The sequence below is a fragment of the Lissotriton vulgaris genome, chromosome 8, assembly GCF_964263255.1.
Source record: "Lissotriton vulgaris chromosome 8, aLisVul1.2, whole genome shotgun sequence".
NCBI classification, from domain to species: Eukaryota; Metazoa; Chordata; class Amphibia; order Caudata; family Salamandridae; genus Lissotriton; species Lissotriton vulgaris.
Genome location: NC_141696.1, coordinates 453,682,627 through 453,754,715, shown reverse-complemented (window position 1 = coordinate 453,754,715; position 72,089 = coordinate 453,682,627). Strand labels below are relative to the sequence as shown.

Below are 72,089 nucleotides of genomic sequence, written 5' to 3'. Positions count from 1 at the left end.
TGAGGCTGTATATATTCATTATTTTCTTGTAATATCCTAGCCTTTACCGTAGGCATCCAGAAATTTGATAAAAGGTAATTAACTGCTGCGGCTACAGGGGTTGACACTGCTACTACTATAGACCCATTTTTGATTAGGGCAGCTAATGTAATCTCAAAAGAGATAGCCCTGACCAAGAGGAGGCTTTCAATGGAAGTGGATAAGACTAGCCAGAATTTGTTTTCAGCAGACAATCATGACAATTACGAGGCAGAAAGCACAATATCTGGTTCCGGCTCCTCGCCGGTACCGACATTACCTACTATGGGCACTAACCTCAAGGCAGGCAATTAATGGCAGAAGATAACATTGCCTCAGATGGGACTCCAACAAAAAGGAAGAAGACTGGAGGGAAAAGAGTGACCCGCTCCCAATTGTAGAACAAGTCTTCCTCACCTTCTAATACAGATATGGAGAATTCTTTAGACATGTTACTCCCCAGGCTGGAATCTGTGTTTACGGTACTGATAGCCCCCTTTTTGTCATAGCTGGAAGGCATTCAATAAAACCTAGAGAAATTCTCTTTGCTTCCACCTGGGACCCAATTTTATGACATTAACCCGACGACCAGCCCTGCAGATGTGCACATACATGTTGGATTGAACAGCTCCTAGGGACATATAATGTAACTTAAATTGGGTGAATCATTTGAATAAGTATTCGACCTGGAGTGAGAGCCAAAGGTCTGGTAATATTCACACCACTAATGAACCAGACACTATCATTCAGGAGGATCATGTGCCAGGAGCATAATCATTAAAGGGGACTCAAATGTATTCATCCATTATGAACACACAACCCAATACCCGGAGTAGGACTTTTTTCTTCCTTAGAGCTGCCCCCTGAATCAGCACCCTCGGTGGCAATTTGATTAGGGGTTCCCACAATCACCCAAATAACTCAATAATCTACATTGGACCTAATACACAAGGTCACTCATTGGTGTGACAGAAATAAAGCAAATGGACATTGTTTTTCTCCTCACATTATTAAGACTACTACAGTAGGTTGGATGGGCCATCGGTTGAGGAAAGATGTGGCAGGGGACTGTGTAGTAGTCAATGTAAGACGTCCTGCACACGTCAAAGCTCCTGCTGAGACTATTTTTATGCAAGTCTTATAAACATCAATTAAGGTTATCCCCTTCATACCTTTATCCAACTAACTTTGTCCATCATGATTACCCCAGACACCCCATCCTAAGGCCAGCTAGGGTAGCCCAGGATGATACTGGGACATTAGCAATACCCTTAACCAATAGATTTGATCCCATGTTAAACCACGATAGGCTAGACGGTAACAAATGACTACCATCTGCTAGGGTTGAGTTGCTGGATCCCAGGCCTGTGTGCCAGATAGTTACCGCTTTTCCTTCCCTCCTTAAACCAACTCCAGGTTCTTCTTGTATGAAGATTGTTGTGATATCATGGCTATGCAGAAAACATAGGATACCACTGAGAGTTATTATTGGAAGGTTTAACTTCATTTTTTAAATGCACAGCTCCGTTTATATTGTTTAGACCTAAGGGAGGCCTCCTTTTACCGGTCTCACTCCAACTCACTTGTAAAACTAGGATTGTAGAGCGTCCATCAGTCATTCTGTTAGCAGAAGAGCTGTCATCAATTAATCCTCCTTCTCTGCTAGTATTACATTTTTATAATTATTATTGCAGAAATTCTGCCATTGAACACTGAGTAGCACTGGAGAGGTTTCTCTAACAATATGTAAAGAGAAAACATTACCTATAGGAGGCCATAATTTTAGGTTATTTTAACACACATCTTTGTCATTTGGGCTGTATTTCTCTGATGGGTTATGCGGATGCGCTACCTCTGGCTAACCACTTTGAACATACGAAGTCCGGCCATCTTTTAGAACAGCTTTTTGCCACGAACAATTTGCTTTGTCTAGAGCAGATGGTAATGGATGTATCATTATCCATCTTCATAAGCAGAGGTTCCTCCAGTAATATTGAATTCATCATGATATCTGCACCATTAGCCTCCGCCGTTCTCAAGCTGACAGTCTCTTGGTCCAGCCATAGCGATCACAATCCTCTAATCCTTTGATTGATTCACTGCATTGAAACACATGGAGGGGAAGGAAGAAGAATTTAAAACTCTGTTAATAGCTAAAAATACCAAGCATGCAGGCTAAAATGGGCAAAGGTGATACCAGAGAATTTTTTAGACTGCCAGTATGCAGAGTGTGCACATGATATCCTGCTTTATTTGGATATGGAAACACAGGATAGAGCTTTTAAAGATGCTTTTGATAAACTAACAAAGCATATATCTAATAGCTTAACTATTAACAGGAGGTCCAAAGGTGCTAAGTAGTTAAGGTGCCTCAATGGTACATGCTCTAACGCTTGCAGGAATGTAATCCATGCCCTTAAGCAATGCCAAAGGGAGGATATTGTGGTTAGAACCGGCAGGAGGGCCTACAAATGTGCAATACAACAGAGGAAGAAGGCCATTTGGGCCCAGGCATAAGAGGCCTTTGATCAGGTAAGTGTGCTGACAGTCATATAAAGTTCAGGGGAGCGGTCATTAGTTAATTTTTTTCATATACGGTAAACGCGTGAATAGTTGGCACTATAGCAGCCGAAAGATGTATTTTCCATTTTGAAGGTATGTTTAGTGGTGATGATGCAAGAGGGTCCGACGTATAGTGGGACTTTGCACAAATACTGTCCCATTGCATTTTAATATTTAAGAGGTACACAAAGCTATCCTGGCCACAAATGGGGGAAAAGCGCTGGGTCCGAATGGGGTCCTGGCAGATCTGTATAGAGCAAACAACATGACCTGGGCCAGGACACTGACATGAGTATTTATTGTGGCCTGTTCTTGTGACCCCCCTGCTTCCTGGTCAATGGGTATTAGTATACCTATTTTTTAAAAGGGTTTGAGGAACAATATAGTGCGTTATTGACAAATTTCCCTCTTAGTGCCGGCTGAAAAAACTTATGGGGAAAGTGGTCCTGGTTCGGCTAAACTTCTGGCTAGATAAGTTTAAGATCATGTAGGACCTACAGTAAAGTTTTAAACAGGGCGAAGGGATGCTAGATCAGTGCATTATCCTGTACTTTGTGGTGTGGAGATACACAATAGCCAAGAAGGGATCCTTGCATATGTATTTATGGATCTAACATCATCATTCAACCGTTTTATTAGATACAAGTTATGGTTGATTCTTCTGAAAATGGGTCTGGAGATAGACCTAGTGACTTTTTTTTACATTTTGCCCATATCAACACTAAGGCCACAGTGAGATATAATGAGGATGGTTGTGTGTCAGCATCCTAGGATGTCAAGAGAGGAGTCAGGCCGGGGTGTATTCTTGCTCTACTGATGCTCACGCTGAATATCAACAAGCTAGGCGACGTTCTCTCGGCAACTAGTAAAGACATCCTGACAACTGGCTCCAAACCTATTCCCCTACTTCCATATGTAGATGATGCAGTGTTGTTTTCGAGGACAGGTGTAGGTCTTCAACAACTTTTTGACGTTTTTATAAATTTTATGGACTAGCTCAACCTTGCAACTAATTTTTCTAAATCTCATAACATGACAATCCGCACTAAGAAGACTGTAGGTGGAAGGTCTTCTGTAGGGGGTAGAAACCTGTTCTTATTTAGGTGTGCTGTTTGAGGAGAATTAATCTTGGGGTGCACAAAAGCACACAAGAAGAACGTCTCGACAAAGGCAGTGGTGTCTACCATGGAATTTGCAAAACGACTCGGGAAAAAGCCTGCACCTGCAATCATAAAGGTGTATAGAGAAAAATGCACCCCTATGGCCATCTATGGCTATGAAGTGTGTGGGTATAAAAACAAGAAAGTCATGCAGGTATTGGAAAGTACATTTTGGTGTAGGCTCCTTGCTGTCCCAGTGCACCCCAGCCTTTACACTGCAAGAAGACCTTGGCTCAGGATACATTTCTGATCACATTGCAGTTGTGCCTTTAGTGAGCTAGTTTAGAATTTCTACTTTTCCAATTTCCACTCTGAATCATCTATTTATGGGGGACTGTATGGCTCTCCCGGGGGCAATGCTTATCCCTTGATTAACGTATATATCACAGCAGATGAGATAGCTAGACTATTCGCATTTGTTCACTAACCCTAGACCTTTAAGACCAACTGACATCTGGAAAACTAAACATCTGTTTCTGCACCGATGGCAGGGGGACAGGGAGGGCAAAGAAACTGCTAACCCCACTGTGCGAAATTACTTCACAATAAGTCCAAGCTCACAGGTGCACCCCTACTTGGCTCTTGTCAATAATGCTCATAACCGCTTTTTGATAAGATTCAGATTAAATCGTATTCACTGGTATGTTGCCTTTCCAAAAGGCTTTGTGAGGCATGAGGATTCAAGCCCACATCCATTTGACAACGTTTCCGATCAGGACACTTTGCACTTAACCTTTTTCTGTGAATTTTATCTCTCTTTCTGGAAAAAATATATTCCTCCGCTCTTGAGTACAGATCATTTTGTTCAAGTAAGGCCAGCATTTTTATACCTATTAAATTTTTCTTCACCCATGGACCCATCGTCCTTCCTGGGGTTGCAAGTGTTTTATCATCAGCTACATGAACTAGGAGAAAGATGCTTTCTGTCTAGCTGAATTTGCACTTTATATGATTCATTTTATAAGCTAAATTGTCATTGTATTTGCTTTTAATAATGAGTGATATTGTTTTTTGTAAGCATGGCTTTAGGAAAATATAAATGGCCAAATTGTACCCTCTATGTATTTGTAGTCCTTTTACACTGTGTTTTTATAACTGCCTTTTGTTTTTATGTTGTGCTTTTATGGCTTCTATTGGCCGAATACAGCATTCTAAGGTTTTATTGTCACCCAATTATTTTCTCCAGAATTTCACACAGGTTTTAACGAAAGTTAGGAAAGTCCAATTGTCTTAATGTCTTTTGCGTCCGTTCTTTCCTTTAGGGTCAGTCCGAGTGACGCCTCCAGCCCACATCCCAGATTCTCTCAGAACAACAAAGAAACCCATGGGTAAGTCACGTCTCCTTTACCCTATTGAATAAGGATAGACTAATCACCAAGCAATACGTCACCTGTCATCCTGTACTTTTTTGACAAATAATTCAAAGAAGCGGGTGGTTTTCGCTTCATTAAAACAAGTACTAATTTGATAAGTCAGGAAAAAACAATTAAAGAAAGTAGAGTCCCTCTTAGGTACAAAACAAACTTCTTCCCTTAAAGACATGAAATGTTTTGATGAGGGAAGAAGAGAAAGAGGGAAAAAAGAACTTGAAAATGTGAGGAACTTGTGAAAGGTTAGGTTCTTCTGCTCTCCGTTTTCCCCAAATCCAGTGTATAACTGGCCAAGCCACATTTCTCTGGAAACGTCGTGGGGCAACTAGTCATTTGGCAGGCTCTGCCCTAGTCTTCCACTCTGTGTGTAACTCAGGAACGCCAATTCCAAGAAGTTGCCCGTCTTCTTTTCACAGCTGTTACCAGAGTTGGGATTTGCTATATGGCTTCAAGCAGCTACAGGGTATGTATGGCTGGAAACCCTGGGTCCTTCTTCTCTCCCAACTTCGAGAAAGAAAGTAGGTGGGTCTTGGCTCCTTAGGTCCTTGGGAATTCTCGATCACCATGGTCCTCACTTCCGGATTTATTTCTTCTTCTTTGTCCGCCGGTTCTAGATGATGGTCCTTAAAATGACTGCTTTGCTCCCTGATTGGCTCCAATGGGTTCTATTTACCAAAATCATCCAGTTCAACTGATGGTATCATTTCCTCTTCTGGTGTGGTCGAAAAATGGCAGGTAGGCTGTGGAGGAATTTAAGTGGGTTCAGGTAAGTGTGTCTCATTTCGAACCTCCCAGAGAATGTTACTTTCTCCTTCATTTATCAGCCTTTAAAAATTGGCTGGGGCTCCTTGTAGTCCAAACGGTAAAACAGTAATTTCAAGAAGACCGTCTGGGGTGGGAAACGCTTTTTTCCTGAACTTCTTTTTTAGAGGTAACTGCCAATGCCTTTTTGTGAAATCTAAATGGGTTATGTATTTAGCCTCTCCTCACTTCTCAAGGAGTTCTTTCCTGGTCACTGAGGGCAGGAGGCCTGCAGCCCCTGTGTCTCTTGTGGCATTGGCCCCACACCACACTGCCGCACCATGCCTTGAGGGGCATATAAGCTGTGCTCAGGCTCCTTTGGATGTCTGTAATCTCTTGGGCACTGGGAGTAGGAGGAGTGCAACCCCAGAGTCTCTTGCCGCATTGGTGTCACGCCATGCTGCACGCAACACAGCTTTATAGGCATATCAGCTGTGTGCATGACATGCCTGGCTAGCACCCGGGTTAGTGCCTGGGCAAAGACCTGCCAAGAGCGGGCCCATCTGTGCCTGTCAGATCATTCAGAGGCTGGGCTGGGCCATGTCTCTATTCTTTATGTAAGGATCAAGGTATAATTTCTTTTCTTTCTTGCATACTTTATTGATACATGGCCTGATCTCTTATACCTTGCAGCAAGGTGTAGCTCCCTGTTGGCCATCTTAGGTAAGCAGAGCAAGTGATTTGCCTCCATTGGTCTGTTTTTTGATTCCTATATAAACCACTTTTGGGGGCAAACCATCTACCATTTAGTTAATGTAAGACTTTATGGCCTATTGTGAGGCTGTATATATTAAAAATGTTCTTGTGATATCCTAACTTTTACCATAGGCATCCAAAAATTAGGTAAGTAGAAATTAACTACTGCAGCTACAGTGGGGGACACTGCTACTACTATTGACTCAATTTTAATTAGGGCAGCTAATGTAATCTCTAAAGAGATAGCCCTGACCGAGAAGAGGCTTTCTCTGGAAGTGAATAAGACTAGCCAGGATTTGTTGTCTTGAGACAATCATGACAATTATGAGGCAGAAAGCGCAATATCTTGTTCCGACTCCAGGACGGTGCCAACATTACCTAATATGGCCTCTAACCACAAGGAGGACAGTTAATGGCAGATTCAGAGGGCCCCGCCATAAAAAGGAAGAAGACTAAAGAGAAAAGAATGACACAGTCCCAATTGCAGAACAAGTCTTCTTCAACTACCAAAACAGATACGGAGAATTCTTTAGACATGTTACTCTCCAGGCTGGAATCTTTGTTTAACGTGCTGATAGCCTACTTTTTGTCGTAGCTGGAAGGCATTGAATTAAACCTGGAGTCTTTTTCTTTGGTTGCATCTGTGACCCACATTTATGACATTAAGCCTGCAGCTGTGGGGACCAGCTCTGCAGATGGCACATACATGCTGGATTGAATAGTACCGGTGCTCCTAGTTACATATAATGTAACTTAAATCAGGTGAATCATTTGAATAAGTGAGAGCCAATGGTCTGGAAATATTCACTCCACTAATGAACCAGATACTATCATTCAGGAGGATCATATGCCAGGAAGATCAACATGAAAGGGGACTCAAATTCATTCATCGATTATGAACACACACCCCAATTCCCGGAGTAGGACTTTTTTCTTCCTTAGAGCTGCACCCTGAATCAGCATCCTTGGTGGTAATTTGTCTAGGAGTTCCCCCAATCACCCAAATAACTCAAGAACATACATTGGACCTCATACTCAAAGACACCCATTTGTGTGACAGGAATTAAGCAAATGGACATTTTATTTCTCCCCACATTATTATGGCTACTAGAGTAGGTTGGGTGGGCCTTCGGTTGGGGAAAGATGTGGCAGGGGACTGTGTAGTAGTGAATATATCAGACATCCTGCACATGTTAACGCTCTTGTTCAGACTAGTTTTATGCAAGTCTCATGAACATCAATTAAGGTTGTCAACTTCAATACTTTTATCCAACTAACCTTTACCATCATGATTGCCCAGAAACCCCAACCTAAGGCCAGCTAGGGTAGCCCAGGATGATACTGGTACATTTTTACTTCCCTTAACCAAGACATGGGATCCCCTTTTAGACCATGATGGGCTAGATGGTAAAAAATGACTACCATTTGCTAGAGCTGAGTTGCTTGATCCTTGATCCAAGGCCTGTGTGCCAGATAGGTAATACTTTCTCCGGTCTTCTTAAACCAACTACCATTGCTCCAGGTTCTTCTTGTATGAAGATTTTGTCCTGGAATATAGATGGACTTAGGTCCAAAAGGGATAATGTATTATGGCAGATGTTAATCGTTTGTTGTCATCTAATTGCTAAGCAGGAAACATAGGATACGACTGAGAAATATTATTGGACAGTTTAACTGCATTTTTTAAATGCACAGCTCTGATTACATTGTGTAGATCTAAGGGAGGCCTCCTTTTACCGGTCTCACTCCAACTCACTTGTAACACCAGAATTGTACGGCGTCAATCAGCAAATCTGTCAGCAGAAAAGCTGTCATTAATTAATACACCTCCTCTGCCAGGATAACATTTTTATAATTATTATTGCAGAAATTCTGCCATTGAACATTTATTAGCACTGGAGAGGTTTCTCTAACAATATATAAAGAGGAAACATTCCCTATAGGAGGCTTGAATTTAGGTGATTTTTACACAACTCTTTGTCATTTGGTTTGTATTTCTGTGATGGGTTATGCGGGTGCTCTAACTCTAGCTTCCCACTTTGAACATACGAAATCCGGCCATCTTTTAGCACAGGTCTTTGCCGCAAACAATTTGCTTTGTCTAGAGCAGATGGTAATGGATGTATCCATACCCACCTACATAGGCAGGGGTTTCTCCAGTATTATTGATTTCATAATAATCTCTGCACCTTTAGCCTCCGCAGTTCACAAGCTGACTTTCTCTTGGTCCATGTGTAATAATCAATGTTGAGGGAAAAAGAAGCTATGATCCATTCAGCTTCCAGAGGTTACAGTAATAATCAGGGGGAGAATGGACCACTTGTCCTTTGAAATCAGGGTCTTTGTTGGATTAGAGCCACATAAAAACCCCTCATAAAACGTACACTGGCCAGTGGTGGTATATCTTGATTCTCAAACTTGGTGTAACGTTAAGGCATCAGCATAGTGTTCTTAGATTGTTTGCATGCTGTCCTCCACCCGGAGTTGGACCCACTGATTTTCGAGTAGTGTTCAAAGATATAAGAACAGTGAAAAAGGTAAATGTGCTCAGGTGCTGTGAATTAAAATTCTCTACATCACTATTGAGCAAAAATCTATTCTTAAGAAGGAGATGTAAGAAAGTAAAAACGAATTAAGTGCGATAGTGGACCCAGTTACCAGTCCACCGCACTATTGGGTCGACATGTTTCAGCCTTCTTGTAAATTCTAACGGCTTTCTTCAGGTACCGAGGTTCTTAGGTGACTTATTGCAGCCCCTAATTATAGTGGTTAACTGACCACCAACATTGTTAATTCAGAACCGTAGTATCTGGAATTATAAAAAGGAAAGATAAGATATAATCATATCTTAGTTCTTGCATAGGTACTCTATGTATCCAAGGTAATCAGTTTGTACCACTAATGAATTGATGATGCTGTTGCATTTTATTATGCATGTTAATTAAAATAACTTTTTTAAATACACCTTATAAGTCTCAGTTAGGACCGTGTGCTAGATAGCAGAGCTTATTTAAAACAAGAGACTATGGCAGATTGTTTAGTGGTATATGCAAATGTGTATTGTTGTGCATTATCGAGTCTATTTAACCTTAAAGAGGGATTAATCTAGTAGGATAATTTAAAGTCAGCGTGTGGCGTGCATTAGGTACTTGCTGTAGTGTGCTCCTTCTCGGTTTCAGCTCCATTAAGTAAAACTGAGTTTTGACCCCGAGGGCGGCCATACTAATGCAGAAACTAGTTTGTTGCGTTTATCACTAAGGTGTCCGTATGGACGGAAGTGTGATTATCAAGTGCAAGCAGTTTCTATTTTCAGTCATATAGGTTTCATGCAGTTAACAAAGTATTAGTTGTGCGGAAAGAATCGACATTATGAGTTAGCGATGACAAATAGATGTTTATCTTTATCATATGCTATTAATTCATTCTTCAGGATGCCGCACAGTGGTAAAGGCCTTGTTCTGAAATAGACAAGATTTGTAAATTCATAGATCTTACCTTAGTTGCTAACCACTGGGGAATGAAAGTCAACAGCTTACCGAAACTGACAAGACACTGATTTGTTCTAGCTCTGCGGGGAATCCCGGTAGACGCGGGGTGGAGTAGATGGTCCATTTACATAGAGATGTCTATGGACAGGGTAGTAGGACTAAAGCGCCCATGTTGGTTGGCAGCTTTTTGGTTGGGATTTCACAAGATTAGTCTATTTAAAGCAATGTGACTGCTCGAACGGTCTAAATGAGTGCTTGTGTATAAAGAACAAATTGTTTCCTCAAAGGTCACAACATTATTACAAGGATGATATTAAATTCATTCATTGATGTCTATTGTAGGGAGTAACCTAATATTTCAGTTAAACACATGTTGATAACCACATGTATATTTTCTGGAACTGATTCTGTGTCGACTTGTCATAATACTTTGCTTGATTACGCGCTAAATCTTTCAGTTAATAATGTGTTGATGACAGGGTATATATTCTCATGGAGCTTATTCTGTGTCAGCTTGTCATAACACTTAGTTTGATTGCGTGCTGGATGCAGCTAGTAGTAGCCAAGAGACGTGCACATGGTTTTACAGCGTGTGCCACGGGAACGTGTCGTTCAGTCCCTCAATGTCACTCTTCAAATGGTGAACCCAATGTTGTTCCTTCTCTAAAAGGACACGTTCTCCATTATGGGTCTTGGTGTACCGAGTCTCCAGGACTACCCATGCCGGGGTCCCCCCGCCATAGTAATATGGCGGGGGGAATTGGGTGGCGGATAGAGTTGGATCACAGGTGGATCACCACCACCATGCAGTCGGTGGCGATCAGCCCGTGATCCAAATGGGTTCCCAAATCTATTCAAGGACTCATCTTTGCTTCTTAAAAAAAAGCGTGGATAGCTCCATACCCTGGAGGATGTAAAACACCTTTGGTTCCTTGAAAAAACATATAAACTCCCAGACCACCCTAAAGATGGAATAGGTACTTTTTTTGTCCTGAAGAAGGTGATAGTAATTTGGTTTCACCGAAACGCACATAGGCCAGTGACACGCATCTGAGAGCCCCACCCAAGAATCAAGAAAAGAAAGGAACTATCTATAATCAAAGTGATGGACTTGTGTTTGTATTTAAATTGTGGAACTTACTGACATGACAAACAGAACTAGCGAGTAGGACTCTTGCTCAGATGTGCTTTTATTGTGAATTTGTTTGTGTGGTATGATAGTTGGTATACATGAGAGAAATGAAAGGTGAGAATGGAAGAATGATGAAGTGATATTTTGGGGATTACCAAAATACAAATCACTGGTTAGAAAAGTCAAGGAATGCCTTTTTCTAATTGAAAAAATAATGTGAATTTGTTTTATGTAATTTGTTTGCTAATATAAATACAAAAAAGTGTGAAAATATAAAAAATTCATATATCAAAATATTTTTGATAAATAAACATAACTTAAAAGAAAGTTAATTTCTGTGTTTCTATGATCAAAGGTAAATATTTTGATTAGATTCACTACCAATATGAGAAATCAGAGAGGCTTGATAAGAGGCTGATCTCTTTGTGTATCCATACCCACCTTCATAGGCAGGGGTTACTTCAGTATTTTTGATTTCATAATGATATCAGCATTGAAAAATATGGCGGGCAGGGAAGTAGTATTTCAAACTCTGTTAGTAGCTCAATATACCAAGCATGCAGGCTAAAATGACCAACCAAAGATTTTTTTTGACAGCCCGTATGGTATGCAGAGTGTGCAGATGAGATCCTGCTTTATTTGGATATGGAAACACAGGATAGAGCTTTTAAAGATGCTTTTGATAAACTGACAAAGCATATATCTAATAGCTTAACTATTAACAGGAGGTCCAAAGGTGCTAAGGAGATAAGGTGCCTCAACGGTACATGTTCTAGGGCTTGCAGGAATTTGATCCATGCCCTTAAGCAATGTCAAAGGGAGGATTTTGTGGTTAGGACCTGCAGGAGGGCCTACAAATGTGCAATCCAACAGAGGAAGAAAGCCCTTAGAGCCCAGGCATTAGAGGCATTTGATCATGTAAGCGTGCTGACAGTTATATAAAGTTCAATGGATCGGTCAATAGTTCTTCTTTTTCAGATACGGTAAACCCGAGAATAGTTGGCACTATAGCAGCCGAAAGATGTATTTTCCATTTTGAAGGGAGGAATAGTGGTGATGATGCAAGAGGGTCTGACGTATAGTGGAACTTTGCACAAATACTGTTCCATTGCATTTTAATATTTAAGAGGTACAGAAAGCTATCTTGGCCACAGACGGGGGAATGTGCTGGGTCCAAATGAGGTCCTGGCAGATCTGTATAGAGCAGACCCCATGACCTGGGCCAGGACACTGACGTGAGTATTTATTGTGGCCTGTTCTTGTAACCCCCCTACTCCCTGGTCAATGGGTATTAGTATACCTATTTTTAAAAAGGGTTTGAGGCACAATATAGTGCACTATTGACCAATTTTGCTCTTAGTGCTGGCTGAAAAAATATGGGGAAAGTGGTCCTGGTACGGATAACCTTCTGGCTAGATAAGTTTAAGATCATGTAAGACTACAGTACAGTTTAAGACAGGGCAAAGGGATGCTAGATCAGTGCATTATCCTCTATTTGGTTGTGTGGAAATGCACAATAGCCAAGAAGGGATCCTTGCATATGTATTTATGGATCTAACAGCGGCATTCAACCGTTTTAATAGATCCAAGTTATAGTTGATTCTTCTGAAACTGGGTCTGGAGATAGACCTAGTGACTTTTTTACATGTTGCCCATTAAACACCAAGGCCACAGTGAGATATAATGAGGATGGTTGTATGTCAGCATCCTAGGATGTAAAGAGAGTTGTCAGGCAGGGGTGTATTCTTGCTCTACTGATGCTCACGCTGAATATCAACAAGCTAGGGGACGTTCTCTTGGCAACTAGTAAAGACATCCCGACAACTGACTCCAAACCTATTCCCCTACTTCCTTATGTAGATGATGCAGTGTTGTTTGCGAGGACAGGTGTAGGTCTTCAACAAATTTTTGAAGTTTTTATAGATTTTATGGACTCACTCAACCTTGCAACCAATTTTTCTAAATCTTATAACATGACAATCCGCACTAAGAGGACTGTAGGTGGAAGGTCTACCACAGGGGGTAAAATTAACTAAAGTTTCAACCTGTTCTTATTTAGGTATGCTGTTTGAGGAGAATGAATCTTGGGTTGCACAAAGAGCACACAAGAAGAATGTCTTGACAAGGGCAGTGGTGTCTACCATGGACTTTGCAAAAAGACTCGGGGAAAAAGCCGGCACCTGCAATCATAAAGGTGTATAGAGAAAAATGTATCCCTATGGCCACCTATGGCTGTGATGTGTGTGGGTATAAGAACAAGAAAGACTTGCAGGTAGTGGAAAGTATATTTTGGTGTAGGCTCCTTGCTGTCCCAGTGCACCCCAGCCTTTATACTGCATGAAGGGCTTGGCTCAGGATACATTTCTGATCACATTGCAGTTGTGCCTTTAGTGAGCTAGTTTAGAATTTCTACTTTTCCAATTTCCACTCTGACTCATCTTTTTATAGGGGACTGTATGGCTCTCGAGGGGGCTATGTGATTCCATGGTTAACTTATATATAAGAGGAGATGAGATAGCTAGGCTGTTCGGATTTGTACACTAACCTTAGACCTTTAAGACCAACTGACATCTGGAACACTAAGCATCTGCTTCTGCACCGGTGGCAAGGATACAGGGAGGGCAAGGGGGAGCAAAGAAACTGCTAAGCCCACTGTGAGAAATTACTTCACAATTAGTGCAAGCTCACAGGTGCACCCCTACTTGTCTCTTGTCAATAATTCTCATAACCGCTTTTTGATAAGATTCAGATTGAATCTTATTCACTGGTAAGTTGCCTTTCCAAAAGGCTTTGTGAAGCATGAGGATTCAATGCCACGTCCATTTGACAACGTTTCTGGTTAGGACACTTTGCACTTACCCTTTTTCTGTGAATTTTATCTCTCTTTCTGGAAAAAATATATTCCTCCGCTCTTGAGAACAGGTCATTTTGTTAAAGTAAGGTCAGCATTTATATACCTATTAAGTTTTTCTTCACCCATGGACCCATCGTCTTACGTGGGGTTGCAAGTTTTTTATCATGAGTGACATGAATTTGGAGAAAGATGCTTTCTGTCTAGCTGGATTTGCACTTCATATGATAAAACTTATAAGTTAAAAAATTGTCATTGTATTTGCTTTTAATAATGAGTCATATTGTTTTTTTGTAAACATGGTTTCAGGAAAATATAAATGGCCAAATTGACCCTATATGTTTCTGTAGTCCTTTTACACTGTGTTTTTATAATTGACTTTTGTTTTTATTTTGTGCTTTTATGGCTTCTATTGGCCGAATACAGAGTTCTAAGGTTTTATTGTCACCCAATTATTTTCTCCAGAATTTCACGCAGGTTTTGACCAAAGTTAGGAAAGTCCAATTGTCTTAATGTCTTTTATGTCCTTTCTTTCCGTTAGGGTCAGTCCTGGTGACACCTCCAGCCCACATCCAAGATTCTCTACGAACAACAAAGAAACCCAAGGGTAAGTCACGTCTCCTTTACCCTACTGAATAAAGATAGACTAATCACCAAGCAATAAGTCACCTGTCATCCTGTACTTTCTTGACAAATAAAACAAAGAAGGGGGTGGTTTTGCGCTTCATTAAAACAAGTACTAATTTGATAAGTCAGGAAAAAAGAATTAAAGAAAGTAGAATATCTCTTAGGTACAAAAAAAACTGCTTCCCTTAAAAACATGAAATGTTTTTTGGTGAGGGAAGAAGAGAAAGAGGGAAAAAAGAGTTTGAAAATGTGAGGAACTTGTGAAAGGTCAGGTTCTTCTGCCCTCCCGTGTTCCCCAAATCCAGAGCATACCTGGCCAATAAACATTTCTCTGGAAACGTCGTGGTGCAACTAGTCATTTGGCAGGCGTTGCCCTAGTCTTCCACTCTGTGTGTAACTCAGGGACGCCAATTCCAAGAAGTCTTCTTTTCACAGCTGTTACCAGGGCTGGGATTTGAAATCTGGCTTCCAGCAGCTACAGGGTATGTATGGCTGAAAACCCTGGGTCCTACTTCTCCCCCAACTTCGAGAAAGTAAGTAGATAGGTCTCAGCTCCTTGTTTCCTTGGGAATTCTCTATCACCATGGTCCTGACTTCCGGATCCATTTCTTCATCTTTGTCCGCCAGTTCTAGATGATGGTCCTTAAAATGACCACGTTGTTCCCTGATTGGCTCAAATGGGTTCTCTTTACCGAAATCATCCGGTTCAACTGATATTATCATTTCCTCTTCCGGTGTGGTTGAAAAATGGCAGGTAGGCTGTGGAGGAATTTAAGTGGGTTCAGGTAAGTGTGTCTCATTTAGAACCTCCCAGAGAATGTTACTTTCTCCTTCATTTACCAGCCTTTAAAAATTGGCTGGGGCTCCTTGCAGTCCAAACAGTAAAACAGTAATTTCAAGAAGACCGTCTGGGTTGGGAAACACGTTTTTTCCTGAACTTCTTTTTTAGAGGTAACTGCCAATGCCTTTTTGGTCAAATCTAAATGGGTGATGTATTTAGCCTCTCCTCACTTCTCAAGGAGTTCTTTCCTGGTTACTGGGGGCTGGTGGCCTGCAGCCCTAGTGTCTCTTGTGGCATTGGCTCCACACCACACTGCGGCACCATGCCTTGAGGGGCATATCAGCTGTGCTCAGGCTCCTTTGGATGTCTGTAATTTCCTGGTCACTGGGAGTAGGAGGAGTGCAACCCCCAGAGTCTCTTGCGGCATTGGTGTCACACCATGCTGCACGCAACACGGCTTGATAGGCATATCAGCTGTGTGCGTGACACGCCTGGCTTGTACCCAGGTTAGTCCCTGGGCAAAGACCTGGCCAAGAGCAGGCCCATCTGTGCCTGTCAGATCAAACAGAGGCTGGGCTAGGCCATGTCTGTATTCTTTATGTAAGGATAAAGGTATTGTTTCTTTTCTTCCTCATATACTTTATTGATACCTGGCCTGATCTCTTATACTTTGCAGCAAGGTATAGGTCCCTGTTGGCCATCTTAGGTAAGCCAAGCAAGTGATCTGCCTCCATTGGTCTATTTTTTCATTCTTATGTAAACCACTTTCCGGGGCAGACCATCTACCATTTAGTTAACGTAAGACTTTATGGCCTATTGTGAGGCTGTATATATTCGTCATTTTCTTGTGATATCCTATCTTTTACCATAAGCATCCACAAATTAGGTAAGTAGAAATTAGCTACCTCAGCTATAGTGGGGGACACTGCTACTACTATAGACTCAATTTTATTTAGGGCAGCTAATGTAATCTCTAAAGAGATAGCCCTGACCGAGAAGAAGCTTTCCCTGGAAGTGGATAAGATAAGCTAGGATTTGTTGTCATGAGACAATCATGACAATTATGAGGCAGAAAACACAATATCTTGTTCCGGTTCCTGGACCGTGCCAACATTACCTACTATGGCCACTAACCTCAAGGCGGACAGTTAATGGCAGATTCAGATGGGCCCCCTATAAAAAGGAAGAAGACTAAAGAGAAAAGAATGACACGGTCCCAATTGCAGACAGTCTTCATCAACTGCTAAAACAGATATGGAGAATTCTTTAGACATCATAATCTCCAGGCTGGAATCTTTCTTTAACGTGCTGATAGCCTTCATTTTGTCGTGGCTGCAAGGCATTGAATTAAACCTGGAATCTTTCTCTTTGCTTGCATCTGGGACGCACATTTATGAAATTAAGCATGCACCTGTGGGGACCAGCTCTGCAGATGGCACATACATGCTGGGTTGAATAGTACCGGTGCTCCTAGGTACATATATTGTAGCTTAAATCAGGTGAATCATTTGGATAAGTATTTGACTCAGAGTGAGAGTCAAAGTTCTGGAACTATTCACGCCACTTATGAACCAGATACTATAATTCAGGAGGATCATGTGCCAGGAAGATCAACATGAAAGGGGACTCAAATTCATTCATCGATTATGAACACACACCGCCAATGAACAGAGTAGGACTTTTTTCTTCCTTAGACCTGCAGCCTAAATCAGCACCCTTGGTAGCAATTTGACTAGGAGTTCCCCCAATCACCCAAGTCAAGTCATAAGCTTTTATTCGATTTGAAAAATACAAATCATACAAGCATAAAACATATAAAAAACAATTCATTGCATACGTAATTATTCTAAAAACAAAGGGACTCAAGTGAACTCGGAAATAATTCATAAAAGAAGAAGAAAACATACACTGGCGTACGCTGGGCAACAATACATAGTTAAAGGTATAATTTAAAACTAAAAAAGGGTCATGCATGTACAGACAGGAATAAATATAATTATCACACAAAGTGCTTTTCTTGGCAGCTGTACATTTTAAAGCAAAGGTTCCAATATGGCTCGGGCAAACACGGGGAGGTTAATTCATGTGCAAACAAAAAGGTAATAGACCATACATTTACATACGGTGGGCATAATGCATGATTAAAATACGATATACTGTTAAAAGAAACGTATATGTACAGACAGGAATATAAAAGGTTATAACAGCACTATGCTCTTCCTGGCAGCTGTACATTTTAATATAAAAGTGGCAACAAAGAAACAGATATCCACGTTCTCTAGGGAAGATAGTAACTCTAGAGCGCTCTTTGAAGATCGAATATTGTATTGTAAAAGGATAGGTTTTAGATACCTTACCCTAAAAAATGATAAAATTTACAAAAAAGTAAAAAATGACAGCAGCTCTGGCGTGAGGTATTGTCACACCGGCAGGGAGTCTCGGATCTTGTTTTCTGGTCTGGGAATGCAACAAGGTGATGTACAATACCAAACCTGACTCGGGTTAGTACAAATTGATGGGAGGGACGAGAGACATTTGAAAGGTAGGCTTGAAACCCCGGAATTAAGTTTAGTTCCTTATAGAACTTCACGGTGGCTAGCTTGCCATACACCTTATCTCGCCCTTTCTTTTTAAAATTTAAAAATGTTTGTTTGATTTCTTTTTTGGGGATTGCAACCGCCAGTTCGGGGTCGAGGAGAACATCAATTTCAAATAAAGTTTTATAACAGGAATGAATGTATTTCAACCACTGGATGCGTGATGAGTAGTCCAATCCTATACAATCAAGAATAATTTCTCGAGTGAATCGAGTCTCTGGCTTAGCCCAAATAGAACGCCACAATAAGAGTGGCCGAACGGCTGCTAAGTCAGAAATAAACTCGATCCCTACCTCATCATTAATTAATTGGACAGAGGCAGAGGGGGGGACACATAACAGTCTTTTTAAAAACTTGTTTTCATCTTTTTGGAACGAAGAGCCCTCAATTTGACCCCACACACCCGCCCCGTACAATGCAGAAGAAACACAACGTATATTATAGATGTTAATTATATCTAAGATGCTTCTCGATCCGAGCTCGGATGCAAATCGGAATACACTACTGGTAGTCCGCATCATTTTCAACCTGATGTTATCGAACTCAGGTACCCAAGACCCGTCGTTGGCGAAGGTGATTCCCAAATAACAAAATGATTTAACGTGTGTCATCTTGTCGCTATCCAAGAAAAAGCTGTGCTTCAGTTTATTTGCAGACTGCCCGCACAACATTACATAAGTCTTAGTTGTGTTCATGCGGAGCCTCCTGTTTTGAATAAACAGCATGAATCTGTCAATGAGTCGCTGTAACCCAATCTGAGTGCGGGATAAAAGAACAGCGTCGTCCGCATATAGTAAGATTGGGACAGGTTTGCCTCCAATCAGGGGAGCATCTGCTGGGGTATCGGCCAGGATGCGATCAATATAATTAATAAAAAGGGAAAATAAAAGAGGGGCCAGTACGCATCCCTGGCGAATACCCCGTGAAACTTTGAGAGACGGCGTACATTCGCCTAGGGTGCCATAACGGACCTTACAGGATAGTTTCTCGTAAAGCCTGGCCAGAAAGTGGACAATTTCCTTCGGTGCCCCTGACTCCAGCAAAACCTGCCAAAGAATAGCGTGATCAACTAAATCAAACGCACTGCTCAGGTCAGCAAAACATAAAAAAAGATGCCCTTTTTGACTACAGTGTATTTGTTGATAATGAGGTCCAAATTTACACATTGCTCCAAAGTGCCCATACCTTTCCTAAAGCCATATTGCACTTTTGTTAGAATGTTCATGTCTGTAGCCCAAGTTTCTAGTCTTTTGAGCAAGATTCTACTCATGACCTTTACTGAGGCGTCCAACAAAGAGATCGGACGATAATTGGAAGCCTCAGATTTACTGCCTTTTTTGAATAGGGGAATAATAACTGATTGACCCCAGGAGGGAGGAATGTTACCTTCTGCTGCGCAGTTAAAGGTCCTCACCAGAATAGGAGCCCACAAGTTTGGTTCTGCTTTTAGAAAATCGATGGGGACCCCATCCGGGCCCGGGGCCTTCCCCCCCTTGCTGTTGGAAAGCCCTTTGTGACCCTCCTCCAAGGTTACTCCCAGGGGTAGTGGTATCCAAGAGGAGGACTCGGTCGCTGATACGGTTAGGGGTTTCCCTTCCGGGTTAAAGATATTAGTAAAGTGGGTAATCCACTCATTGCATGCAACGTATGATGTTATTTCCAGGATACCATCAGTGTTTAGAAAAGGGCTGTTAATTATTTCCCAATAAAGTTTACTATTTTTGGTCTCAGCTGCTTCTTTCAGCTTATCCCAAGCTTCACTTTGTAAAACCTTTTTCCTGTTAGAAACTGCCATTTTATAGTTAACCCTTAATTGTTTTATTCCATTACTGTCTCGGGGTTTGATACCTAAAGCTTTCTTCAGTTCCCGTAGGGCTGCTGTACAGGGTTTATCAAACCATCCCCGTTTTATAACTCTATTAGATGGGGATTACTTAGTAAAAATACCTTCAATGATGGTGTTGATCTTGATAAATTGTGACAACAGGAAATCGGGATTAATGACATTTTTTAAACAATAACTGATTTCAATTTTACAACTAACTATGACCTCCCTCTGTTTGGCCATGGAGCTGGTTCCAGACCATTTAATCCTCAGACCATTTGGTCTGATCGGAACGATATCGGTGGAACAGGTTTCTCCAGTCACTAGTTTTGCACCCCGTCCCGGTAGGGTAACGCAGATGCTGTTGTGATCACTTAGACTTTCCTCCCTGATACACAGGTTTATAAAGTCTCCTGTGCTGGAGAACAGAATATGGTCTATAAATGTCCCAGCGTCCCTCCCTGTAAAAGTGGGGCAAATGTCATTCAAACTGTTTTTGTTACAACTTAACAGGTATAAGTCTAGTTTGATTAACAGTTTGTTTAAAATTGAACCATAGTGGCAATGTGGGAAATGAAGGGAATCCTCGCTCTCACCCACACCCCCCCTATGATTAACCGTCTCCGTTCCAAAGCCACAGGGATTCCCTATTGATAGTTGACATGGCTGCAGATTAAAGTCCCCTGCCCATAGAATGTCTGCCCTTCTTTGAGATGCCCAGAACCCTTATGATTTCCTTTTCCAAAGGGAATAGAATATTCCCTCTGGAGGCATCAAAGATGTTATTATAAAAATTAACAAGGACCAAATCATTTCCCATGCTACATTCAACCCTCACTACCTGGCTGTGGGTTCCCACAATCGAGCTGCTTCTGACTTTGCAGTTACACAACTTATTGGGCAGAAGTAGCAGAAGGCCCCCCTTAGCCCTTCCTGAACTGGATTTAGTGGCGTTGAGGCAATGGGATAAATAACCTTCTACATGTATTTGCTCTTGGCACCAGGTTTCTTGAAGGAGGATTATATCAATTCCTTCCCCTATAAACTTAGGCCAGAAGGGGGTGTCTAATTTCCCTGCAATTCCGGCAATATTCCAGGAAATGAGGGTAAGGCCTGCAAACTCGGTTGGACCATAGATAACCTGCTCCGACTGAGAGGCGTGGGCTATAATCGGGTTATCCTCCTTGGCACTCTCGCATGGGGCAATCTTGGGGGCACAGAGAACCACACACGCTTCATTACTAATGCATGGAACACCTCTCCGAGGGTACATAACTACAGGCCTACAAGTGGGAGTTCGGTTATTACAGGGGTAGGGTTTAAGAGGGAGAGGTTGTGTGTAGCTGCCTTCCTGAACAGAAACCTCCCGTATGGCTGCATGTCCATTGGGGGGTACACGATCCGTAATAGAGACTGCTCGATCGCTAGCGTGGACATGTTGTATGCGTACGTCCGACCCTAACTGCCTATTGTCGGACTGGCTTGATGATGGTGAAGCATGAAGTCAGTCAACCATCTCAAGACAATCACATCTATTGTTAGTGTGAATACCTCGCCACCCGTCGCCCATAAAATGGCCTTTATTGGAATACCAGGGTCGAGGTACCCATTCCCTGCTCCTGCTCTTTTGGGTCAGCCATGGACCTCCATAATTCCAGGGTTGTTCTGGAGGTAGAACCCAGTTTGGTGGTGGTATTGGGTGATGATAGTTATATACGGGGGTAGAAAAAGGAGAGTCGATGGGCGTCGATTCTCCCTTTCTTCTCCAGATCTAGGAGTTCCCCCAATCACCCAAATAACTCAAGAATCTACATTGGACCTCATACACAATAACACCCATTTGTGTGACAGAAATTAAGCAAATGGACAATTTTTTTCTCCCCACATTATTATGGCTACTAGAGTAGGTTGGGTGGGCCTTCGGTTGAGGAAATATGTGTCTGGGGACAGTGTAGTAGTCAATATAAGACATCCTACACATGTTAAAGCTCTTGTCGCGACTATTTTTATGCAAGTCTCATAAACATCAATTAAGGTTGTCCCCTTCAATACTTTTATCCAACTAACTTTGTCCATCATGATTGCCCCAGAAACCCCATCCTAAGGCCAGCTATGGTAGCCCAGGATGATACTGGTACATTTCAAGCATCCAAAGACCGGTTTCTGGCTATCAGCCTTCATCAGCCTGGATAGCTTGACTCCAGTGGTGTGGAGAGCCTGGGACTCACGTTTGAGTACGACATTGTTCTACATTCTGTCCATCAACTGTGTTTTTTGCAATTTTCACCCCAAATGTGCTGGGTATACTTAGACGTGAGTCCCAGGCTCTCCACTCCACTGGAGTCAAGCTATCCAGGCTGATGAAGGCTGATAGGCAGAAACCGGTCCTTGGATGCTTGATTGCGGTCTGGGAAAGACATGGCTTGGTAGTTCGGACTGGACTGTTCCCAAGGGGGCACAGGGTCAGAGCTGATTTGCATATAGCCAGTGTCTAACCCAGGGTGTTGTGGAGTGCAAAAAAATGATGGCTTTAGGCCCAGATCCTTGTACTGGGGTGAATGTATGACATGCTTCTACATTCTGTTCATCAACTGTGTTTTTTAATTGATTCACAGCATTAAAAAAATATGGCCGGCAATAAAGTAGTATTTCAAACTCTGTTAGTAGCTCTATATACCAAGCATGCAGGCTAAAATGAGCAACCAAAGATTTTTTTTGACAGCTGGTATGCAGAGTGTGCAGATGAGTTCCTGCTTTATTTGGATATGGAAACACAGGATAGACCTTTTAAAGATGCTTTTGATAAACTAACAAAGCATATATCTAATAGCTTAACTATTAACATCAGGTCCAAAGGTGCTAATGAGATAAGGTGGCTCGACAGTACATGTTCTAGGGCTTGCAGGAATTTAATCCATGCCCTTAAGCAATGCCAAAGGGAAGATTCAGTGGTTAGGACCTGCAGGAGGGCCTACAAAGATGCAATCCAACAGAGGAAGAAGGCCATTAGGGCCCAGGCAGTAGAGGTCTTTGATCAAGTAAACGTGCTGACAGTCATATAAAGTTCATGGGAGCAGTCAATAGTTCTTTTTTTTCCGATACAGTAAACCTGAGAATAGTTGGCACTATAGCAGGCAAAAGATGTATTTTCCATTTTGAAGGGATGTATAGTGGTGATGATGCAAGAGGGTCTGACGTATAGTGGGACTTTGCACAAATACTATCCAATTGCATTTTTATATTTAAGAGGTACCCAAAGCTATCTTGGCCACAGATGGGGGAATGCGCTGGGTCCAAATGGGGTCCTGGCAGATGTGTATAGAGCAGACCCCATGACCTGGGCCAGGACACTGACATGAGAATTTATTGTGACCTGTTCTTGTGACCCCCCCTACTTCCTGGTCAATGGGTATTAGTAACACCTAATTTTTAAAAAGGGTGTGAGGAACAATATAGTGCGCTATAGACCAATTTCCCTCTTAGTGCCGGCTGAAAAAATTATGGGGAAAGTGGTCCTGGTATGGATAACCTTATAGCTAGATAAGTTTAAGATCATATAAGACCTACAGTACAGTTTTAGACAGAGCAAAGGGATGCTAGATCAGTGCATTATTCTTTATTTGGTGGTGTGTAAATACACAATAGCCAAGAAGGGATCCTTGCATATGTATTTATGGATCTAACATCGGCATTCAACCATTTTAATAGATCCAAGTTATGGTTGATTCTTCTGAAACTGGGTCTGGAGATAGACCTGGTGACTTTCTTACATTTTGCCCATATCAACACCAAGGCCACAGTGAGATATAATGAGGATGGTTGTGTGTCAGCATCCTAGGATGTCAAGAAAAGAGTCAGGCAGGGGTATATTCTTGCTCTACTGATGCTCACGCTGAATATTAACAAGCTAGGGGACATTATCTTGGCAACTAGTAAAGACATCCAGACAACTGGCTCCAAACCTATTCCCCTACTTCCGCATATAGAAGATGCAGTGTTGTTTGCGAGGACAGGTGTAGGTCTTCAACAACTTTTTGATGTTTTTATAGATTTTATGGACTCACTCAACCTTGCGACCAATTTTTCTACATCTCATAACATGACAATCTGCACTAAGAATACTGTAGGTGGAAGGTCTTCTGCAGGGGGGAAAATTAACTAAAGTTTCAACCTGTTCTTATTTAGTTGTGCTGTTTGAGGAGAATGAATCTAGGGTTGCACAAAGAGCACACAAGAAGAATGTCTTGACAAGGGCAGTGGTGTCTACCATGGACTTTGCAAAAAGACTCGGGAAAAAGCCTGCACCTGCAATCATAAAGGTGTATAGAGAAAAATGTATCCCTATGGCCACCTATGGCTGTGATGTGTGTGGGTATGAGAAAAGGAAAGACTTTCAGGTAGTGGAAAGTACATTTTGGTGTAGGCTCCTTGCTGTCCCAGTGCAACCCAGCCTTTACTCTGCATGAAGACGTTGGCTCGGGATACATTGCTGATCACATTGCAGTTGTGCCTTTAGTGAGCTAGTTTAGAATTTCTACATTTCCAATTTCCACTCTGAATCATGTTTTTATAGGGGACTGTATGGCTCTCGAGGGGCTATGCTTATCCCATGGTTAACATATATATCTGAGTAGATGAGATAGCTAGGCTGTTTGGATTTTTACACTAACCCTAGACCTTTAGGACCAACTGACATCTGGAACACTAAGCCTCTGTTTCTGCACTGGTGGCAAGGAGACAGGGAGGGTAAAAAAACTGCTAAGTCCACTGTGAGAAATTTCTTCACAATTAGTCCAAGCTCACAGGTGCACCCCTACTTGTATCTTGTCAATAATGCTCATAACTACTTTTTGATGAGATTCAGATTGAATCTCATTCACTGGTTAGTTGCCTTTCCAAAAGGCTTTGTGAAGCATGATGATTCAATGCCAATTACATTTGACAACATTTCTGATCAGGACACTTTGCACTTAACCTTTTTCTGTGAATTTTATCTCTCTTTCTGGAAAAAAAATGTTCCTCCGTTCTTGAGAACAGGTCATTTTGTTCAAGTAAGGCCAGCATTTTTCTACCTATAAAGTTTTTCTTAACCCATGGACCCATCGTCTTTCCTGGGGATCCAAGTTTTTTATCATGAGCTACAAGAATTAGGAGAAATATGCTTGCTGTCTGGCTGGATTTGCACTTTATATGATACATTTTATAAGCTAAATTGTCATTGTATTTGGTTTTAATAATGAGTCATACTGTTTTTTGTAAACATGGTTTTAGGAAAATATAAATGGCCAAAGTGTACCCCCTATGTATCTGTAGTCCAATTACACTGTGTTTTTATAACTGCCTTTTCTTTTTATTTTATGCTTTTATGGCTTCTATTGGCCGAATACAGAGTTCTAAGGTTTTATTATCACCCAATTTTTTTCTCCAGAGTTTCACACTGGTTTTAACCAAAGTTAGGAAAGTCCAATTGTCTTAATGTCTTTTATGTCCTTTCTTTCCTTTAGGGCCAGTCCTGGTGACGCCTCCAGCCCACATCCAAGATTCCCTCCGAACAACAAAGAAACCCAAGGGTAATTGACCTCTCCTTTACCCTATTGAATAAGGATAGACTAATCAGCAAGAAATAAGTCACCTGTCATCCTGTTCTTTCTTGACAAATAAAACAAAGAAGGGGGGTGGTTTTTCGCTTCATTAAGTCATGAAAAAAGAATTAGAGAAAGTAGAGTCCCTCGTGGGTACAAAAAAAAACTGCTTCCGTTAAAAACATGAAATGTTTTTGGTGAGGGAAGAAGAGAAAGAGGGAATAAAGAATTTGAAAATGTGAGGAACTTGTGAAAGGTTAGGTTCTTCTGCCCTCCCGTGTTCCCCAAATCCAGCGCATGCCTGTCCCAGACACATTTCGCTGGAAACGTCGTGGAACAAATTGTCATTTGGCAGGCTTTGCCCTAGTCTTCCATTTTGTGTGTAACTCAGGGACGCAAATTCCAAGAAGTTGCCCGTCTTCTTTTCACAGCTGTTGCCAGGGCAGGGATTTGCTATCTGCCTTCCAGCAGCTACAGGGTATGTATGGCTGAAAACCCTGGGTCCTTCTTCTCTGCCAACTTCGACAAAGTATGTAGGTGGAACTCAGCTCCTTGCGTCCTTGGGAACTCTCGATCACCATGGTCCTCACTTCCGGGTTAATTTCTTCTTCTTTGTCCTCCGGTTCTAGATGATGGCCCTTAAAATGACGGCTTTGTTCCCTGATTGGCTCCAATGGGTTCTCTTTAACGAAATCATCTGGCTCAACTGATGTTATAATTTCCTCTTCCGGTGTGGTCGAAAATGTCAGGTAGGCTGTGGAGGAATTTAAGTTGGTTCAGGTTAGTGTGTCTCATTTCGAACCTCTGAGAGAATGTTACTTTCTCCTTCATTTATCAGCCTCTAAAAATTGGCTGTGGCTCCTTGTAGTCCAAACGGTAAAACAGTCATTTCAAGAAGACCGTCTGGGGTGGGAAACACATTTTTTCCTGAACTTCTTTTTTAGAGGTAACTGCCAATGCCTTTTTGTCAAATCTAAATGGGTGATGTATTTAGCCTCTCCTCACTTCTCAACGAGTTCTTTCTTGGTCACTGGGTGCTGGAGGCCTGCAGCCCCAGTGTCTCTTGAGGCATTGGCCCCACCACATTGCCGCACCATGCCTTGGGGACATATCAGCTGTGCTGAGGCTCCTTTGGATGTCTGCAATTTCGTGGTCACTGGGAGTAGGAGGAGTGCAACCCCAGAGTCTCTTGCGGCATTGGTATCACTCCATGCTGCATGCAGCACGGCTTGATAGGCATATCAGCTGTGTGCGTGACACGCCTGGCTCGCACCTGGGTTAGTGCCTGGGCAAAGACCTGGCTAAGAGCGGGCCCATCTGTGCATGTCAGATCAGACAGAGGCTGGGCTGGGCCATGTATCTATTCTCTATGTAAGGATCAAGGTATTGTTTCTTTTCTTCCTTGTATACTTTATTGATACCTTGCCTGATCTCTTATACCTTGCAGCAAGGTGTAGCTCCCTGTTGGCCATCTTAGGTAAGCCGAGCAAGTGATTTGTCTCCATTGGTCTGTTTTTTGATTCCTATATAAACCACTTTCGGGCGCTGACCATCAACCAATTAGTTAAGATAAGACTTTATGGCCTATTGTGAGGCTGTGTATATTCATCATTTTCTTCTGATATCCTAACTTTTACCTTAGGCATCCAAAAATTAGGTAAGTAGAAATTAACGACTTCAGCTACAGTGGGGGACACTGCTACTACTATAGATTCAATTTTAATTCGGGAAGCTAATGTAATCTCTATAGAGATAGCCCTGACCGAGAAGAGGCTTTCCCTGGAAGTGTATAAGACTAGCCAGGATTTGTTGTCATGAGACAATCATGACAATTATGAGGCAGAAAGCGCAATATCTTGTTCCGGCTCCTGAACGGTGCCAACATTACCTACTATGGCCACTAACCTCAAGGCGGACAGTTATTGGCAGATTCAGATGGGCCCCCCATAAAAAGGAAGAAGACTAAAGAGAAAAGAATGACACAGTCCCAATTGCAGAACAAGTCTTCCTCAGCTGCTAAAACAGATACAGAGAATTCTTTAGACATGTTACTCCCCTGGCTGGAATCTTTGTTTAACTTGCTGATAGCCTACTTTTTGTCGTGACTGGAAGGCATTGAATGAAACCTGGAGTCTTTCTCTTTGCTCGCATCTGCGACCAACATTTATGACATTAAGCCTGCAGCTCTGGGGACCAGCTCTGCAGATGGCACATACATGCTGGATTGAATAGTACCAGTGCTCCTAGGTACATATAATAGAACTTAAATCGGGTGAATCATTTGAATAAGTATTTGACCCAGAGTGAGAGCCGAGGGTCTGGAAATATTCACGCCACTAATGAACCAGATACTATTAATCAGGAGGATCATGTGCCAGGAAGATCATCATTAAAGGGGACTCAAATTCATTCATTGATTATGAACACACGACCCAAATGCACGGAGTAGGACTTTTTTCTTCCTTAGAGCTGCACCCTGAATCAGCACCCTTGGTGGCAATTTGTCTAGGAGTTCCCCCAATCACCCAAATAACTCAAGAATATACATTGGATCTCATACACAAGGACACCCATTTGTGTGACAGAAATTAAGCAAATGGACAATTTTTTTCTCCCCACATTATTATGGCTACTAGAGTAGGTTGGGTGGGCCTTCGGTTGAGGAAATATGTGTCTGGGGACAGTGTAGTAGTCAATATAAGACATCCTACACATGTTAAAGCTCTTGTTGCGACTATTTTTATGCAAGTCTCATAAACATCAATTAAGGTTGTCCCCTTCAATACTTTTATCCAACTAACTTTGTCCATCATGATTGCCCCAGAAACCCCATCCTAAGGCCAGCTATGGTAGCCCAGGATGATACTGGTACATTTCAAGCATCCAAATACCGGTTTCTGGCTATCAGCCTTCATCAGCCTGGATAGCTTGACTCCAGTGGTGTGGAGAGCCTGGGACTCACGTTTGAGTACGACATTGTTCTACATTCTGTCCATCAAGTGGAGAGGTGTGGCTCACTGGTTAGAGGCGGCAGACCCGAGTGCAGAGAACGGCCCGGGACCAGGGTTCGATTCCCGACGCGGCAGGGTCTTGGACCAGGATCAGCGGACTGATAATTCTCGCATCGGTGCCTACTCCGACCAGGGAGCACACTCGGCAACTCTGGGCATTAGCTTGCCTCATCTCCACAACGGCCCCACACAAACGCCGGGGATGCCTGGTTTCACCTTGGAGACCCCCAGGAGGGACTATCTCACAGGGAAAGCCAGGACGGGTTCCCCAGCGGTCTATAGCGCTACGAGGCCTCCGGGTAGCAGTGCGCTTTACAAGACACAACAATTTAACTGTGTTTTTTGCAATTTTCACCCCAAATGTGCTGGGTATACTCAGAAGTGAGTCCCAGGCTCTCCACTCCACTGGAGTCAAGCTATCCAGGCTGATGAAGGCTGATAGGCAGAAACCGGTCCTTGGATGCTTGATTCCGGTCTGGGAAAGACATGGCTTGGTAGTTCGGACTGGACTGTTCCCAAGGGGGCACAGGGTCAGAGCTGATTTGCATATAGCCAGTGTCTAACCCAGGGTGTTGTGGAGTGCAAAAAAATGATGGCTTTAGGCCCAGATCCTTGTACTGGGGTGAATGTATGACATTCTTCTACAATCTGTCCATCAACTGTGTTTTTTAATTGATTCACAGCATTAAAAAAATATGGCCGGCAATGAAGTAGTATTTCAAACTCTGTTAGTAGCTCTATATACCAAGCATGCAGGCTAAAATGAGCAACCAAAGATTTTTTTTGACAGCTGGTATGCAGAGTGTGCAGATGAGATCCTGCTTTATTTGGATATGGAAACACAGGATAGACCTTTTAAAGATGCTTTTGATAAACTAACAAAGCATATATCTAATAGCTTAACTATTAACATCAGGTCCAAAGGTGCTAATGAGATAAGGTGGCTCGACAGTACATGTTCTAGGGCTTGCAGGAATTTAATCCATGCCCTTAAGCAATGCCAAAGGGAAGATTCAGTGGTTAGGACCTGCAGGAGGGCCTACAAATATGCAATCCAACAGAGGAAGAAGGCCATTAGGGCCCAGGCATTAGAGGCCTTTGATCAAGTAAACGTGCTGACAGTCATATAAAGTTCATGGGAGCAGTCAATAGTTCTTTTTTTTCAGATACAGTAAACCTGAGAATAGTTGGCACTATAGCAGGCAAAAGATGTATTTTCCATTTTGAAGGGATGTATAGTGGTGATGATGCAAGAGGGTCTGACGTATAGTGGGACTTTGCACAAATAAAATCCAATTGCATTTTTATATTTAAGAGGTACCCAAAGCTATCTTGGCCACAGATGGGGGAATGCGCTGGGTCCAAATGGGGTCCTGGCAGATGTGTATAGAGCAGACCCCATGACCTGGGCCAGGACACTGACATGAGAATTTATTGTGACCTGTTCTTGTGACCCCCCCTACTTCCTGGTCAATGGGTATTAGTAACACCTAATTTTTAAAAAGGGTTTGAGGAACAATATAGTGCGCTATAGACCAATTTCCCTCTTAGTGCCGGCTGAAAAAATTATGGGGAAAGTGGTCCTGGTATGGATAACCTTATAGCTAGATAAGTTTAAGATCATATAAGACCTACAGTACAGTTTTAGACAGAGCAAAGGGATGCTAGATCAGTGCATTATTCTTTATTTGGTGGTGTGTAAATACACAATAGCCAAGAAGGGATCCTTGCATATGTATTTATGGATCTAACATCGGCATTCAACCATTTTAATAGATCCAAGTTATGGTTGATTCTTCTGAAACTGGGTCTGGAGATAGACCTGGTGACTTTCTTACATTTTGCCCATATCAACACCAAGGCCACAGTGAGATATAATGAGGATGGTTGTGTGTCAGCATCCTAGGATGTCAAGAAAAGAGTCAGGCAGGGGTATATTCTTGCTCTACTGATGCTCACGCTGAATATTAACAAGCTAGGGGACATTATCTTGGCAACTAGTAAAGACATCCCGACAACTGGCTCCAAACCTATTCCCCTACTTCCGCATATAGATGATGCAGTGTTGTTTGCGAGGACAGGTGTAGGTCTTCAACAACTTTTTGATGCTTTTATAGATTTTATGGACTCGCTCAACCTTGCGACCAATTTTTCTACATCTCATAACATGACAATCTGCACTAAGAATACTGTAGGTGGAAGGTCTTCTGCAGGGGGGGATATTAACTAAAGTTTCAACCTGTTCTTATTTAGGTGTGCTGTTTGAGGAGAATGAATCTTGGGTTGCACAAAGAGCACACAAGAAGAATGTCTTGACAGGGGCAGTGGTGTCTACCATGGACTTTGCAAAAAGACTCGGGAAAAAGCCTGCACCTGTAATCATAAAGGTGTATAGAGAAAAATGTATCCCTATGGCCACCTATGGCTGTGATGTGTGTGGGTATGAGAAAAGGAAAGACTTTCAGGTAGTGGAAAGTACATTTTGGTGTAGGCTCCTTGCTGTCCCAGTGAAACCCAGCCTTTACTCTGCATGAAGACCTTGGCTCGGGATACATTGCTGATCACATTTCAGTTGTGCCTTTAGTGAGCTAGTTTAGAATTTCTACTTTTCCAATTTCCACTCTGAATCATCTTTTTATAGGGGACTGTATGGCTCTCGAGGGGGCTATGCTTATCCCATGGTTAACGTATATATCTGAGCAGATGAGATAGCTAGGCTGTTCGGATTTTTACACTAGCCCTAGACCTTTAGGACCAACTGACATCTGGAACACTAAGCCTCTGTTTCTGCACTGGTGGCAGGGAGACAGGGAGGGTAAAAAAATTGCTAAGTCCACTGTGAGAAATTTCTTCACAATTAGTCCAAGCTCACAGGTGCACCCCTACTTGTATCTTGTCAATAATGCTCATAACTGCTTTTTGATGAGATTCAGATTGAATCTCATTCACTGGTTAGTTGTCTTTCCAAAAGGCTTTGTGAAGCATGATGATTCAATGCCAATTACATTTGACAACATTTCAGATCAGGACACTTTGCACTTAACCTTTTTCTGTGAATTTTATCTCTCTTTCTGGAAAAAAAATGTTCCTCCGTTCTTGAGAACAGGTCATTTTGTTCAAGTAAGGCCAGCATTTTTCTACCTATAAAGTTTTTCTTAACCCATGGACCCATCGTCTTTCCTGGGGATCCAAGTTTCTTATCATGAGCTACAAGAATTAGGAGAAATATGCTTGCTGTCTGGCTGGATTTGCACTTTATATGATACATTTTATAAGCTAAATTGTCATTGTATTTGCTTTTAATAATGAGTCATACTGTTTTTTGTAAACATGGTTTTAGGAAAATATAAATGGCCAAATTGTACCCCCTATGTATCTGTAGTCCAATTACACTGTGTTTTTATAACTGCCTTTTCTTTTTATTTTATGCTTTTATGGCTTCTATTGGCCGAATACAGAGTTCTAAGGTTTTATTATCACCCAATTTTTTTCTCCAGAGTTTCACACTGGTTTTAACCAAAGTTAGGAAAGTCCAATTGTCTTAATGTCTTTTATGTCCTTTCTTTCCTTTAGGGCCAGTCCTGGTGACGCCTCCAGCCCACATCCAAGATTCCCTCCGAACAACAAAGAAACCCAAGGGTAATTGACCTCTCCTTTACCCTATTGAATAAGGATAGAATAATCAGCAAGAAATAAGTCACCTGTCATCCTGTTCTTTCTTGACAAATAAAACAAAGAAGGGGGGTGGTTTTTCGCTTCATTAAGTCAGGAAAAAAGAATTAGAGAAAGTAGAGTCCCTCGTAGGTACAAAAAAAACCTGCTTCCGTTAAAAACATGAAATGTTTTTGGTGAGGGAAGAAGAGAAAGAGGGAATAAAGAATTTGAAAATGTGAGGAACTTGTGAAAGGTTAGGTTCTTCTGCCCTCCTGTGTTCCCCAAATCCAGCGCATACCTGTCCCAGACACATTTCGCTGGAAACGTCGTGGAACAAATTGTCATTTGGCAGGCTTTGCCCTAGTCTTCCACTTTGTGTGTAACTCAGGGACGCCAATTCCAAGAAGTTGCCCGTCTTCTTTTCACAGCTGTTGCCAGGGCAGGGATTTGCTATCTGCCTTCCAGCAGCTACAGGGTATGTATGGCTGAAAACCCTGGGTCCTTCTTCTCTGCCAACTTCGACAAAGTAAGTAGGTGGAACTCAGCTCCTTGCGTCCTTGAGAACTCTCGATCACCATGGTCCTCACTTCCGGGTTAATTTCTTCTTCTTTGTCCGCCGGTTCTAGATGATGGCCCTTAAAATGACGGCTTTGTTCCCTGATTGGCTCCAATGGGTTCTCTTTAACAAAATCATCTGGCTCAACTGATGTTATAATTTCCTCTTCCGGTGTGGTCGAAAAATGTCCGGTAGGCTGTGGAGGAATTTAAGTTGGTTCAGGTTAGTGTGTCTCATTTCGAACCTCTGAGAGAATGTTACTTTCTCCTTCATTTATCAGCCTCTAAAAATTGGCTGTGGCTCCTTGTAGTCCAAACGGTAAAACAGTAATTTCAAGAAGACCGTCTGGGGTGGGAAACGCATTTTTTCCTGAACTTCTTTTTTAGAGGTAACTGCCAATGCCTTTTTGTCAAATCTAAATGGGTGATGTATTTAGCCTCTCCTCACTTCTCAATGAGTTCTTTCTTGGTCACTGGGTGCTGGAGGCCTGCAGCCCCAGTGTCTCTTGAGGCATTGGCCCCACCACATTGCCGCACCATGCCTTGGGGGCATATCAGCTGTGCTCAGGCTCCTTTGGATGTCTGCAATTTCGTGGTCACTGGGAGTAGGAGGAGTGCAACCCCAGAGTCTCTTGCGGCATTGGTATCACTCCATGCTGCATGCAGCACGGCTTGATAGGCATATCAGCTGTGTGCGTGACACGCCTGACTCGCACCTGGGTTAGTGCCTGGGCAAAGACCTGGCTAAGAGCGGGCCCATCTGTGCATGTCAGATCAGACAGAGGCTGGGCTGGGCCATGTATCTATTCTCTATGTAAGGATCAAGGTATTGTTTCTTTTCTTCCTTGTATACTTTATTGATACCTTGCCTGATCTCTTATACCTTACAGCAAGGTGTAGCTCCCTGTTGGCCATCTTAGGTAAGCCGAGCAAGTGATTTGCTCCATTGGTCTGTTTTTTGATTCCTATATAAACCACTTTCGGGCGCTGACCATCAACCAATTAGTTAAGATAAGACTTTATGGCCTATTGTGAGGCTGTGCATATTCATCATTTTCTTCTGATATCCTAACTTTTACCTTAGGCATCCAAAAATTAGGTAAGTAGAAATTAACGACTTCAGCTACAGTGGGGGACACTGCTACTACTATAGATTCAATTTTAATTCGGGAAGCTAATGTAATCTCTATAGAGATAGCCCTGACCGAGAAGAGGCTTTCCCTGGAAGTGTATAAGACTAGCCAGGATTTGTTGTCATGAGACAATCATGACAATTATGAGGCAGAAAGCGCAATATCTTGTTCCGGCTCCTGAACGGTGCCAACATTACCTACTATGGCCACTAACCTCAAGGCGGACAGTTATTGGCAGATTCAGATGGGCCCCCCCATAAAAAGGAAGAAGACTAAAGAGAAAAGAATGACACAGTCCCAATTGCAGAACAAGTCTTCCTCAGCTGCTAAAACAGATACAGAGAATTCTTTAGACATGTTACTCCCCTGGCTGGAATCTTTGTTTAACTTGCTGATAGCCTACTTTTTGTCGTGACTGGAAGGCATTGAATTAAACCTGGAGTCTTTCTCTTTGCTCGCATCTGCGACCAACATTTATGACATTAAGCCTGCAGCTCTGGGGACCAGCTCTGCAGATGGCACATACATGCTGGATTGAATAGTACCAGTGCTCCTTGGTACATATAATGTAACTTAAATCGGGTGAATCATTTGAATAAGTATTTGACCCAGAGTGAGAGCCGAGGGTCTGGAAATATTCACGCCACTAATGAACCAGATACTATCATTCAGGAGGATCATGTGCCAGGAAGATCATCATTAAAGGGGACTCAAATTCATTCATTGATTATGAACACACGACCCCAATGCACGGAGTAGGACTTTTTTCTTCCTTAGAGCTGCACCCTGAATCAGCACCCTTGGTGGCAATTTGTCTAGGAGTTCCCCCAATCACCCAAATAACTCAAGAATATACATTGGATCTCATACACAAGGACACCCATTTGTGTGACAGAAATTAAGCAAATGGACAATTTGTTCCTCCCCACATTATTATGGCTACTAGTGTAGGTTGGGTGGGCCTTCGGTTGAGGAAAGATGTGGCAGGGGACTGTATAGTAGTCAATATAAGACACCCTGCACATGTTAAAGCTTTTGTTGAGACTATTTTTATGCGAGTCGCATAAACATCAATTAAGGTTGTCCCCTTCAAAACTTTTATCCAACTAACTTTGTCCATCGTGATTGCCCCAGAAACCCCATCCTAAGGCCAGCTAGTTTAGCCCAGGATGATTCTGGTACATTTGCATTTCCCTTAACCAATAGATTTGATCCCCTTTTAGACCATGATGGGCTAGATGGTAACAAATGACTACCATTTGCTAGAGTTGAGTTGCTTGATCCCAGGCCTTTCTGCCAGATAGGTAATACTTTCTCCCCCTTCTTAAACCAACTACTATTACTCCGGGTTCTTCTTGTATGAACATTTTGTCCTGGAATATAGATGGACTTGGGTCCAAAAGAGATGATGTATTATGGCAGATGTTAATCATTAGTTGTCATTTAATTGCTAAGCAGGAAACATAGTATACGACTGAGAATTATTATTGGACAATTTAACTGCATTTTTTAAATGCACAGCTCCATTTATATTGTGTAGATCTAAGGGAGGCCTCCTTTTACCGTTCTCACTCCAACTCACTCGTAACACCAGAATTATAGAGCGTCAATCAGCCCATCTGTTAGCAGAAGAGCAGTCATTAATGAATCCTCCTCCTCTGCTAGTATAACATTTTTATCATTATTATTGCAGAAATTCTGCAGTTGAACACTGAGTAGCACTGGAGAGGTTTCTCTAGCAATATATAAAGAGTAAACATTCCCTATAGGAGGCCTCAATTCAGGTGATTGTAACACACATCTTTGTCATTTGGGTTGTATTTCTGTGATGGGTTATGCGGATGCTCTACCTCTGGCTTCCCACTTAGAACATACGAAATCCAGACATCTTTTAGAACAGGTCTTTGCCGCAAACAATTTGCGTTGTCTAAAACAGATGGTAATGGATGTATCCATACCCACCTTCATTGGCAGGGGTTCCTCCAGTATTATTGATTTCATAATAATCTCTACACCATTAGCCTCTGCAGTTCACAAGCTGACTTTCTCTTGGTCCATGTGTAATAATCAATGTTGAGGGAAAAATAAGCTTTGATCCATTCAGCTTCCAGAAGATACGGTAATAATCAAGGGGAGAATGGACCACTTGTCCTTTGAAATCAGGGTTTTTATTGGATTAGAGCCACATAAAAAACCCCCATAAATCATACAGAGGCAAGTGGCGGTATATCTTGATTCTCAGCCTTGGTGTAACGTTACAGCATCAGCATAGGGTTCTTAGATTGTTTGCATGCTGTCTTCCACCCGGAGGTAGACCCACTGATTTTCCAGTAGTGACCAGAGATATAACAACAGTGAAAAATGTACATGTGCTCAGGAGCTGTGAATTACATTTCTCTACATCACTATTGCCCAAAAATCTATTCTTAAGAAGGTGATGTGAGAACGTAAAAAAAAATTAAGTGTGATAGTAGACCCAGTTACCAGTCCACCACACTATTGGGTCGACATGTTTCAGCCTTCTTGTAAATTCTAATGGCTTTCTTCAGGATCGAGGTTCTTAGGTGACTTATTGCAGCCCCTAATTATAGTGGTTAACTTACCACCAACATTGTTAATTCATAACTGTAGTATCTGGAATTATAAAAAGGAAAGATGAGATATAATCATATCTTAGTTCTTGCATAGGTACCCTATGTATCCAAGGTAATCAGTTTGTATCACTAATGAATTGATAAAGCTGTTGCATTTTATTATGCAAGTTAATCAAAATAACTTTTTGAATAAACCTTATTAGTCTCAGTTAGGATGGTGTGCTAGATAGCAGAGCTTATTTAAAAAGAGAGAATTTGACAGATTGTTGAGTGGTATATGCAAACGTGTATTGTTGTGCATTATCGAGTCTAGTTAACCTTAAATAGGGATTAATCTAGTAGGATAACTTACATTCAGTGCGTGGCGTGCATTAGGTACTTGCTGTAGTGTGCACCTTCTCGGGTTCAGCTCCATTAAGTAAAACTGAGTTTTGACCCCGAGGGCGGGCATACTAATGCAGAAACAAGTTTGTTGCGTTTATCACTAAGGTGTCTGTACAGACGGAAGTGTGAATATTGAGTGCAAGCAGTTTCTATTTTCAGTCATATATGTTTCATGCAGTTAACAAAGTATTAGTTGTGCAGAAAGAATCAACATTATGAGTTAGCGACAAATAGATGTTTATCTTTATCATATGCTATTACTTCATTCTTCAGGATGCCGCTGAGCGGTAAAGACCTTGTTCTTAAATCAGCAAGATTTGTAAATTCATAGATCTTACCTTAGTTGCTAACCACTGGGTGATGAAAGTCAACAGCTTACCGAAACCGACAAGTCACTGATTTATTCTAGCTCTGCGCGGCGTCCCAGTAGACGCAAGGCCGAGTGGATGGCCCATTAACATAGAGATGTCTATGGACAGGGTAGTAGGACTAAAGCACCCATGTTGGTTGGCAGCTTTTTGGTTGGCATTTCGCAAGATTAGACTATTTAAACAATGTGACCGCTCTAACGGTCTAAATGAGAGCTTGTGTACGAAGAACAAATTGTTTCCTCAAAGGTCACCACATAATTACAAGGATGATATTAAATTCATTTATTGATGTCTATTGCAGGGAGTAACCTAATATTTTAGTTAAACACATGTTGATAACCAGGTGTATATTTTCTGGAACTGATTCTGTGTCGACTTGTCATAATACTTTGTTTGATTACGCGCTGTATTTTTCAGTTAATAACGTGTTGATGACAGGGTATATATTCTCATGGAGCTAATGCTGTGTCAGCTTGTCATAACACTTTGTTTGATTGCGTGCTCTGCTGGATGCAGCTAGTAGTGGCCAAGAGACTTGCTCATGGTTTTTACAGAGTGTGCCACAGGATCGTGTTGTTCAGTCCCTCAATGTTAGTCAGTAAACCCAACGTTGTTCCTTCTTAAAAAGGACACGTTCTGCATTATGGGTCTTGGAGTACAGAGTCTCCAGGACTATCCATGCCACCCTCCCCCGCCACAGTAATATGGCGGTGGGAATTGGGTGGCGGACAGAGTCGGATCACAATGGGACCTCAGCTCTATTCAAGGACTCATCTTTGCTTCTTAATAAAACGTGTGGATTGCTCCATACACTGGGGGATCTAAAACACCTTTAGTTCCTTGAAAGACATATAAACCCCCAGACCCCCCTAAAGATGGAATATATACTTTTTTGGTCCTGAAGAAGGTGATAATAATTTGGTTTCACCAAAACGCACGTAGGCCAGTGACACGCATCTGAGATCCCCACCCAAGAATCAAGGCAAGGAAAGAACTATCTATAATCAAAGTGATGGACTTGTGTTTGTGTTTAAATTGTGGAACTTACTGACATGACAAACAGAACTAGCAGTAGGACTCTTGCTCAGATGTGTTTATAGTGTGAATTTGTTTGTGTGGTGTGATAGTTGGTATGTATGAGAGAAATGAAAGGTTAGAATGGAAGAATGATGGAGTAATCTTTTGGGAATTACCAAAATACAAATCACTGGTTAGAAAAGTTAAGGAATGCCTTTTCTAATTTAAAAAAAATGTGAATTTTTAATGTAATTTGTTTGCTAATATAAATCCAAAAAAAGTGTGAAAATATAAAAAATTAATATATAAAAATATTTTTGATAAATAACCATAACTTAAAAGAAAGTTAATTTCTGTGTTTCTATGATGCAAGGTACATATTTTGATTAGAGTCACTACCATTTGAGAAATCAGACAGGCCTGATAAGAGGCTGTTCTCTATGGGTATCCATACCCACCTTCAAATTCAGGGGTTACTCAAGTATTATTGATTTCATAATGATATCTGCACCATTAGCCTCCGCAGTTCACAAGCTGACTGACTCTTGGTCCAGCCATAGCGATCACAACCCTCTAATGCTTGAATTGATTCACAGCATTGAAAAATATGGAGGGCAGGGAAGTAGTATTTCAAACTCTGTTAGTAGCTCAATATACCAAGCATGCAGGCTAAAATGAGCAAACAAAGAATTTTTTGGACAGCCGGTATGCAGAGTGTGCAGATGAGATCCTGCTTTATTTGGATTTTGAAACACAGGATAGAGCTTTTAAAGATGCGTTTGATAAATTAACAAAGCATATATCTAATAGCTTAACTATTAACAGCAGGTCCAAAGGTGCTAAGGAGATAAGGTGGCTCGACGGTACATGTTCTAGGGCTTGCAGGAATTTAATCCTTGCCCTTAAGCAATGCCAAAAGGAGGATTTGGTGGTTAGGACCTGCAGGAGGGCCTACAAATGTGCAATCCAACAGAGGAAAAAGGCCATTCGGGCCCAGGCATTAGAGGCCTTTGATCAGGTAAGCGCGCTGACAGTCATTTAAAGTTCAGGGGAGCGGTCAATAGTTCTTTTTTTTCAGATACATTAAACCCGAGAATAGTTGGCACTTTAGAATCCGAAAGATGTATTTTTCCTTTTGAAGGGATGTATAGTGGTGATGATGCAAGAGGGTCTGACGTATAGTGGGATTTTGCACAAATACTGTCCCATTGCATTTTAATATTTAAGATGTACACAAAGCTATCTTGGCCACAGACGGGGGAATGCGCTGGGTCTGAATGGGGTCCTGGCAGATCTGTATAGAGCAGACCCCATGACCTGGGCCAGGACAATGACATGAGTATTTATTGCAGCCTGTTCTTTTGACCCGCCTACTTCCTGGTCAATGGGTATTAGTATACCTATTTTTAAAAAGGGTTTGAGGAACAATATAGTGCACTATTGACCAATTTTGCTCTTAGTGCGAGCTGAAAAAATGATGAGGAAAGTGGTCCTGGTACGGATAACCTTCTGGCTAGATAAGTTCAAGATCATGTAAGAGCTACAGTACAGTTTTAGACAGGGAAAAGGGATGCTAGATCAGTGCATTATCCTATATTTGGTGGTGTGGAAATACACGATAGCCAAGAAGTGATCCTTGCATATTTATTTATGGATCTAACATCGGCATTCAACCGTTTTAATAGATCCAAGTTATGGTTGATTCTTCTGAAACTGGGTCTGGAGATAGACCTACTGACTTTTTTATATTTTGCCCACATCGACACAAGGCCACAGTGAGATATAATGAGGATGGTTCTGTGTCAGCATCATAGGATGTCAAGAGAGGATTCAGGCAGGGGTGTTTTCTTGCTCTACTGATGCTCATGCTGAATATCAACAAGCTAGGGGACGTTCTCTCGGCAACTAGTAAAGAAATACCGAAAACTGACTCCAAACCTATTCCCCTACTTCCGTATGTAGATGATGCAGTTTTGTTTGCGAAGACAGGTGTAGGTCTTCAACAAATTTTTGAAGTTTTTATAGATTTCATGGACTCGCTCAACCTTGCAACCAATTTTTCTAAATCTCATAACATGCACTAAGAGTACTGTAGGTGGAAGGTCTACTGCAGGGGGTAGAATTAACTAAAGTTTCAGCCTGTTCTTATTTAGGTGTGCTGTTTGAGGAGAATGAATCTTGGGTTGTACAAAGAGCACACAAGAAGAACGTCTTGACAAGGGCAGTAGTGTCTACCATGGACTTTGCAAAAAGACTCGGGGAAAAAGCCTGCACCTGCAATCATAAAGGTGTTTCAGAAAAAAGTATTCCTATTGCCACCTATGGCTGTGATGTGTGTGGGTATGAGAAAAGGAAAGACTTTCAGGTAGTGGAAAGTACATTTTAGTGTAGGCTCCTTGCTGTCCCAGTGCACCCCAGCCTTTATACTGCATGAAGAGCTTGGCTCAGGATACATTTCTGATCACATTGCAGTTGTGCCTTTAGTGAGCTAGTTTAGAATTTTTACTTTTCCAATTTCCACTCTGAATCATCTTTTTATAGGGGACTGTATGGCTCTCGAGGGGGCTATCCGTATCTCATGGTTCACCTATATATCATAGCAGAAGAGATAGCTTGGCTGTTCGGATTTGTACACTAACCCTAGACCTTTAAGACCAACTGAAATCTGGAACACTAAGCATCTGCTTCTGCACCGGTGTCAGGGGGACAGGGAGGGCAAGGGAGGGCAGAAAAACTGCTAAGCCCACTGTGAGAAATTACTTCACAATTAGTAAAAGCTCACAGGTGCACCCCTACTTGTCTCTTGTCAATAATGCTCATTACCACATTTTGATAAGATTCAGATTGAATATTATTCACTGGTACGTTGCCTTTCCAAAAGGCTTTGTGAAGCATGAGGATTCAATGCCTTGTCCATTTGACAACGTTTCTGATCAGGACACTTTGCACTTACCCTTTTTCTGTGAATTTTATCTCTCTTTCTGGAAAAAATATATTCTCCGCTCTTGAGAAAAGGTCATTTTGTTCAAGTAAGGCGAGCATTTTTATATATAAAGTTTTTCTTCCCCCATGGACCCATCGTCTTACGTGGGGTTGCAAGTTTTTTATCAAGAGCTACATGAATTAGGAGAAAGATGCTTTCGGTCTAGCTGGTTTTTTCCACTTTATTTGATACATTTTATAAGCTAAATTGTCATTGTATTTGCTTTTAATAATGAGTCATATTGTTTTTTTGTAAACATGGTTTCTGGAAAATATAAATGGCCAAATCGTACCCTCTATGTTTCTGTAGTCCTTTTACACTGTGTTTTTATAACTGAGTTTTGTTTTTATTTTGTACTTTTATGGTTTCTATTGGCCGGATACAGAGTTCTAAGGTTTTATTGTTCTCCAATTATTTTCTCCAGAATTTCACACAGGTTTTAACCAAAGTTAGGAAAGTCCAATTGTCTCAATGTCTTTTATGTCCTTTCTTTCCTTTAGGGTCAGTCCTGGTGACACCTCCAGCCCACATCCAAGATTCTATCCGAACAACAAAGAAACCCAAGGGTAAGTCCCGTCTCCTTTACCCTACTGAATAAAGATAGACTAATCACCAAGCAATAAGTCACCTGTCATCCTGTACTTTCTTGACAAATAAAACAAAGAAGGGGGGTGGTTTTGCGCTTCATTAAAACAAGTACTAATTTGATAAGTCAGGAAAAAAGAATTAAAGAAAGTAGAATATCTCTTAGGTACAAAAAAACTGCTTCCCTTACAAACATGAAATGTTTTTGGTGAGGGAAGAAGAGAAAGAGGGAAAAAAGAGTTTTAAAATGTGAGGAACTGGGGAAAGGTTAGGTTCTTCTGCCCTTCCTACTTCCCCAAATCCAGCGCATACCTGGCAAAGACACATTTCTCTGGAAACGTCGTGGGGCATCTAGTCATTTGGCAGGCTTTGCCCTAGTCTTCCACTCTGTGTGTAAGTCAGGGACGCCAATTCCAAGAAGTCTTCTTTTCACAGCTGTTACCAGGGTTGGGATTTGATATCTGGCTTCCAGCAGCTACAGGGTATGTATGGCTGAAAACCCTTGGTCCTTCTTCTTTACCAACTTCGAGAAAGTAAGTCGGTGGGTCTAAGCTCCTTGCTTCCTCGGGAATTCTCGATCACCATGGTCCTCACTTCCGGATCCATTTCTTCTTCTTTTTCCGCTGGTTCTAGATGATGGTCCTTAAAATGACTGCTTTTTCCCTGATTGGCTCCAATGGGTTCTCTTTACCGAAATTATCCGCTTCAACTGATATTATCATTTCCTCTTCCGGTGTGGTCCAAAAATTTGCAGGTAGGCTGTGGAGGAATTTAAGTGGGTTCAGGTAAGTGTGTCCCATTTCGAACCTCCCAGAGAATGTTACTTTCTACTTCATTTACCAGCCTTTAAAAATTGGCTTGGGCTCCTTGTAGCCCAAACGGTAAAACAGTAATTTCAAGAAGACCGTCTGGGGTAGGAAACGCATTCTTTCCTGAACTTCATTTTTAGAGGTAACTGCCAATGCCTTTTTGTCAAATCTAAATGGGTGATGTATTTAGCCTTTCCTCTCTTCTCAAGGAGTTCTTTCCTGGTCACTGTGGGCTGGAGGCCTGCAGCCCCAGTGTCTCTTGTGGCATTGGCCCCACACCACACTGCGGCCCCATGCCTTGAGGGGCATATCAGCTGTGCTCAGGCTCCTTTGGATGTCTGTAATTTCCTGGTCACTGGGAGTAGGAGGAGTGCAACCCCCAGAGTCTCTTGCGGCATTGGTGTCACATCATGCTGCACACAACACGGCTTGATAGGCATATCAGCTGTGTGCGTGACACTCCTGGCTCGTACCAGGTTAGTCCCTGGGCAAAGACCTGGCCAAGAGCGGGCCCATCTGTGCCTGTCAGATGAAACAGAGGCTGGGCTGGGTCATGTCTCTATTCTTTATGTAAGGATCAAGGTATTGTTTCTTTTCTTCCTCATATACTTTATGGATACCTGGCCTGATCTCTTATACCTTGCAGCAAGGTGTAGCTCCCTGTTGGCCATCTTAGGTAAGCCGAGCAAGTGATATGCCTCCATTGGTCTGTTTTTTCATTCCTATATGAACCACTTTCGGGGGCAGACCATCTACCATTTAGTTAACGTAAGACTCTATGGCCTATTGTGAGGCTGTATATATTCATCATTTTCTTTTGATATCCTAACTTTTACCATAGGCATCCACAAATTAGGCAAGTAGAAATTAGCTGCCTCAGCTACTGTAGGGGACACTGCTACTACTATAGACTCCATTTTAATTAGGGCAGCTAATGTAATCTCTAAAGAGATAGCCCTGACCGAGAAGAGTCTTACCCTGGAAGTGGATAAGACTAGCCAGGATTTGTTGTCATGAGACAATCATGATAATAATGAGGCAGAAAGCACAATATCTTGTTCCGGCTCCTAGACGGTGCCAACATTACCTACTATGGCCACTAACCTAAAGGCGGACAGTTAATGGCAGATTCAGATGGGAAGAAGACTAAAGAGATAAGAATGACACGGTCCCATTTGCAGAACAGTCTTCCTCAACTGTCAAAACAGATATGGAGAATTCTTTAGACATCTTACTCCCCAGGCAGGAATCTTTGTTTTACGTGCTGACAGCCTTCATTTTGTCATTGCTGGAAGGCATTGAATTAAACCTGGAGTCTTTCTCTTTGCTTGCATCTGGGACTCACATTTACAACATTAAGCCTGCACCTGTGGGGACCAGCTCTGCAGATGGCACATACATGCTGGATTGAATAGTACCGGTGCTCCTAGGTACATATATTGTAACTTAAATCGGGTGAATCATTTGGATAAGTATTTGACCCAGAGTGAGAGTCAAAGGTCTAGAAATATTCACGCCACTAATGAACCAGATACTATCATTCAGGAGGATCATGTGCCAGGAAGATCATCATTAAAGGGGACTCAAATTCATTCATCTATATACACACACACTGCCAATGTCCAGAGTAGGACTTTTTTCTTCCTTAGAGCTGCCCCCTGAATCAGCACCCTTGGTGGCAATTTGACTAGGAGTTCCCCCAATCAGCCAAATAACTCAAGAATCTACATTGGACCTCATACACAAGGACACCCATTTGTGCGACAGAAATTAAGCAAATGGACAATTTTTTTCTCCCCACATTATTATGGCTACTAGAGTAGGTTGGGTGGGCCTTCGGTTGAGGAAAGATGTGTCAGGGGACAGTGTAGTAGTCAATATAAGACATCCTACATAAGTTAAAGCTCTTGTCGAGACTATTTTTATGCAAGTCTCATAAACATCAATTAAGGTTGTCCCCTTCAATACTTTTATCCAACTAACTTTGTCCATCATGATTGCCCCAGAAACCCCATCCTAAGGCCAGCTATGGTAGCCCAGGATGATACTGGTACATTTGCACTACCCTTAACCAATAGATTTGATCCCCTTTTAGACCACAATGGGCTAGATGGTAACAAATGACTACCATTTGCTAGAGTTGAGTTGCTGGATCCCAGGCCTGAGTGCCAGATAGGTAATACTTTCTCCGGTCTTCTTAAAACAACTACCGTTACTCCAGGTTCTTCTTGTATGATGATTTTGTCCTGGAATATAGATGGACTTAGGTCCAAAAGGGATGATGTATTATGGTAGATGGTAATCGTTTGTTGTCATCTAATTGCTATGCAGGAAACATAGGATACGACTGAGAATTATTATTGGACAGTTTAACTGCATTTTTTAAACGCACAACTCCGTTTATACTGTGTAATCTAAGGCAGGCCTCCTTTTACCGGTCTCACTCCAACTCACTTGTAACACCAGAATTGTAGAGCGTCAATCAGCCCATCTGTTAGCAGAAGAGCTGTCATGAATTAATCCTACTCCTCTGCTAGTATAACATTTTTCTAATCATTATTGCAGATATTCTGCCATTGAACACTGATTAGCACTGGAGACGTTTCTCTAACAATATATAAAGAGGAAACATTCCCTATAGGAGGCCTCAATTTAGGTGATTTTTACACACCTTTTGTCATTTGGTTTGTATTTCTGTGATGGGTTATGTGGATGCCCTACCTCTGGCTTCCCACTTTGAACATGCGAAATCCGGCCATCTTTTAGTACAGGTCTTTGCCGCAAACAATTTGCTTTGTCTAGAGCAGATGGTAATGGATATATCCATACCCACCTTCATAGGCCAGGGGTTCCTCCAGTAATATTGATTTCATAATAATCTCTGTACCATTAGCCTCCGCAGTTCACAAGCTGACTGTCTCTTGGTCCATGTGTAATAATCAATGTTGAGGGAAAAAGAAGCTATGATCCATTCAGCTTCCAGAGGTTACAATAATAATCAGGGGGAGAATGGACCACTTGTCCTTTGAAATCAGGGTCTTTGTTGGATTAGAGCCACAAAAAAAAACCCTCATAAAATGTACAGAGGCCATTGGCGGTTTATCTTGATTCTCAGCCTTGGTGTAACATTACAGCATCATCATAGGGTTCTTAGATTGTCTGCATGCTGTCCCCCACCCAGAGGTAGACCCACTGATTTTCGAGTAGTGTTCAGAGATATAAGAACAGTGAAAAAGGTAAATGTGCTCAGGTGCTGTGTATTGAAATTCTCTACATCCCTATTGCGCAAAAATCTATTCTTAAGAAGGTGATGTGAGAAAGTAAAAACAAATTAAGTGCAATAGTAGACCCAGTGATCAGTCCACCGCACTATTGGGTCGACATGTTTCAGCCTTCTTGAAATTCTAACGGCTTTCTTCAGGACCGAGGTTCTTAGGTGACGTATTGCAGCTGATAATTATAGTGTTTAACTTACCACCAACATTGTTAATTCAGAACCGTAGTATCTGGAATTACAAAAAAGAAAGATAAGATATAATGATATCTTAGTTCTTGCATAGGTACCCTATATATCCAAGGTAATCAGTTTGTACCACTAATGAATTGATAATGCTGTTGCATTTTATTATGCATGTTAATCAAAATAACTTTTTTAATACACCTTATTAGTTTCAGTTAGGACGGTATGCTAGATAGCAGAGCTTATTTAAAATGAGAGAATATGACAGATTGTTTAGTGGTATATGCAAACGTGTATTGTTGTGCATTATCGAGTCTAGTTAACCTTAAAGAGAGATTAATCTAGTAGGATAATTTACATTCAGCATGTGGCGTGCATTAGTTACTTGCTGTAGTGTGCGCCTTCTCGGGTTCAGCTCCATTAAGTAAAACTGAGTTTTGACCCAGAGGGCGGCCATACTATTGCAGAAACAAGTTTGTTGCGCTCAACACTTCTGTACGTACGGACGGAAGTGTGATTATCGAGTGCAAGCAGTTTCTATTTTCAGTCATATAGGTTTCATGCAGTTAACAAAGTATTAGTTGTGCAGAAAGAATGTACATTATGAGTTAGCGATGACAAATAGATGTTTATCTTTATCATATGCTATTACTTCTTTCTTCAGGATGCCGCAGAGCTGTAAAGACCTTGCTCTGAAATAAGCAAGATTTGTAAATTCATAGATCTTACCTTAGTTGCTTTCCACTGGGTGATTTAAGTCAACAGCTTACCGAATCTGACAAGTCACTGATTTGTTCTAGGTCTGCGCGGAGTCCCGATAGACGAGGGGAGGAGTAGATGGTACATTTACATAGAGATGTCTACGGACAGGGTAGTAGGACATAAGCGCCCATGTTGGTTGGAAGCTTTTTGGTTGGCATTTTTAATGATTAGTCTATTTAAAGCAATGTGACCGCTCGAACGGTCTAAATGAGAGCTTGTGTATAAAGAACACATTGATTCCTCAAAGGTCACTACATAATTACAAGGATGATATTAAATTCATTCATTGATGTATATTGAAGGGAGTAACCTAATATTTCAGTTAAACACATGTTGATAACCAGGTGTATATTTTCTGGAACTGATTCTGTGTCGACTTGTCATAATACTTTGCTTGATTACTCGCTACATTTTTCACTTAATAATGTGTTGAAGACAGGGTATATATTCTCATGGAGCTAATTCTGTGTCAGCTTGTCATAACACTTCGTTTGATTGCGTGCTGGATGCAGCTAGTAGTGGCCAAGAGAATTGCTCATTGTTTTACAGGGTGTGCCATGGGATCGTGTCGTTCAGTCCCTCGATGTCAGTCTTCAAACAGTGAACCCAACGTTGTTCCATCTCAAAAAGGACACGTTCTGCATTATGGGTCTTGTTGTACAGAGTCTCCAGGACTACCCATGCTGCGGTCCCCCCGCCATAGTAATATGGCAGGGGTAATTGGGTGGCGGACGGAGTCGGATCACAGGCGGATCGCTACCGCCATGCAGTTGGTGGCGATCAGCCCGTGATCCAAATGGGTCCCCAAATCTATTCAATGACTCATCTTTGCTTATTAAAAAATCGCGTGGATTGTTCCATACCCTGGAGAATCTAAAACACCTTTAGTTCCTTGAAAGACATATAAACTCCCAGACCACCCTAAAGATGGAATATGTACTTTTTTGGTCCTGAAGAAGGTGATAATATTTTGGTTTCACCAAAAACGTACGTAGGCCAGTGACACGCATCTGAGAGCCCCACCAAAGAATCAACTCAAGAAAGGAACTATCTATAATCAAAGTGATGGACTTGTGTTTGTGTTTAAATTGTGGAACTTACTGACATGACAAGCAGAATTAGTGAGTAGGACTCTTGCTCAGATGTGTTTTTATTGTGAATTTGTTTGTGTGGTATGATAGTTGGTTGATAGTCAAGGATTGCCTTTTTCTAATTGAAAAAATAATGTGAATTTGTTTTATGTAATTTGTTTGCTAATATGAATCCAAAAAAAGTATGAAAATATAAAAAATTAATATATAGAAATATTGTTGATAAATGAACATAACCTAGAAGAAAGTTAATTTCTGTGTTTCTATGATGCCAGGTAAATATTTTGATTGGATTCACTACCCTTTGAGAAATCAGACAGGCTTGATAAGAGGCTGTTCTCTTTGTGTATCCATACCCACCTTCATAGGCAGGGGTTACACCAGTATTTTTGATTTCATAATGATGTCTGCACCATTAGCCTCCGCAGTTCACAAGCTGACTGACTCTTGGTCCAGCCATAGCGATATGAATCCTCTAATGCTTGAATTGATTCACAGCATTGAAAAATATGCCGGGCAATGAACTAGTATTTCAAACTCTGTTAGTAGCTCTATATACCAAGTATGCAGGCTAAAATGAGCAACCAAAGATTTTTTTTGACAGCCGGTATGCAGAGTGTACAGATGAGATCCTGCTTTATTTGGATACTAGCAGCCCGTCCCGACGTTGTCCGGGTATGAATTGCTGCCGGCCAATAGTATATTGTTTTGTGGGATTTCATTTTGATAGCATTTCTTATCTGTGACAGGCCTGTGAAACGCTCCGATTCACAGTGCACTGCTGATGCACTTAAGAGTGCGCGTTCAGTAGTGTGTGAACTCGAGTTTCCCTACTTTATTTTTCCTAGCAATATCATATAGCGTGAACTCGACAACATGGCATGAGCACAATTTACATTACAGAAGAACACATTCATTTGCGATAGGCACGGCGATTTGCCTGGAATCACAGGATGTTGAGCTGATGCAAAGATTCGAACGTAGCTCCCCAGCTCTAAAGTTCGCAATTCTAGAACTTATGGCGGGAGGTGTGTCTATAAGTGTATGTCGGTGCTGGCTATCAATGAGAGAGACCTGTGCATTTTTCAAATGGGTGGTGAAAAAATATAAGTATGTTGCTGGAGATATGGGCCGCCGTGCCACCAATGTACTTACCGGGGAGGGTAAACACCCATTATTCCGCAACTTTCTTTCCCCATACCATCACTCCGCATACTTTCATTACAAAACTACCATGACTCCGCAATGCCTTTATAACACATGGCATTACATTTTATATGCTTTTACCACACATACATTTACAACGAAATTTGTTGTAAATGCATGAATGGTAAAAGCACGTTTTTTAAAAATGTTTGGATAAGGTAAGTATGGGTATAGGGGTATATGTTTTGGGGTACTGAGGTATACGTTTTCGGGTGTTTGGGTATTTTAAGGGTTCAGATATTGTTTTGGGTTATGGGGTACAAGGGTAGTTTTAGGGTTTAGGGATAGGTATTGGTTTTGGGGTACAGGTGTATTTTTAGGGTTCAGGGCTAGGTTAGGGTTTTGGGGTATAGGGGTATTTTTAGGGGTCAGAGGTAGGTTTGGGTTTTAAGGTACAGGTGTATTTTAAGGGTTCAGGGCTAAGTTTGGGTTTTGGGGTACAGGGGTATTTTTAGGGTTCAGGGATGCGTTTGGGTTTTGGGGTACAGGGGTATTTTAGGGTTATGGGGTAGGTTTGGGTTTTGGGGTACAGGGTTATTTTTAGGGTTTAGGGCTAGGTTTGGGTTTTGGGTACAGGGGTATATTTAGGGTTCAGGGGTAGGTTTGAGTTTTGGGGTACAGGGGTATTTTAAGGGTTCAGGGGTAGGTTTGGGTTTTGGGGTACAGTGGTATTTTTAGGGTTCAGGGCTAGGTTTGGGCTTTGGGGTACAGGGGTATTTTTAGAGTTCAGGGGTATGTTTGGGTTTTGAGGTACAGGGGCATTTATAGGGTTCAGGGATAGGTTTGGGTTTTGGGGTACAGGGTATATTTATAGGGTTAAGATGGGTTAGTGTTTTAAGGAGTAAGGGTGGGTATGATTATGGGGTGCAGGGGTACTTAAAGGGAGCTGGGTGGGATTAGCACACGATATGAGACATGGCATGAAGGGCGGAACGTACCACACGCCCCCAGAATCTGTCACGCCCCCAGCACACACCCACAGCACAACGCAGGCACGCCTACAAGGGATTACTTTGCTGGCACGTTTCTTTTACCTTTTAAATGTATATGGTGGGCGTCTGCATAGCCTATGTCCTTCTGCTGCAACTGCCCTTTTCAACGCTGTATTGGGTGTTGTGATTGGTGCTGTGGTTCCTGACATTACCCGCCTCAAAGGTTTGGGCTCTCTCTTTAATATATTAGTATGGATGGAAACACAGGATAGAGCTTTTAAAGATGATTTTGCTAAACTAACAAAGCATATATCTAATAGCTTAACTATTAACAGCAGGTCCAAAGGTGCTAAGGAGATAAGGAGGCTCGACGGTACATGTTCTAGGGCTTGCAGGAATTTAATCCATGCCCTTAAGCAATGCCAAAGGGAAGATTCAGTGGTTAGGACCTGCAGGAGGGCCTACAAATATGCAATCCAACAGAGGAAGAAGGCCATTATAGCCCAGACATTAGAGGCCTTTGATCAAGTAAACGTGCTGACAGTCATATAAAGTTCAGGGGAGCAGTCAATAGTTCTTTTTTTTCAGATACAGTAAACCTGAGAATAGTTGGCACTATAGCAGGTGAAAGATGTTTTTTCCATTTTGAAGGGATGCATAGTGGTGATGATGCAAGAGGGTCTGACGTATAGTGGGACTTTGCACAAATACTATCCCATTGCATTTTTATATTTAAGAGGTACCCAAAGCTATCTTGGCCAGAGACGGGGAATGCGCTGGGTCCAAATGGGGTCCTGGCAGATCTGTATAGAGCCGACCCCATGACCTGGGTCAGGACACTGACAAAAGTATTTATTGTGGCCTGTTCTTGTGACCCCCTTACTTCCTGGTCAATGGGTATTAATATACCTATTTTTAAAAAGGGATTGAGGAACAATATAGTGCACTATTGACCAATTTCGCTCTCGGTGCGGCTGAAAAAATTATGCGAAAGTGGTCCTGGTACGGATAACCTTCTGGCTAGATAAGTTTAAGATCTAGTAAGACCTACAGTACAGTTTTTGACAGAGCAAAGGGATGCTAAATCAGTGCATTATTCTATATTTGGTGGTGTTGAAATACACAATAACCAAGAAGTGATCCTTGCATATGTATTTATGGATCTAACATCGGCATTCAACCATTTTAATAGATCCAAGTTATGGTTGATTCTTCTGAAACTGGGTCTGGAGATAGACCTACTGATTTTTTATATTTTGCCCATAGCAACACAAAGGCCACAGTGAGATATAATGAGGATGGTTTTGTGTCAGCATCCTAGGATGTCAAGAGAGGAGTCAGGCAGGGGTATATTCTTGCTCTACTGATGCTCACACTGAATATCAACAAGCTAGGGGACATTCTCTCAGCAACTAGTAAAGACATCTCGACAAATGGCTCCAAACCTATTCCCCTACTTCCGTATATAGATGATGCAGTGTTGTTTGAGAGGACAGGTGTAGGTCTTCAACAACTTTTTTGACGATTTTATAGATTTTATGGACTCGCTCAATCTTGCAACCAATTTTTCTACATCTCATAACATGACAATCCGCACTAAGAAGACTGTAGGTGGAAGGTCTTCTGCAGGGGGAAAAATTAACTAAAGTTGCAACCTATTCCTTTTTAGTGTGCTGTTTGAGGAGAATGAATCTTGGGTTGCTCAAAGAGCACACAAGAAGAACGTCTTGACAAGGGCAGTGGTGTCTACCATGGACTTTGCAAAAAGACTCGGGAAAAAGCCTGCACCTGCAATCATAAAGGTGTATATAGAAAAATGTATCCCTATGGCCAACTATGGCTGTGATGTGTGTGGGTGTAAGAAAAGGAAAGACTTTCAGGTAGTGGAAAGTACATTTTGGTGTAGGCTCCTTGCTGTCCCAGTGTAACCCAGCCTTTACTCTGCATGTAGAGCTTTGCTCGGGATACATTTCTGATCACATTGCCGTTGTGCCTTTAGTGAGCTAGTTTAGAATTTCTACATTTCCAATTTCCACTCTGAATCATCTTTTTATAGCGGACTTTATGGCTCTCAAGGGGGCTATGCGTATCCCATGCTTAAGGTATATATCAGAGCAGATGAGATAGCTAGGCTGTTCAGATTTTTACACTAACCCTAGACCTTGAAGACCACTGACATCTGGAACACTAAGCCTCTGTTTCTGCACCCGTGGCAGGGAGACAGGGATGGCAAATAAACTGCGAAGTCCACTGTGAGAAAATACTTCACAATTAGTCCAAGCTCACAGGTGCACCCCTGCTTGTATCTTGTCAATAATGCTCATAACTGCTTTTTGATAAGAATCAGATTGAATCTCATTCACTGGTTAGTTGCCTTTCCAAAAGGCTTTGTGAAGCATGATGATTCAATGCCAATTCCATTTGACAACGTTTCTGATCAGGACGCTTTGCACTTAACCTTTTTCTGTGAATTATATCTCTCTTTCTGGAAAAAATATATTCCTCCGCTCTTGAGAACAGGTCATTTTGCTCAAGTAAGGCCAGCATTTTTATACCTATAAAATTTGTCTTAACCCATGGATCCATCGTCTTTCCTGGGGTTGCAAGTTTTTTCTCATGAGCTACAAGAATTAGGAGAAATATGCTTGCTGTCTAGCTGGACTTGCACTTTATCTGATACATTTTATAAGCTAAATTGTCATTGTATTTGCTTTTAATAATGAGTCATATTGTTTTTTGTAAATATAAATGGCCAATTTGTACCCTCTATGTATCAGTAGTCCTTTTACACTGTGTTATTATAACTGCCTTTTGTTTTTATTTTGTGCTTTTATGGCATCTATTGGCCGAATACAGAGTTCTAAGGTTTTATTGTCACCCAATTATTTTCTCTAGAATTTCACACAGGTTTTAACTAAAGTTAGGAAAGTGCAATTGTCTTAATGTCTGTTATGTCCTTTCTTTCCTTTAGGGCCAGTCTCAGTGACACCTCCAGCCCGCATCCAAGATTCTCTCCGAACAACAAAGAAACCCAAGGGTAAGTGACGTCTCCTTTACCCTATTGAATAAGGATAGGAAGTCAGGAAAAAGAATTAAAGAAAGAAGAGTCCCTTGTAGGTACAAAAAAACTGCTTCCCTCAAAAACATGACATGTTTTTGGTGCAAGAAGAAGAGAAAGAGGGAATAAAGAATTTGAAAATGTGAGGAACTTGTGAAAGGTTAGGTTCTTCTGCCCTCCAGTGTTCCCCAAATCCAGCGCATACCTGTCCAAGACATATTTCGCCGGAAACAACGTGGGACAACTTGTCATTTGGCAGGCTTTGCCCTAGACTTCCACTCTGTGTGTAACTCAGGGACGCCAATTCCAAGAAGTTGCCCGTCTTCTTTTCACTGCTGTTACCAGGGCTGGGATTTGCTATCTGCCGTCCAGCAGCTACAGGGTATGTATGGCTGAAAACCCTGGGTTCTTCTTCTCTGCCAACTTCGACAAAGTAAGTAGGTGGGTCTCAGCTCCTTGCGTCCTTGGGAACTCTCGATCACCATGGTCCTCACTTTCGGATTCATTTCTTCTTCTTTGTCCGCCGGTTCTAGATGATAGCCCTTAAAATGACCGCTTTGTTCCCTGATTGGCTCCAATGGGTTCTCTTTACCGAAATCATCTGGCTCAACTGATGTTATAATTTCCTCTTCCGGTGTGGTCGAAAAATGTCCGGTAGGCTGTGGAGGAATTTAAGTGGGTTCAGGTAAGTATGTCTCATTTCGAACCTCTGAGAGAATGTTACTTTCTCCTTCATTTATCAGCCTCTAAAAATTGGCTGGGGCTCCTTTTAGTCCAAACGGTAAAACAGTAATTTCAAGAAGACCGTCTGGGGTGGGAAACGTGTTTTTTCCTGAACTTCTTTTTTAGAGGTAACTGCCAATGCCATTTTGTCAAATCTAAATGTGTGATGTATTTAGCCTCTCCTCACTTCTCACTTGGTCACTGGGTGCTGGAGGCCTGCAACACCAGTGTCTCTTCTGGCATTGGCCCCACACCACACTGCCGCACCATGCCTTGAGGGGCATATCAGCTGTGCTCAGGCTCCTTTGGATGTCTGTAATTTCCTGGTCACTAGGAGTAGTAGGATTGAAACCCCCAGAGTCTCTTGCGGCATTGGTGTCACCCCATGCTGTACGCAACATGGCTTGATAGTGATCCAGCGCTCCTACTAAAATTCTGCCTAAATGATGTCACTATCTATCACCAAACTTACCAATCAATACCAAGCCCATAGAAATAATAGAGCAGCTGAATCATGAGGCAAATGGATCTGATATGTTGTTATTTAAACTATCTATAATAAACATGACCAGCTTGTCATTTTAAAAAGTTTCTTAATATCTCAAATTGCATAACTTTATTAGCTCTTTTTTAAAATCAAACATTTAATTTTATTAAATCAGTTTAATTCATTAATCATTGGTTCAATGATCCAGAAGTTCAACATTGCATAAAATGATGAATTGAAGAAAACATTAACCCTATTCCCTAAGTTAGCTTTCTGACCTGCAAAGGAAAATAAAATCAATAAACAGTTGAATGCTTACAATCCAATGGGAAATCGGACAGCACTTCACCCTCAGGAAACAGTCAGCCCCGTTCCCTTCAAGAGGCTCAATTTTTATATCATTTTTGCTCGCTAATCTAACTCAATGTAATTCTTTAAACAAACTTCAGCACCCTGATTGGTTATTGACTGTCAGACCACCAAAACCACCTCTTCCAGGCTATGAACGTCACCGCATTATTGTTCATTGACATGAGGTGACAACGACTTCCGAGCGTTTTGCAACATTTTAAAAGTTGCTTCTCCGACTTCCACCAAGGCTCGGCAAAATCATCCCTGTCATTTCCTCGGCCTTGTAAAAAGAACATCCAGAGCAGTTCGTGAATAAGTCTCTTTTGTTAGAGCCACAGTCTTTTCAAAGGTGAAGCAAAAACAAATGGAAAATTTCCAAGATGACTGCACTTGGCTCCAACTCTGCTCACAAACAGGCCGACCAACTTTTCTTCAGAATCAGACTAGGCCTCAAAGCACTCACGGGCTAGTATTTAAACAAACATAAAAGAGTGATTAATTCAGGTAAAACAAACCCTTCTGTACCCACCCGACCATTGCTAAAGATTTAATTAACCCATTAATAAATGACATCTAGCAGAAGCAACAAATAAAGCAACACATAAAATATCTACCATTCTTCGTATAATCCAGCTTTAAGTTTCTGAAAGAGTAAAAAGATGATTAAATGATACACAGACAAACAAACACAACATAGGACAAACATGTAAGCACATATAAAAAGCACATGCCATGAATAATCAGCCGCATATTAATAGTGACAAAGACAAAAGGTCAAACATGACAAACAAAACAATATTAATCACATGTTACAAAACAGACTCGCAAATGCAACAAGAGCACATGTTATTATTTCCAGCGTGTTTGTGTGTGATGCAATCTTAATCTAGGTGGGATTAATAAAACATATCATGCAACAAATCATTAATAAATTAGTTCATGTTATGGGAAAATTGAATTCACGAGTCAGAATAAAATATTTTCTGAAGCTCGCTTCATCAATAGGCATATCAGCTGTGTGTCTGGCTCGCACCTGGGTTAGTGCCTGGGCAAAGACCTGGCCAAGAGCAGGCCCATCTGTGCCTGTCAGATCAGACAGAGGCTGGGCTGGGCCATGTATCTATTCTCTATGCAAGGATCAAGATATTGTTTCTTTTCTTCCTTGTATACTTTATTGATACCTTGCCTGATCTCTTATACCATGCATCAAGGTGTAGCTCCCTGTTGGCCATCTTAGGTAAGCCGAGCAAATGATTTGCCTCCATTGGGCTGTTATTTGATTCCTATATAAACCACTTTCAGGAGCTGACCATCAACCATTTAGATAACATAAGACTTTATGGCCTTTTGTGAGGCTGTATATATTCATAATTTTCTTCTGATATCCTAACTTTTACCATAGGCATCCAAAGATTAGGTAAGTAGAAATGAACGACTGCAGCTACAGTGGGGGACACTGCTACTACTATAGACTCAATTTTAATTAGGGAAGCTAATGTAATCTCTAAAGAGATAGACCTGACAGAGAAGAGGCTTTCCCTGGAAATGGATAAGTCTAGCCAGGATTTGTTGTCATGAGACAATCATGACAATTATGAAAGCAAAAAGCGCAATATCTTGTTCCAGCTCCTGAACGGTGCCAACATTACCTACTATGGCCACTAACCTCAAGGCGGACAGTTAATGGCAGATTCAGATGGCCCCCCCCATAAAAAAGAAGACTAAAGAGAAAAGAATGACACAGTCCCAATTGCAGAACAAGTCTTCCTCAGCTACTAAAACAGATACGGAGAATTCTTTAGACATGTTACTCCCCTGGCTGGAATCTTTGTTTAACGTGCTGAGAGCCAACTTTTTGTCGTGGCTGGAAGGCATTGAATTTAACCTGGAGTCTTTCTCTTTGCTTGCATCTGCGACCCACATTAATGACATTAACTCTACAGCTGTGGGGACCAGGTCTACAGATGGCACATACATGCTGGATTGAATAGTACCGGTGCTCCTTGGTACATATAATGTAACTTAAATCGGGTGAATCATTTGAATAAGTATTTGACCCAGAGTGAGAGCCAAAGGTCTGGAAATATTCACGCCACTAATGAACCAGATATTATTATTCAGGAGGATCATGTGCCACGAAGATCATCATTTAAGGGGACTCAAATTCATTCATTGATTATGAACACACACCCCCAATGCCTGAGTAGGACTTTTTTCTTCCTTAGAGCTGCACCCTGAATCAGCACCCTTGGTGGCAATTTGTCTAGGAGTTCCCCCAATCACCCAAATAACTCAAAAATATACATTGGATCTCATACACAAGGACACCCTTTTGTGTGACAGAAATTAAGCAAATGGACAATTTGTTTCTACCCACATTATTATGGCTACTAGGTAGGTTGGGTGGACCTTCAGTTGAGGAAAGATGTGGCAGGGGACTGTATAGTAGTCAATATAAGACATCCTGCACATGTTAAAGCTTTTGTTGAGACTATTTTTATGCAAGTCGCATAAACATCAATTAAGGTTGTCCCCTTCAATACTTTTATCTAACTAACTTTGTCCATCATGATTGCCCTAGAAACCCCATCCTAAGGCCAGCTAGTTTAGCCCAGGATGATACTGGTACGTTTGCACATCCATTAACCAATAGATTTGATCCCCTTTTAGACCATGATGGGCTAGATGGCAACAAATGACTACCATTGACTAGAGTTGAGTTGCTGGAACCCAGGCCTGTCTGCCAGATAGGTAATACTTTCTCCCCCCTTCTTAAACCAACTACCATTACTCCGGGTTCTTCTTGTATGAAGATTTTGTCCTGGAATATAGATGGACTTAGGTCCAAAAGAGATGATGTATTATGGCAGATGTTAATCATTAGTTGTCATTTAATTGCGATGCAGGAAACATAGGATACGACTGAGAATTATTATTGGACAGTTTAACTGCATTTTTTAAATGCACAGCTCCATTTATATTGTGTACATCTAAGGCAGGCCCCTTTTTACTGGTCTCACTCCAACTCACTCGTAACACCAGAATTATAGAGCGTCAATCAGCCCATCTGTTAGCAGAAGAGCTTTCATTAATTAATCCTCCTTCTCTGCTAGTATAACATTGGTATAATTATTATTGCAGAAATTCTGCCGTTGAACAATGAGTAGCACTGGAGAGGTTTCTCTAGCAATATATTAAGAGGAAACATTCCCTATAGGAGGCATCAATTTAGGTGACTGTAACACACATCTTTGTCATTTGGGTTGTATTTCTGTGATGGGTTATGCGGATGCCCTACCTCTGGCTTCCCACTTTGAACATACGAAATCAAGCCATCTTTTAGAACAGGTCTATGCCGCAAACAATTTGCTTTGTATAGAGCACATGGTAATGGATGTATCCATACCCACCTTCATAGGCAGGAGTTCCTCCAGTATTATTGATTTCATTATAATCTCTGCACCATTAGCCTCCGCAGTTCACAAGCTGACTTTCTCTTGGTCCATGTGTAATATTCAATGTTGAGGGAAAAAGAAGCTATGATCCATTCAGCTTCCAGAAGTTACAGTAATAATCAAGGGGAGAATGGACCACTTGTCCTTTGAAATCAGGGTCTTTGTTGGATTAGAGCCACATAAAAAAACACCCATAAATCATACAGAGGCAAGTGGGTGTATATCTTGATTCTCAGCCGTGGTGTAACATTACAGCATCAGCATAGGGTTCTTAGATTGTTTGCATGCTGTCTTCCACCTGGAGGTAGACCCACTGATTTTCCAGTAGTGACCATAGATATAACAACAGTGAAAAATGTACATGTGCTCAGGTGCGGTGAATTAAATTTCTCTACATCACTATTGCACAAAAATCTATTCTTAAGAAGGTGATGTGAGAAAGTAAAAACAAATCAAGTGTAATAGTAGACCCAGTTACCAGTTCACCACACTATTGGGTCGACAAGTTTCAGCCTTCTTGTAAATTCTAACGGCTTTCTTCAGTATTGAGGTTCTTATGTGACTTATTGCAGCCCCTAATTATAGTGGTTAACTTACCACCAACATTGTTAATTCATAACTGTAGTATCTGGAATTATAAAAAGGAAAGATAAGATATAATCATATCTTAGTTCTTGCATAGGTACCCTATGTATCCAAGGTAATCAGTTTGTATCACTAATGAATTGATAATGCTGTTGCATGTTATTATGCATGTTAATCAAAATAACTTTTAGAATTAACCTTATTAGTCTCAGTTAGGACGGTGTGCTAGATAGCAGAGCTTATTTAAAAAGAGAGAATATGGCAGATTGTTGAGTGGTATATGCAAACATGTATTGTTGTGCATTATCGAGTCTAGTTAACCTTAAAGAGGGATTAAACTAGTAGGATAATTTACATTCAGCGCGTGACGTGCATTAGGTACTTGCTGTAGTATGCACCTTCTCGGGTTCAGCTCCATTAAGTAAAACTGAGTTTTGACCCGAGGGCGGCCATACTAATGCAGAAACAAGTTTGTTGCGTTTATCACTAAGGTGTCCGTATGGATGGAAGTGTGAATATTGAGTGCAAGCAGTTTCTATTTTCAGTCATATAGGTTTCATGCAGTTAACAAAGTATTAGTTGTGCAGAAAGAATCAACATTATGAGTTAGCGATGACAAATAGATGTTTATCTTTATCATATGCTATTACTTCATTCTTCAGGATGCCGCAGAGCGGTAAAGACCTTGTTCTGAAATAGGCAAGATTTGTAAATTTATAGATCTTACCTTAGTTGCTAACCACTGGGTGATGAAAGTCAACAGCTGACCGAAACCGACAAGTCACTGATTTGTTCTAGCTCTGCGTGGCGTCCCAGTAGATGCGGGGCCGAGTAGATGGCCCATTTACATAGAGATGTCTATGTACAGGGTAGTAGGACTAAAGCGTCCATGTTGGTTGGCAGCTTTTTGGTTGGCATTTCGCAAGATTAGACTATTTTAAGCAACGTGACTGCTCGAACGGTCTAAATGAGAGCTTGTGTACAAAAAACAAATTGTTTCCTCAAAGGTCACCACATAATTACAAGGATGATATTAAATTCACTCATTGATGTCTATTGTAGGGAGCAACCTAATATTTCAGTTAAACACATGTTGATATTCAGGTGTATATTTTGTGGAACTGATTCTGTGTCGACTTGTCATAATACTTTGTTTGATTACGCGCTGGATTTTTCAGTTAATAACCTGTTAATGACAGGGTATATATTCGCATGGAGCTAATTCTGTGTCAGCTTGTCATAACACTTTGTTTGATTGCGTGCTGGATGCAGCTAGTAGTGGCCAAGAGACTTGCCCATGGTTTTACAGCGTGTGCCTTGGCATCGTGTCATTCAGTCCCTCAATGTCAGTCAGCGAACCCAACGTTGTTCCTTCTCAAAAAGGACACGTTCTGCATTATGGGTCTTGGTGTACAGAGTCTCCAGGACTACCTATGCCACGGTCCCCCCGCCATAGTAATATGGCGGGGGGAATTGGGTGGCGGACAGAGTCGGATCACATGCGGATCGCCACCGCCATGCGGGCTGTGACGATCAGCCTGTGATCCTAATCGGCCCCCAAATCTATTCAAGGACACATCTTTGCTTCTTAAAAAAACGTGTGGATTGCTCCATACCCTGGAGGATCTAAAACACCTTTACTTCCTTGAAAGACATATAAACCCCCAGACCCTCCTAAAGATGGAATATGCACTTTTCTGGTCCTGAAGAAGGTGATAATAATTTGGTTTCACTTAAACACAGTAGGCCAGTGACACGCATCTGAGAGCCCCACCCAAAAATCAAGGCAAGAAAATAACTATCTATAATCAAAGTGATGGACTTGTGTTTGTGTTTAAATTGTGGAACTTACTGACATGACAAACAGAACTGGCGAGTAGGACTCTTGCTCAGATGTGTTTATATTATGAATTTGTTTGTGTGGTATGATAGTTGGTATGTATGAGAGAAATGACAGGTGTGAATGGAAGAATGATGGAGTAATCTTTTGGGGATTACCAAAACACAAATCACTGGTTAGAAAAGTCAATGAATGCCTTTTTCTAATTGAAAAAACAATGTGAATTTTTTAATGTAATTTGTTTGCTAATATAAATCCAAAAAAAGTGTGAAAATATAAAAAATGTATATATAAAAATATTTTTGATAAATAAACATAACTTAAAAGAAAGTTAATTTCTGTGTTTCTATGATGCAAGGTACATATTTTGATTAGAGTCACTACCATTTGAGAAAGCAGACAGGCTTGATAAGAGGCTGTTCTCTTTGTGTATCCATACCCACCTTCAAAGGCAGGGGTTACTCAAGTAATATTGATTTCCTAATGATATCTGCACCATTAGCCTCCGTAGTTCACAAGCTGACTGACTCTTGGTCCAGCCATAGCGATCACAACCCTCTAATGATTGAATTGATTCACAGCATTGAAAAATATGGAGGGCAATGAAGTAGTATTTCAAACTCTGTTAGTAGCTCATTATACCAAGCATGCAGCTAAAATGAGCAACCAAAGAACTTTTTTTGACAGCCGGTATGCAGAGTGTGCAGATGAGATTCTGCTTTATTTGGATATGGAAACACAGGATAGAGATTTTAAAGATGCGTTTGATAAATTAACAAAGCATATATCTAACAGCTTTACTATTAACAGCAGGTCCAAAGGTGCTAAGCAGATAAGGTGGCTCGACGGTACATGTTCTATGGCTTAAGCAATGCCAAAGGGAAGATTCAGTGGTTAAGACCTGCAGGAGGGCCTACAAATGTGCAATCCAACAGAGGAAGAAGGCCATTAGGGCCCAGGCATTAGAGGCCTTTGATCAGGTAAGCGTGCTGACAGTCATTTAAAGTTCAGGGGAGAGGTCAATAGTTCTTTTTTTTCAGATACATTAAACCCGAGAATAGTTGGCACTATAGCAGCCAAAAGATGTATTTTACATTTTGAAGGGATGTATAGTGGTGATGATGCAAGAGGGTCTGACGTATAGTGGGATTTTGCACAAATACTGTCCCATTTCATTTTAATAGTTAAGAGGTACACAAAGAAATCTTGGCCACAGACGGGGGAATGCGCTGGGTCCGAATGGGGTCCTGGAAGATCGGTATAGAAACAGACCCCATGACCTGGGCCAGGACAATGACATGAGTATTTATTGCAGCCTGTTCTTGTGACCCGCCTACTTCCTGGTCAATGGGTATTAGTATACCTATTTTTAAAAAGGGTTTGAGGAACAATATAGTGCACTGTTGACCAATTTTGCTCTTAGTGCAGGCTGAAAAATTTATGGGGAAAGTGGTCCTGGTACGGATAACCTTCTGGCTAGATAAGTTCAAGATCATGTAAGACCTACAGTACAGTTTTAGACAGGGCAAAGGGATGCTAGATCAGTGCATTATACTATATTTGGTGATGTGGAAATACACAATAGCCAAGAAGTGATCCTTGCATATGTATTTATGGATGTAACATCGGCATTCAACCGTTTTAATAGATCCAAGTTATGGTTGATTCTTCTGAAACTGGGTCAGGAGATAGACCTACTGATTTTTTATATTTTGCCCATAGCAACACAAAGGCCACAGTGAGATATAATGAGGATGGTTCTGTGTCAGCATCCTAGGATGTCAAGAGAGGAGTCAGGCAGGGGTGTATTCTTGCTCTACTGATACTCATGCTGAATATCAACAAGCTAGGGGACGTTCTCTCGGCAATTAGTAAAGACATCCCGAAAACTGACTCCAAACCTATTCCCCTACTTCTGTATGTAGATGATGCAGTGTTGTTTGCAAGGACAAGTGTAGGTCTTCAACAACTTTTTGATGTTTTTATAGATTTTGTGGACTCGCTCAAACTTGCAACCAATTTTTCTAAATCTCATAACATGACAATCCGCACTAAGAGGACTGTAGATGGAAGGTCTACGGCAGGGGGTAGAATTAACTAAAGTTTCAACCTGTTCTTATTTAGGTGTGCTGTTTGAGGAGAATGAATCTTGGATTGCACAAAGAGCACACAAGAAGAACGTCTTGACAAGGGCAGTGGTGTCTACCATGGACTTTGCAAAAAGACTCGGGGAAAAAACCTGCACCTGCAATCATAAAGGTGTATAGAGAAAAATGCATCCCTATGGCCACCTATGGCTGTGATGTGTGTGGGTATAAGAACAAGAAAGGCTTGCAGGTAGTGGAAAGTACATTTTGGTGTAGGCTCCTTGCTGAAGAGCTTGGCTCAGGATACATTTCTGATACATTGCAGTTGGGCCTTTAGTGACCTAGTTTAGAAATTGTACTTTTCCAATTTCCACTCTGAATCATATTTTTATAGGGGACTGTATGGCTCTCGAGGGAGCTATGAGTATCCCATGGTTAACGTATATATCAGAGCAGATGAGATAGCTAGGCTGTTCGGATTTGTACACTAACCCTAGACCTTTAAGACCAACTGGCATCTGGAACACTAAGCATCTGTTTCTGCAATGGTGGCAGGGGGACAGGGAGGGCAAATAAACTGCTAAGCCCACTGTGAGAAATTACTTTACAATTAGTCCAAGCTCCCAGGTGCACCCCTACTTGTCTCTTGTCAATAATGCTCATAACCACTTTTTGATAAGATTCAGATTGAATCTTATTCACTGGTAAGTTGCCTTTCCAAAAGGCTTTGTGAAGCATGAGGATTCAATGCCACGTCCATTTGACAACGTTTCTGATCAGGACACTTTGCAGTTAACCTTTTTCTGTGAATTTTATCTCTCTTTCTGGAAAAAATATAATCCTCCGCTCTTGAGCACAGGTCATTTTGTTCAAGTAAGGTCAGCATTTTTATACCTATGAAGCTTATCTTCACCCATGGACCCATCGTCTTACCTGGGGTTGCAAGTTTTTTTATCATGAGCTACATGAATTAGGAGAAAGATGATTTCTGTCTAGCTGAATTTGCACTTAATATGATACATTTTATAAGGTAAATTGTCATTGTATTTGCTTTTAATAATGAGTCATATTGTTTTTTGTAAACATGATTTCAGGAAAATATAAATGGCCATATTGTACCCTCTAAGTTTCTGTAGTCCTTTTACACTGTTTTATTATAACTGCCTTTTGTTTTTAATTTGTGCTTTTATGGCTTATATTGGCCGAAGACAGAGTTCTAAGGTTTTATTGTCACCCAATTATTTTCTCCAGAATTTCAAACAGGTTTTAACAAAAGTTAGGAAAGTCCAATTGTCTAAATGTCTTTTATTGTCCTTTCTTTCCTTCAGGGTCAGTCCTGGTGACGCCTCCAGCCCACATCCAAGATTCTCTCCGAACAACAAAGAATCCCAAGGGTAAGTCACGTCTTCTTTACCCTATTTTTTTTTTCTTTTGTCCTCATTAGCCACTTCATCATTCCAAGAATTAACCGAATCCCAAGACAAATGTCCCTGCAAAGGTAGGAAACTAGAAAATAGCTCCATGTCTCCCAGGGGGGCAGACCAGATGTCTTAGCGAGAGGAAACCTCTGCACGATCTTACTCCATCCAAGCCTAAGACAGGCTGTCGGTCCACTATCTTTGTGGCATGGGGAGCCTCCCATTGGACCTGGAGTACTGGGCCTAATCATTGGACCCGGGGAAAAAAAAAAACGGGTTCTCTGACAACTTTATCTCCACTCAAGTAAATACCTCCAGAAACTCAGAATACGGGGACTACAAGCCCTTGCCATATCGACTTTAGATGTTGCATAAAGTGATGTCAACCACTCTGCGTGGGGCGGCGGATTGATATTGACCCAGTTTTTACAAATTTGTCTTCTTGCTAACAATATGGCATAGTATACAAATGACCTCTCTAGCCCCTTGATGTTATCGCTTAGCCCAAAAATAACTAAGGACCAGGAAAAAGAGATCGAGGTTTTAAGAATTGATTCAAGAGATGTCTTGACTTCTTGCCAGAAACTACTAATATTGGGACACTCCCAAAACATGTGGAGATCTGAGGCTGCTGGGAGGAGGCATTTGTTGCAGCACTTCCCTGTTTGGAACTTAGACAGTCTTTGGGGGGAGTAGTATGCACGGTGTAGTGTAAATAGTTGATTGCGCCTCAACCAGGCAGGTTTAAAGATTTTATACAGGAGGCTAAAAGATCTCGTCCATAATTACTCTGCCTGAACTTCTCCATTCCCTCCCCACAGATCTACCGGGAGGCTAAAGTCTCCATCTGCTTCCTCCATGATGTTCCAATAGAAAAAAGCAACTTCCTTACCTCCACTGACTTTCTCAACTACATTTTTCTCTAAGGAACTGTACTCTCCAAGTTTAACCTTTTTATTTGTTTGTTCTCGAAACCAACTTGACAGTTGTATATATATGAACCAGGATAATGGTGAGCTTATCCTATCTGAGAATGCCTCCCATTCTAGTAAAGATCCTCCTGCCACTAACTCTCCCCATCTTAATATCCCTGCCTCCAATAGCACAGTTGTAACACTCTCGATGTAATGCGGAGAGAGCCCTGGAAGATCCCAGATCGGTGCAAAATTAGAAAAGTATGCCAGCCCAACCTTAGATTTAATTTGAGTCCATTCTTTTAGGAGCAAGTGTAGAGTCTTTAGCCTCACTCTCTTAAAAAAATCTCTGGTGTCCAAATTTAAACAAAAAGCCGTCAAGTGGGAGATTAGAGCTCAATAGCATTGCCTTGAACATGCAACCATTTGAGTTATTTTGGTGGGTCTTTAGTAACATCCTAGAGTGGGACAAATGGAAGGCCCAAGCATAATATTCCAAGCCTGGCAGTGCAAGTCCCCCCTTCTTAACTTCGTTCATGCCAACCTGGTTGATTTAAAACTCCATATAAAAGAATTATTGTTTTGCTGGCATTTAAAAAGTTGCTTAGAATCAATTGTCAGCGGAATGGTGTTAAATATAAATGTGTATTTAGGAAGAATAGTCATTTTCACTAGGCTTGTTCTCCCTTAGATAGTAAGAGGGAGAAAGGACCATGCTTTCATCAGTGCCTTAGATTCGCGGAAAATCCGATCTAGGTTAATCTGGGCCAAGATGTTTATTTCATTTGTAATTCTAATTCCCAGATAGCGGATTGAAGTTGTCACAGGGAGTTGAAGGTTTGCGATATTCCAAGCCATAAGATCAGTTTTCCCAGCATTTATTTCGTAACCTGAAATCTTTCCAAATTCCTCAGCCCTTTTTATGACCATAGGAAATGCCTGGTCGGTGTCAGTTGTATATATAAGAATATTGTCCACATCCGCATACAACCTGACTTTTTTCTCCCAGCCAGAGAAAGAAAAAGGCGGAATGTTGATGTCATCTCCTAGGGTCTGAACAAAGGGTTCAACATAAATGTTGAACAGGAGGGGGGAGAGAGAGCACCCCTGTCTGGTCCCCCAACGGATTTCAAAAGGTTCTGTGCGGGTGCCATTAATCAAGAGGCTAGCTCTCGGGTCTTTGTACAGCAAGCTGATTACTCTACAAAATTTGGGACCAAATTGGAACTTTTCCATAACTGCAGCTAGATAGGCCCAATCAACCCTATCAAATGCCTTCGTTGCGTCAAGTGTCATAATCGCAAGAGGCAAGGCAAAGTTTGAGGCGATATCTTTTGGCCCGACCAGATCATAAGTTAGGTCGGCCAACTGGCGACGTCTAATAAAGCCCTTTTGGTCCTGATGGATGATCGTATCGATCTCGCTTCCCAGGCGTGCAGCCAAAATTGCTGCAAAGATCTTATAATCATTGTTAAGAAGCGAGATCGGACGATAAGATCCGCAGTCAACTGGATCCTTCCCTGATTTTGGAACTAGGGCAATATTTGCCTCGCCCCAAGAACTAGGCGGTGTCTCGCCCTTGATTAAGATGTTATTAAACAAGTTTGTTAAGATTGGAATGATAGTTGAGTCTAGTACTCTATACAATTCGCCGGGAATGCCGTCCGGCCCTGCAGCCTTCCCCTGCTTCAGTTGTTTAATAGCTCTTACGACTTCTGCCTCTGTTATCTCTTTATCCAGATGTTCACTCTGTCGCCCAGTCAACTTTGGGAGGCTCACCTTCTCCAACCACGTGTCGCTCTCCTCAGTATTTCCTCTGATTTCCTCTGTGTATATATTCTGAAAAAAGGCCCGAAAGGCTTCCCCTATTTCCAAATCTGCATTTCTATTAGTGGTTTCGCCCTCTACCCTCACTTCTTAATATAGTTTCTAGCCTGGTCTGCTTTAATTTTCCAAGCAAGCAACTTGCCCGCAGCCTCACCATATTCGAAGTGGGAAAGCTTACTAGCCTGCCACCTTTTGTTCACTCTCTCTTGCAATATTGCATTCAATTTGTTTTTTAACTCACACCTTCTTTCCGAATTCTCCGGAGACATAGGGTCATCCGATTCTATGAGAGCCAGATCTCGCTCTATTTTTGATACCTCCTCTCTATACTTCTTTTTCCTAAAAGAGGCACGATTGGTAATACATCCCCTCAAATATGCCTTCCACGTCTCCCACACACAGACCAAAGGGGAAGAATTTAGGTTGCACTCAAAAAAGCAGCGGATTCAGATGTAAGATGTTCTCTCTCCTCTTCTTCCAGAAGAATGGTGCGATCAAAGGACCATGAAGCATGAGTAACATTCTGACCTACTGCTATAGAAAAGAGAATAGCAGAGTGATCGGACATATGCGGGGGAAGGTAGGCCAAGCTCTTTATAGCATCTTTGAAGGTGAAGCTGAATAAGGCATAATCAATGTGAGATTTATGTTTATATTTATAGTTGTGAAACGAGACCCCCAAAGTATTCCCAGCTCTCTCCCTCCAGAAGTCCACCAACCCCAAGTTCGACATACAAGGCAGAAGAGTAGCCCTCACTTTACTGTGTGTTGCTGCTCTAGAGCTGGGGGATTTATCCAATTTTGGGTCCAGGACCAGATTAAAATCTCCCATCAATATTATAGGATTCTGAGTCATGATCAGGTGGTTCTGTATTGTGTTAAGGTGGGAAGGATCATCCTGGTTGGGGCCATAGTACCCCCCAAGACTATACCTCCTCCCGTCAAGCTGGGCGTTGGCTATCAACCATCTACCACTCGGATATGCCCTACAATCCGCAATCTGAGCTTTGGCTTCCTTTTTAAAAACAATGGCAATTCCGCGAATGTTGGCATTATGATCTGTGCTAAGAAATTTGTCCACCCATTTCAATCTTTTCATTTTATCCGTGATCTCTTGTTTCAGTAGATGTGTCTCCTGGATTATTATGATCTGCGCTGGGGAATCTCTAAGGTATTGCATAATTTTATGTCTCCTTCCTCTCACGTGCAGGCCATTAACATTCCAGGATAGAAACTTAATCTCCCTCATCTATCATTAACAACCAAACTCCCCTCTCCTGGCCTACCTTCCTGTGGAGATCCTATGTTTTTTCTCTACCATTTCCTTACTAATATGGATTGTGTTGTCGGATCGGTATACAGGGTAGTTCCTGGAATCAACAAAATTCAAAAGAATAAAAAATAGCTTATAAGGACTTTTTAATGCTTTCTCCCTCCCTCCTTCACCCCCCCTCCCCCTAGAACCCCCCCCCCAACTTACTCTGGCCAGATGACTTGCCAGTTTGTCGTCACCGACCTACTCCCAACCATGGCCCCATCTACCTTATAAGGATGATATTGGCCGATTGTAGAATAGGAATCAGATTTGTGTAGGTGGCGTAAGTAAAAAAGGCGAAAAAAGGCCAAAAAGGTCAGACAGAATGTAAAGGAGAAAAAAAGTGAAAACAACCAAGTTTGTTCCTAAAAAAAGAGTTTTTTTTTTCCTTTTGTTGGTATCTTAATTGCTTAGGGAATATATTGCTACTTTATTTCATATTGTGTTCTATATTATGTTCTCTTCTCTTTTCACACTGCTATTATTTCACACTTTAACCCTAATTCCCCTTTTTTTCTTATTTTTTTTTATTTTATCATTATTTTTATTCCTTTTCCATGCATCTTTCCCTTTTTTTTGTTTTGTTTCATGTACTCAGTACAATCCAATACTTTAGACTATATTATAAGCTGGTGTATCTACTAGGGAAACAACCAATAGTGTTGTGAAGAAGGAAAAAAGGAAAAGAAAAAGAGAAGGGACCAGACAAGGGTGTAGAATCAAAAACTAACCCTTAAGTGAGACGAGGTGTCAAGAGGCCGTTTGAGTAAACTCACTAATGGAAACTAGCAGCTCGTCCGCTTCAAGAGGAGTTTTAATGTTGTACATTTTATTGTTGAACATTATTTTCAAAAATGCGGGGAATCTCCTCTGCACTGTGGCTCCGAGAGCCCTGAACTTCTCCATTCGCTGCCCGAGCTCCCACTGTCTTTCTAATGTGGTTTTTGACAGATCTGACCTAACTTCAAAGGAGAAGTCAGGGGCCTTCAAAGTCTTAGCTTTTAGTGCAAGGTTTAGGATCTTCTCCTTTGTTGCGTAAGTAAGAAAATTCATAAGACTCTTTCTGGGCTTAGTCCTCCCTGGATTAAGCCGGAAGGGGTCGCGATGTATCCTCTGTATATCCAGTTCTAACTCTGCTGTTGACTCTTCTAGATTGAGGGCATCTCTAAGAAGGGTGACAACATATTGTTTGATTTCACTCCCCTCCTTCCCTTCTGGGATTTTTAAAAGCCTAAGGTTGTTCCTCCTAGAATGATTTTCCAAGGACTCAACTCTATCTTTTACTGCTTCCCCTTCTCTCCGCATTGTCTGGATTTTTATTTCTGCGTGTTCTAATTTAGCCTTGAGCTCTCCTACGGTCTCCTCAAGACTCCCCGTCCTCTCAAAGAGCCCATCCACTTTCGTCTCTAGAGTCTCACACTTTGCCCGAATCTCAGATTGGTTTTGTCTTGACTCTGCAAAGCTCTTTTCTGATTCTGCAAAACCACTTTTAATTTCGCTCCTCATAGCGATAAGTATGACCTGGAGGGTACCTTCGCTGTTACTCCCAGAGAATAATTCTGACGCGCTAATGTTGTTTGCAAGATCTGACCCCACTGAATCAGCAGACGCTAAGTCTATTACTGCCTCTGTAGTTGCAGGCTGCTCTAATGTTTCTGCCGTTGTTATATTTTTCTGCTCCATTAATTCTGCTACTGCGCAAAATTCGCTGCTGCGAGGTGTGACGGGGGCAGCGGCCGGAGTGCTTATGCTCTGTACATCAGCTGGATCCTGCAATTCTTGAGTAATATTCAAAACCTGAGGCAAGACCTTAAAATAAGACTTTAAAAAGGGTGTAATCAGTGTAGCTTTTGTAGCTGCGATTCTGGGTTTACTTTTTTTCTGAGATTGCTTTTACGGCAGCTCTTTTGTAGTGATATTAATACTGGACCCTTCTTCTATTATATTAGCAGCCTGGGGTATATACTTCCTTATTTCTCCCGCCTCTCCCAGAGTATTGTCACCTAGTGCCAATACTGAATCCAGCCCGAGCTCCGTATCAAACTCTGGCTCCCCCCCTGGCTCGTACTCAGACTCAGAATCTTTAACTGCGTCCTTATTTATCACCAAGTTTCTCCCCTGCTTTCTACTTTTACCCCTTCGCTTCCCCAGAGTTCCGCTGGAGACCTCTCTGTTTCCTCGGGGTTCCCTCGCGTCCTGTACCTTCCTGCTCTTCTGAGCTTGCACAATATTGGTAATAGCGTATAGTTTGCTCTTAATTTTTTCCAACCTCTGAGCAAAATCGGGGCAGGATCTGAGCTCTGTTAAGGTAGATTGATCAGAGCTTACAGCCGTGTCTGCCTCTGTGCCATTATCTTTATTGGTATCTGTAAGAAATGGGGGTTACCCAAATCTCCAAGGGGGTAGCATGGAACCAAGCGGGCAGGCCAAACTTCGGAGGACATGTGAAGCACTCACGCAGTACCCACAGTCAACACACCAGGCAAACCACAAAAGAGGCAGGACACCAGTTTGAGTTGGAAAAAGATAAGTAGTTTAGTAGTGTTTCCAACCTGCAAGGCAAGAATACAAAACAGTAGTGTCACAACAGGACGCAAATTGGCGCCAGATTATTTACATGGGGAGTAAGGGCTGAGTCTGTAAGTCCATAGCTGCAAATTAAGAAGAATGTTTAAAATGACATTAGATCTGGGGCCAATCTGGCGGGGCCAACTCAGACTCTCATCCTTAGGGGTAGGCTGTAATTGCAAAATACCACATTAGCATAGATATACATCATGCACGATAATGCCAACCCAACCCCTGTAAGGGAAAAACGTCAGGGCATCACAGTAAATCCCAACAAACAGGAACACCTGTATTAAATAAGCAGTGGGATATAACCAGGGCCCTGGAATGACACGTCAGGCCAACCTATAGACCAACATTAGGCAGAACACCCAGTACTAACATCAGGTAGGGGCCATACTTCTGGACCAGGAACACCTGTAGTAAAACAGCAAGGCTTCCTCTACCATAAACCAAGGGGTAATAAACATCAGGCGGAGGAGGCCTAAATCAAGGGGCAGGACACCTGCAATAAAAGGCACATCAAGGTTTCCACTTTGGCAGGGGGTATAACCAATGGCATGGAACCGTCTCCACGCATCAGGCAGGACGTTGGCATCACTATAAGCATACAACATCAGGGTGTACACAACAGCCAACCCTCTTCATGAACATTAGGCATACACATTATAGAGCAATGGCAGGCATTAAACCATGAGCATGAGCCTAATCCTCCCCACTGGTGCATCATTTAATGAAGGTTCCCTCAGCATCTGTTCCCTCCCGGCCCACTCAAGCCAACCTATATGGGGGCGTGCCCTTAGGCCATAAACACACTGGGCGCGAAATTCAGCAAAAGCACTGCCTTACGCCACACTAACACAAACCCCAGGGCCTACACTAGCTGGCATTCACCTGGACCCCCAGGTAGGGGTTAACTAATGTCTTGGCCCAGTTCAGAGGCCTGGCAGTTCCAAAGGTACTTCTCTCTGGGGGCTCTCTGGTGTGCAATTAGGGCCAACGAGCTCCAGTACAATGTCTCCCAGGGGGGGGCTGTTCTTCCTTTAGGCAGATTCCCCGAAGATGGAGAGGGGCGAGCACCGACCCTGTGCCCCGACATACACCTCTTCAATGGCGGGTGCCCACTGCCCGACGGGGCACCTGTAACTCAAGGGCAGTCCCGGGGGCGGGCCCCGGCATATGCCGTGACTCACCCTCACCAGCCCTCCACACAGTGTGCATACGGCCCCACTCACCGGGCTACTCAGGGGGTCCTCCTGCCCTGCAGGGCTCCCTCTCTCTCCCGTGGAGGGGGGGGCAGGCACCGACCACATGCCTCGAGGCCCTCCCCTCTGATCTCCTGCAGCCGGCAGCAACACACGGGGCACTCTTCTCCAGGCGGAGTCACCTGGGCCCCTCTTGCTCACGGGGGCCCGGGGGTTCCA

General features: G+C 41.9%; 1 long non-coding RNA gene across 1 annotated transcript; it reads left to right on the top strand.

Annotated features, from left to right (window-relative positions):
- The first annotated feature begins 39,128 nt into the window (after window positions 1-39,128).
- Window positions 39,129-63,992, top strand: LOC147697171 (uncharacterized). Its single transcript, XR_015299143.1, has 4 exons — window positions 39,129-39,227; window positions 41,693-41,758; window positions 53,009-53,074; window positions 63,952-63,992. It is a non-coding gene; the product is annotated as an uncharacterized LOC147697171 (long non-coding RNA).
- The last annotated feature ends 8,097 nt before the right edge of the window (window positions 63,993-72,089 follow it).